A 72,089-nucleotide genomic window follows, 5' to 3' on the forward strand; every position below is an offset into this window, starting at 1 on the left:
CAACAAATACCATAAAGGAAATGGCAAAGGTATTAAAATAGTACATGAGAAAATACTTATATAACATAAAAGGAATAAATGGACAAAAAAAGACATAAAACATATAGAAAACAAATAGCAGATATAAATACTACCTTATCACTTATTACACTGATATAAATTGATTAAACAGCCCAATTAAAACAGAAAGATTGGCAGAACTGATAAAAATACATGATAAAACTATATACTGTTGAGAAGAGGTATATGTTGGCTCATAAATATATTTTGGTTGAAAGGAAACGGATGGTTTCCGATGGTACATACCTGTTATCCCAGCAATTCAGGAGGCTGAGGAAGGAGAGCTGGGGAGATAACTCAGTGGTAAAAGCACCCCTGGGTTTAATACCCAATATTTGGGCGGGAGAGAAAAAAACGTAAAAGGATGGAAAAAATACATATCATAAAAGCAGCAATCAAAAACTGTAAATGTTATACTAATTATCAGACAAAACATACTTTTAAAATTTTCAATACATAGTGGTTAGGAAGATGGACTCAAAATCCAGGTTGCCTGGATTTGATGCCTTGCTCTGATAATTCCAGCTGTATAACTTTAAGCAACTCATTTGATTTCTTTGTGCCTCAGTTTCCTCATCTTAAAAGTGGGTCTAATAACAGTACCTGCCTCCAGAGTTACTGTGCATATTAATAATGATATGATAAAAGTAAGGTGCTTAAAAGTGTGCCTGGTATAATACTGTGTCATAAGCAAAAACAATAGCTGTTAGTTTGAGAAGTATTGATATTCTATTTCCTCATCAGGGCCTTTGCACTTTCTTTCCCTCAGATTTCTCATGATACATCTCTTCTTGTCATTTGTGTCTGCTCAAATGTTTGTTCCTCCAAGAGACTCTCCTGGATCACTGCTCAATCTAAAGAATGCTTCCTCTATGATTCTCCACTACGGTTTCCCTGTTTTGTTTTCTTCAGAGCATTTGTCACTCTTTGAAATTCTTCTAATTTTTTTCTTTACTTCATTATTGTGCATCTATTTGCTGAGCCTACAAATACAATACTCCAGAAGGATGTGACATTGTCTGCTTCTAGTTACCCATCAGTGGATTCTCAGGGTCTAGAACAACACTAATATATAATAACAATTTGACATGTATTTGATGAGTAAATTTCCTTTGCACAACTTTCATAGAAAATAACAACAAAAGTTACAGAAATGGAAATCAAAAGCCAACATAAGTGGAGCACTACACTATATTCATGGTACCATAAAAATAAGAATTTTTCCTCCCAAATAACCTTTAAAGAAATTCTAGACATGGCTTTTTTAATAGATGCATATTATTTAGGCAGAACAATGAGTTTCATTGAGAATTACTAGTACATGCATATAACATAATTTAATATGTTAAATATTTCCCCTTACTGTCCCCTTACTGTCCCCTTCCCCCAATCTAGTTTTCTTATCCTTTTCGTCCCCTTCTACTTTATTATTATTATTATTATTATTATTATTATTAGGTACCAGAGATTGAACCCAGGGGTTTTCAACCACTGCGCCACATCCCCACCCCTTTTATTTTTTATTTTGAGATAGGGTCTTTCTGAATTGCTTAGGGCCTGGCTCAGTTGTTGAGGCTGGCCTTGAACTTGTGATCCTCCTGCCTCAGCCTCCTGAGCTGCTAGGATTACAGGCACACACCACTATGCTCAGCCCCTCCTTCTACTTTCATATCCTTTTTTGGCCTCCCTTCTTTTTCTACCATTTTAGATGTATCCTTTTCATAGATCTCAACAAACTAATCTATATTCCATATGAAGAATAATGGACCAAGAATAATCAAGATAATTTTGAAAAGGGGAGAAAGTTGTGCTGCAGTCTGGCTGGGCACAAATCATGAGCCACTCAAGAGGAACAAACTTTATTTCTGAACTCCACCAGCACACTCCACACACGCTCCCCGGGAACTCTCCTGAACGCCACGCGGCTCCTCCAGGAACCACCAACCGGAAAATCCCTCCTCCGGCACTTCCCCAACCAATGCAAACTCTTCAGGAATCCCCGCGAGAGCTCAACCGGAACTCAACGGGAACTCCTCGAGAACTCAAAAGTCATCATCTTAAAGGCTCGCTGGTGTCACCTCTCAACCACTACTTCTGGCAAAAATGCCATGCGTCATCCCAACTCGGCTGTGGCCCTCAACAAAGTTGAAGAATTTTGGAAACTAAAAGCACACTTTTAAGTAATGCATGGTCATACATAAAATGAAAAAGAAAAATTAGGAGGTATTTTGCATTGAGAGAAAATGAAAACACAACATACCAGTCAATGGGCTGCTACTCAAAGCAGTAAGTCTAGGGCAATGTGTAGCACTACATACCTGTATTAGAAAGAAAAGACAGGTCTGAAACCCATGATCCCAGTTTGTACCATAAGAAACTAAAAAGGCAGTTGAGATGGTACATTCCTGTAATCTCAGTGGCTCTAGACACTGAGGCAGGAGGACCACAGGTTCAAAGCCAGCCTCAGCAATTTAGCAAGGCCTTAAGCAACTCAGTGAAACCCTGTCTCTAAATAAAATATAAAAAGGGTTGGGGATGTGGCTACGTGGTTAAGCACCCCTGGGTTCAATTCCTGGCACCAAATAAATCAATGCCTCATCATGAAAGCTCATATAATGAGACTAAACCCCTTCCCACCCATCTTGTTGCTGTTGTTCACAGACCCCCATGGTTTTCTGCCACAAAGTGGGCAAACCCATGGGTCATAGATAAAATGAAAAAGAAAATTTAGGAGGTACTCTAAAGTTAAATGCAAATACCAAAGAGCACACATTAGATCAGTTGGTTTTCTTTGCAAATAAGCCCCAGTGAAAAGAGATACACAGAAAAGGAAATAATATTCTGTGACAAATGTTGCCAACATGCAAAAGTCACACCTCTCAACCCATATTTTTGAAGATTTTAAAGGGCAGCGTCCTCATAAAATAGTGAAGACAGGGACACAGGAGTGCAAGAGATGGGGACCAGAAAGTAAGTATTCTTTTCACATAGAAAGTTCTCCATTATGGAATTATAAAGGACATCTTGATGTATTCTTGAATCAACTTACCTAAAGTTGCAAGATGCTAATGGAAAAGGTATTCATTATGTGAAGCTAATGTTGTTTTTTGTTTTATTTAAAATTTAAGGATCAAAAACTTTTCCAAGCATTTTAAATATATGAATGAAAATGTGATGATGTAAATAATGAAGAAGGAGGAGGAGGAAAAAGGAGAAGGAAGAGAAAGTAGAGAAAAAGAACAAAGGAGAAAAAGCAAGGCTAAGGGGCTGGGGTTGTGGCTCAGTGGTAGAGCACTCGCCTAGCACGTGTGAGGCACTTGGTAGATCCTCAGCACCACATATAAATAAATAAATTAAATAAAGGTCCATTAACAACTAAAAATATTTTTTTAAAAAGTAAGGAGAGGAATTGTCTTTGCTTTAGAGAAAGAACTCAATGCAGAATCAGAGGCAGTAATATTGGAAAATGGACTTCTGGAGTAAATTTACTTGATTTCTTTTATAAGCTTATAGTTAGTGTTTACACTGTCAAAGCTTTTTGAAGAATATGATACTGCTTCTAGCTTGTAAATTCCTTGAGGGCACAGGCCGTGTCTTATAGATCTTTGTATCTCACATAGCATCTAGATAATTGCTAGCCACAGAGGAGGTGCTCAATAAATATCTGTGGAAGGGATGACTGCAGAAGTTGAAGATATTAAATATTTTCAAAAGAAATAAAAATATAGTTTAATAAAATTTAAAATGCATTTTTCCAATATTATTTAGGTTAATTGTGACTCTCTACATTTCAAAGTAAACAACCTACATTTTGCCAAATAATTTACATATTTATACATTAACTTTTTAATTATTTAATATGCATTGAAACGTTTCTGATTCATAAAAACCTTTACATGTATGTTTCCCTAGCTTTTAATTTTTGAAAATTTTAAACTATAAAAAATTAAAGGAATATGGTCTTTATCTAGATTTATCAGTTGTTAATACTTGGTTGCATGTATTTTATACTTAGTATTAAGTAGTTTTTAAAAAGTGGGGGGAGATAAAAAAAAAGCTCAGTGGTACAGTACTTGCCTAGCATATACAAAACCCTGAATTTGATTCCCAGAACTGACAAAAAATTACATTAATATGTCTAAGATAGATATTGGTCTCTTAATTATTGGTGCATTTTCATTTCCAATGTAAAAATGGATGTTTAATTTATCAGAGTGCTGGACACCAAAGCATTCTGTGTTCTGTTTTTTCTATGTTATAGAAGAGAGTTAAACTTGTAAATCTACTCTGCATGTCAAGGTTGAATTCTAGGCCAGGTAATAAACATTTGAAACCACAGCATACATTTCCTGGAAATTAGCCAAATATTTGAGATAGTTGCCTGCAATCCATTGTCTTTGCTCACAGTGCATTTGTAGTTTTTCACTGAGTAACATAAAACCAATCTTATTTAAATTTAGTCATATTTTCATATTTAATATTTTTAAAGTATTTTAGAAGTTTGAGTCAGTTGAATTTTGGTGCCCTGATTTTTTTATGGATACAATATATTTTTTTATTTTTATTTATTTATTTTTATGTGGTGCCAGGGATTGAACCCAGGGCCTCACAAGTGTGAGGTAGGTGCTCTACCACTGAGCTACAATCCCAGCCCTGTGCCCTGATTTTTGATGTGCAAATCAGGATGACTTATCAATCTATATCATATTTATCAGTTTTAAGGAATAAAAATGTTTGTTTAGCTCTTTCACAGTTCACCAAGCGTTTTTGCTAACATTGCCTCATTTATATTTCCCAGTATTCGTATGAAGTCATTGGCAGTGGGATTCCTATTTTATGAGTAAGAAAACTAGATCACAGGGCTGGAGTTGTGGCTCAGTGGAAGAGCACTTGCCTAGCAAGTGTGAGGCCCTGGGTTTGATCCTAAACACCACATAAAAATAAATAAAATAAAGGTATCGTGTCCAACTACATCTAAAAAATAAATATTCACAAAAGACTTCTAAAAAAAAAAAAGAAAGAGAACTAGATCACAGAGAGTTTAAATGACTTCCCCTGGTACATACTGTCATGAAGTTGAGGAGGCTCTTGCCTTCTAATTCCAAAGTTAAGGACTTCTGCATACTAAGCAATGCCTCATTTCTGAATTAGAATGGGCTACACAGCAAGATGTAAATCTGATAACCTTTTAAAATTGCTTAACTGATAATACTAGCCTCATGGACTGAGTCAGCCATAGAATGGACAAGGAAACCTTCTTTATATAAGGATACAGCAGGATTTCGAACAATTCATAATTAGACCTTTTTCAGAAAGGCAGATTTAGGAAGATAGACATTCTTCAACATGCTAAACACCTCCTTGAGGAAGAAGAATCATACTTAATATTGCTTCCAGGCAAGAACTAAAGCTAGTAGATGAAAAATAATAGCAATAATAATGAACAGTTTCAACAGATGTGTTGTGCTGAGTACTTAATTAACACTTAACATACATCCTTTCATTTAACAAAGGCAACTATTATGCCCATTTTACAGATAAGGAAACTGAAGCTTGGAAAGGTTTGGTATATTGTCTTAGGTCATATAGACACTCAGGGATAGCTTAGGGATTTGAATATGTGTCTGAATTCAAAACATGTGAGCTTTCTTTGCTTTCTGCATGCTGCCTACACCTTGGAAATGGAGTCATCCTTGGATGCTTTAGGAGTAAACTGAAGACTGTCAGAGGTATTAACCACTGATGTTTGCCATACATACCAGCTTTGAACTAGGTGTTTGCTCAAATTGAACACTGAAGTTAAGTGGTTAAAATTTGGGTGTTCTGAGCATTCTGGGGGGGGGGGGGAAACATTGGCATTCATCCTGGGAAAGAAAAAAGATTCAGTGGTTGAACAATTTATAGAATTCAGAAAGGCAAGATGGTGCCCTAAGTCTACACAGGTAAAAAGCAAGAAAGAAACTCAATACCAATGTCTATCTAGCTGTTCAAATCCAAACCTGTCATCATCTGCCGCAGTCTGGCTGGGCACAAGATCACGAGCCACTCAAGCAGGAACAAACTTTATTTTTTAAATAGCCGCCAATACCCCGTATGCGCCCGGGAAGATTGCCGATCCACCCACGCGGCGTTCTCCCGGTCCTCCCGGAACCCCAGAGCAAGTTCCTCCCCCGGAATTCCCTCCTATTGCACTTTCCCAACCAATGGGAACTCTTTAGGAGTCCTGCAGCAGGCCGAGGTGAACAGCAGGAGTCCGGTATCCATATGAATGTAATTTTTAACATAATCATATCATCTCAATGGCTAGCTGGCATCACCTTTCAATCAAAAATGCCATGCATCATATTAATTGGCTGTGGCTCTTAGCATTTCCCCCCTTCTGTTTAATTAAGCAACAAGCAATGTGGCTAGGGACGGTGCCTGGTAGGTTGTCCAATTCAACATATGGTTCTTACCCGTCATCGGAAAACTGACTTTTATACCACTGCAATTGGATTATACCCGTCACTGATTACCGGTCCAGCATATAGCCATACTTGTGGATAGGCCTATGCACCAGTGGGGGGGGTGAGGTTCTTTGCCTCACCTCTGTTGGCCCCCAGATTTGGCCTTGGTGCCAGTGGGGGGGTGAGGTTCTTTGCCTCACCTCTGTTGGCCCCCAAAATTAGACCATCACTAGTAGAAGGGAGGAGGATACAGAAATGCCACGACACCAAATCAATTGATGGCTCCTTAGGAAAAATTGCATCACTGGTGACACATCAGCAAAGATACGCCAGCATTACCATAATTTGCTCCATCAACAGATAGATCACAGTGCATACAAGTGATACATAGTCCAGGCAAGTTCTGTAAGCAGTTCAAAGCGGAGGAATCTATCAATATGTCCATTTCCTCCCAAGATAAATCGACTCATTGATTGAGCATTACTTGTTGAGTTATTATTCATTGATGTATCAGTTTATACAGTTTGTTGTGATAATTATCGAAGAAGTTGTAGTCTGGTTTCATCTTTATCTTCACCGGCACTGGGATGAAAATAGGAATTCTGACAATGATGTTAAAAAAAAAAATGTAACATTTCAACAGGTACTAAGAAAACATTTTTTAGAACAATTTACATTATCCTGAACAGAATTATTAAATATAATGAAAAGGAAAGGTGAAAGTAAACAAACAGATCTGTTAACCTGATTATTTGTACACATACTAAAACAATCTTCAACAGCTGTTTACCCAATTTAAATTAAACCATTAAAATCACGTGAATAATAAAAAAATTTGGATCCATTTATTCATGAGCACTCCTCATATATGATATATGGACATACGTACATCCAGACATACAACACAAAACAGAAGTATGCACACAAACGTAAACATAAGACAATAGTAAAGACCTTGTAGCTTTATCTAGGTGAAATCTCCATTGCAATGTTAAAAACTCCACAGTCAAAAAATAAAACTGATCAGAAAAACATTAACCTAGGTCTGTATGAGCTCAAAAATAAAATAGAACTTTATGATGTGGGAAAATGCAATAATAAAATAGATATTGAAAAAAGCATCCTGGTTAATCACTGTCGCAGATGTAAGAATAGCCAAGCTGGAGCTCTGGATATCAACTGTTATGGATTTCAGTCAAATCATCTTCTCTTTGGTTTGTAGAAATTCCTCTTTTTTCATCTAACCATCCTCATCTGATTCACAAGGAGGCCCCGTTAACTCTACCTCCAACAAACTTATTAAATCCCTCTATTTCTCTCCACTGTTATCATCCTTGCCCAGGTCCTCCCCATCTCCCATTTAGATAACTGCAACGCCACTAACTGGTCTTGCTGACTTTACCTTTTACCCCTACAGTCTAATCTCAATAAGAAGCCAGAATGAAAAAATATAACATAATGAAATGACACCAGATAATGTCACTCCTCAGGTCAAAATATGGGAGGGGATCCTTATTGTTTATATGATAAGGACAAACTCCTTTCCAAGACCTACACTATCTCATATTAATGGACCCCATTGACTCCCCATTCTCCCCCCAAACCACAATTCAACTTGTGCATTCCATGCCCCAGGCAATGTAGTGTAGGGATTACTACCTCCTGGATTCAGGAGTCAGAGCCCCTGAACTTGACCACTTTGTAACTCTGTGACCTTAGACAGCTTACTTAAGATTCTTGTATCTCAATGTCCCTCGTCTGTTAAGTGGAATAAGAGTATCTAGGTCAGCCAGGCACAGTGGCACACACCTGTAATCTCAGCAGCTTGGGAGGCTGAGGCCGAAGGATCACAAGTTTAAAGCTAGCCTCAGCAATTTAGCAAAGCCCTCACCAACTTAGTGAGACCCTGTCTCAAAATTAAAAATAAAAATAGCTGGGGATGTGGCTTAGTGGTTAAAGACCCTTGGGTTCAATTGATGATACAAAAAAAAAAAAAACCAACAACAACAACAAAAAAACTAGCTCATAACTATCAACTTGCTTAGCTGAAAGAATTAAGTGAGTTTGTGTATGAAAATTTCTTCAAATTGTGCTTGTCCTGCTCTATTTGCTCTTGCTGTTCCTTCAGCTCAGAACTTTATTACCCCAGGTCTTTATCAAGCAAGCTCACCTTTTCACCATTAAGAACAGAGCACAAATACCATCTCTTTAGAAAAGCATCCCTGAACTCTCCCACCCTGAGTCAGTCAACTGTGTTACCTGATTTCATTGCCTTCATGGTACTCATCCCAATTTGTTAAATGAACAATTGTACCTGAATTCTTAAGAACTATATTTAAACATAGTTAGAAGAGGAAATGGAGCCCTCTAAGGCTCTTTGCAACCTTTACTAGGATTAAAGGATCAGAAACCTCTGTTTTAGAAATCTATTTTTATGCTGGTAGTTTATTCTATAATTGTTTCCTTTTTATTTCCCCATAGTGATTAGTAAAGTTCTCTTGGAGAATGTCAGGTCTCCCAGCTGTGCTAAGGGCAAACACAGAAAGAGGTTTTTGTACCTAACTGGGCCTGAGTCAGGGGGACTAGAAGGGAGAACAGGAAAGAAGCATTGGGAATCCAAGGAGGAAATCCCCAGTTCAGTGAGAAACAACCAAAGACTGAGGATGAAAACAGAGCCACAGCCTCATTGCTCTTAAGAGAACTATTACACTTTCTTGGTGATTGTTTTAATAAGAAAGGTGGATCCCTTACCACTCTCGTCTGTCTCAGTTGTGGAACAGGAATCCTGCAATAAAGAGGAGGGCTTCACACAGTAAACATCTAATAGCTAACCATAGGCCATGCTTACTACTGGCTTACTGTGTGCTGGGCACTGTGCTAATCTGTGAGCATATTATTTAATTCTCACGTGTGTGTGTGTGTGTGTGTGTGTGTGTGTGTGTGTGTGTTGCTGAGGATTAAAGCCCAGGGCCTAATCGCTGCATAAGTGCTGTACTATTGAGCTACACCCCTGACCCTAATTCATATGGATCTTTTGAGGGTATTTTTACAGAAGAGAAAACTGAGGCTCAGGAGGTTCAAAAACTTTCCTGAAGTCACAGAGTTAGGATTGAGAATTTATACTCAAGTCTGTGTTCTTAATGGCCTCCCTATTTGATGAATAATGAATCTCTTATGATCTTTGTTGACCATAAGATTGTATTTTTATGAAGTTCAATCCAAAAAGAATAGTTTGGGAGCTGGCAATATAAGTCAGTAATAGAGTGCTTGCCTGGTATGCATGAGGCCCTGAGTTCCATCCTCAGTATTGGAAAAAAAGAGAAAGAAAGAAAAAAGAAAGTTTGTCTCAAAATCTAACATTATACTGTATAACTGTTGCTCAACTTGAGGTGATTTGGGCCCTGGGGAGACACTTGGCAATTTCTGGAGACACTTTTCATTACCACAACCAGATGAGAAGCTTCTACTGATATTAAGTAAGTGGGTAGGGAGGCTAAGAACTCTGTTAAACATCCTAGAATGTACAAGACACTTTCGCACAACAAAGGACTATGCAATCCAAAATATCAGTACAATAAGTTGAAAAATCCTACTGAAGAAAGTTTGTTTAAGGCAGGAAAGGAAATATGTTTCATTGGAAGAATTGTAGGTAAAGGAACAGAACAGTTCTGGGTACCAGTTTCTGTTTTCGTGTCATGATGAACTACTCCAAAAATTAAAGGTAATATATGTCTTTTGTAATAAATCAATGAGGGTCAAAATCAGCTAGTTCCTCTGAAATCATCATTCTCTAAACAGAATGAAGTAAAATGTTGAACCCCAGGACTGACCACCCATGTTTTTGCCCACCCATACGTTCTTTGCTCCTTTAATTCTGCATTAATCCAGGGTGCAGATGGAGTTTATGTGTATGAGCTCACCACTCTGAGCCAATCCTGATCTCTTGCTGCCATCTTACAGAAATAGCTTCTCCAATGGCCTTGGACACAGTAGTCCTAGTTACATGAATGGTAGCTTCCATTTTGATTAAGCCTTAAGCCACAGTCATATTTCCTTTCGCCTTTGTGGTGAGCCTGTGTGAAATAAATGAATGCGTCCGCACACACAAGAGCAGGGAGATGGGACTCTGGCAATTCTAAGCTATTCACAATGTTTTTCCATAATTGTGAATTCAGGGCACAGTTTTGATGACCAGAAACAAATGGTTTGCAACAACTCATCCTTGCACTCTCTTTTCCAAAAGGTTGAATATAACTATTGCTTTGTTAAACTTTATGAATTACATTTCAAAAGAGAAAATACCACTCTAATCCACTTTCTATTGATGACAGCAAGATTAACTGTTGCCTCAAACTCATGTCCCTCCCACAATGAGTAGCAAAGTATTTGTAAGTGTTGCCCTGGGATCCATTGCTTATTAAAAAGGCTCATGTTGCAAATACCAATCTGGAAACCTATTGGCTTCTAGAACAAATACAAATAAGCAGATTATGTCGTTTATCCCCTCTCTCTTTGTATCTGTAGTTAGATGTATGGAATAGAATGTGATAAAATGGATTTTAAGAAATAGTAGCATGAAGAAATTTTGCCATTGAGGAAAATACTTGTTTTAAGAAATAAACATACCAACAGAAAGATTTACCTGAGGTCTGGAGGAGAGAGAGTAACCATTTACTGGGTAGGTGGTTTTATTTTGAGTAGATCAGCATGTTTGGGTAACTAGACAGTGGTGGTAATTGTACAATGTTGTGAACATATTAAACACCACTGAATTGTTCGTTTTAGAATGGTTTCTTTTAGGTTGTGAAAATTGGATCTCATTTTTTTTTGTTTAAAAAAGCTCTACAAATTGGGCTATTGAAATATGTAGTTAGATAATATCCTTTCAACTTGATGTTCACAGAGTTAACCTGCATCTCCATCATCACGAAGTGCCTGATGCATGTTTGCATACTTAAGATGTTAATACATATTATATTTTCTGCCCCTTTTTGATGAAACAAAATTTAAACTAATAAAGATAACCATATTACCAAGAAACATAATCCAAGAATATTAAAAATGTGTGATTGAATTTTAAATTATTGGTGAACCTAACTGCTGGGAACACAAGATGTGTCCTAAATGTTTAAGCCAATTCCAGTCCTTCAGGCTCTGTAATGAACAGCAGTGGGTCTTTCACTCACTGAGACCAATATGATTTTTCCTCCTATCTTGGATCTCTATTTCAGCTGAAAGAAAAAGAGAAAACTATGAAATAAGTGACCTTTCTATTTATTGTAGATCACATCTCAATTGCTTTAGACAACTGGCTTTTTGTCCAGGTGTCTTGTTTATCTCTCCCTGGATTACTGTGATAACCCAGCCACTCTGAAATCCCCATCTGCTAAACCAGGTGGGAAACTAACACACCATTACTACATTCCTCCAGAGCCCCCTTTAAAAAAGACTTCCACAGAAATGAATAACGCCCTCCCCAAGGCCGACATAACTCAAGGCATCGAGTTCAGATAAAAATTTCATTTAAGATTGGGTCGCCCAATTCCCTCCAACCCCCTGAACGGCCAGTCTATCTCCTGGGTTGTTTGATATTCCAAGAGACATCCCTACGTTGAAAGATACAAATCAATTGTTTTATGTACAAATCACACACAGAGAGAAAAGTAGGAAGAACTCAGCCAGCCAATGCTAATATCTCAGCGAGAGGGGGGACAATCGCATGCGCGCGCGCGCGCGCGCGCGCCACACACACACACACACACACACACACACACACACACACACAGCCAATCTATAAAGCCCAATACCTTCCCTCAGGCTGGTTTTTTCTACCCCTGCTGTGCTGCCTGGATACTCATATGGGGGAGGGGACCCGAGGCAAAGTTCTCAGCGCTTTCTTTCTTCCCCCAGCTACCCCTACAAGGAGCTCTGGTGTTCCCCTCCCCTCCTCCTCCCCTGATCCCAGGAATGGCCCCACGCATTTTCCCCAGCTAAATCCTCCATCCTCACCAAAATCTCATTGATGGTACCGTACCGTCGAGTTATTCCTTGAAAGAAGTCATCTTGCTACCAAGTGTGAGCCAGCCCATACCAGGGGATGGGGTGGTAGGTGGGGGTGGGGAGATTAGTAAGCCGGGCCAGTAATGACAATTCATACCAAACAAAACTGACGATTGTTAGATTCTATTTAATTTTTAATGAATCATCACGAAAAATAATGTTTTCATTTCCAACGGATCCCTATCCTTTCCGTGGGCGCTCTCGTCCACGTGGACGGTCCCCAAGTCCCGGGAACCTTGCAGCTCTAAGGCAAGGAGTCCCCAGATAACTATTTAGTATAAACAAACCATACGGCTTTAATGGAATTACCTCAGCCTGCTAGTAAATAATTTATAGTAGGCAGTAAATAAAATATGGTTCTGTGTCTTTAAAAGAGTTGTCAAGTGGAAAACACCCACCAGAGGGACGTAAACCCAAAGATTGCCACGCTTAAAGACGCCGGTTGGGATCGAGAGCCGGGTGAAAGAAAACACAACATGTTTTTATATCCCGAAGGAAGGCGTGGGTGCTGCCAGAGCCAGAGCGGGCAGCTCTCAGGCAAGGTTCCCGCAGGGAAAGGGAAGAGACAGGACGTCTTTTTCACTCAGCAGAGGGGCAAGTGATTAAAATGCAAGGGGGGTCCCCGTTGCACTTTCATAATAATACCTTCCATTTGAAAGCCTAAACGCTTTCAGATTCGTTATCACACTTAATCCTTGCAGTCACTCTAAGAGAAATACCAGGCGAGGGTCATGATTTCCCATTTTCCCGATGGGTTAAAAAAGGTTCTGAGGCTGAAATCCGTGTATGCCTGGTGAAGATTAAGCGGGACTCTGGAGTACTGGTCTTTGCAGCTCTGGTCAAAGCAGTTCTTTCCCGCCCCCAGGAGTAGGTGGTGCCTACCCGCCACCGCCACCAACACCACACACACACACACACACTGTCTAGCCCAGCACACTTGCCTAGTTTGTCTTCTTTTTTCGGTGACCTGAGAACCCTCTAAATAAATTTTCTGCCCGCCTCTTCCCCGCATCCTGCCCCTGAAAGGCTCATCCCCAGTTCAGAGCGAAGGACAGATTTATGAACGTCTCCTCAAGGCTACCCCCAAGACAACCTTGACCATGAAACCAGAATCTTGAACACTTGACCTAAATTTCCAAGGGCATCTGTTTCCGTCTGTAATTGTCACCAGGCTTCATTTGAAATTCGATCCTGTGTCACTAATGGTATTAACAGGAGCTGAGATCCAACCTTCCAAAGGGAAACTGTTGCATATGATTTCACATCCAAACGAAAGTAAATCAGTTTCTATAAACCTGCAGCCCCCCCCCCTCCCTGAGTACAATAAAACTGTTGTCGCAATCAATAAATCTCTGGTTTGGGGCAATGAAAATCAGATAACTGTTTCTCTCTCTCTCTCTCTCTCTCTCTCTCTCTCTCTCTCTCTCTCTCTCTTGCTGTCTCCCCCCCCCCGCCCCCTTAAGACAAAGCCACTATTGAAAGAACGGGGCGTCTTGTTAACCATTTTTGAAGTCCCTCGCTGTACCCGGCGCCTTTCACACACGCACTTCTCAGTCATCGGAGAAAACCAGACGTTTAATTACGGTGACTTTTGTTCGATCATTACGGATAATAAAGGCAACCTTTTCGCTAGATACAATTATAACGCAAGCTGCTCCAACACCTGCACGGATCGCATTTGTCCCCAGCATGGTTTTTCACTCCTCCTCTAAACTGCCTTTGAATTTCTCCCTCTCTTCTGACCAGAAGATTTAATATGTTGCAAGAGATAGATTTCACGAAAACGCGTTGTCCCTTCTGTAGCTACATCTGCTCCGACCTATTAAGAAAAGTAAGACATTTTGATACTAATTGCAAATAAATTGTGATGTGTTCACCGAGTAATTGATTTAATGAAGTTCATATGAAACTCCTGAGATTGGCCAAGTGAAAGGCCCCCTGGTGCGTCTATTGTGGAGGAAAAGGAAGGTTGGTTTTTCGTTTTCTTTCTGAGAGAGAGAGAGAGAGAGAGAGAGAGAGAGAGAGAGAGAGAGAGAAGAGAGAGAAGAGGGAGGGAGGAAGAGAGGAGAGAAGAGGGAGAAAGGGAGGGAGGGAGAGGGGAGTGGCGTGGCGGGTGGAGGGAGGGTGAAGAGGGGGGGTGAGCACAGATGTTACCTCCGCAGCCGGCGCGGTGGCGGGAAGGAGCCGCCAGGGTAACGCCTCTATCCCCGCCAAACGAAGCGCAAGCGGCCGCTAGCCCACCAGGCCCCGCGGCCAGATGCGCGCAGTTCAGTGGCAGACCTGGAACCGGGACAGGGCCACTGCGCGAGCCCCCAGCGTACTCCGAGTTGCCAAGGTTGCATAGGGCACTGCTGCCAGGTTCTGTTCCCCGGCTTCCCGAAGTGCTGGTCGAGGGCTGCTAAACCCTTTTCTCCAGCCCAAAGCCAGAGGCTGAGAGGCTAGGAAGACAGGAGAGGCACCAGGTGGCTTTCCCCAGAGCCCTGGTCTCCAGGCCTCAGCTGAGGGCGAGAGACAGGGTTACAGTAGTTAGCACCAAGCGGGTCAGGATTCTGGGGGTCCGAACCTACCCTACAAGCAAGAATCCGGACAATGAAGCCACCTCTGGCTCTCGGGCGGATTTTCCTTTTCAGTCTTTCTGACCAGCCAAGTTGGGAGTTAAGGCCGGGAATATGCAGGGTGCGGAGGCAGTACGAATTTTCTGGACACCTACTGTGTGCCTTAAATTCTGCACTTCAGAAACACTAGCTTCCTTTCGCCAAGCAACGAGTGGAAGGTTATTATTTGCTCCTCCTTAACAGATGCAGAAACTGAGGCCAGAAGACACACTAGGTAGCAATGTGCCAATAATGCCCTGCCTATCCTGGGCCATTGGCCAAGACCGGCTGTTCTAAATGGAGAAGGAAGATTTCTGCACAACCATCCTCAATTTTCCCCAAGGCCCTCCAAATAGTCTCCGGTATAACTTAATCTAGCGGGCATAGCAGACAGGGTAGAACCCGCCGCAGGGACCCGCCCATATCTCTGAGTCGGCGGCGCACAGTCTGCGGCTCTAGTTTGGAATTTTTGTTTCGTTTTATTAAAAAAAAAAAAAAGAAGAAAGAAAGAAAGAGAGAAAGAGAAAGAGAGAGAGAGAGAGAGAAAGAAAGAAAGAAAGAAAGAAAGAAAGAAAGAAAGAAAGAAAGAAAGAAAGAAAGAAAGAAAGAAAGAAAAGCTGATGTAAGTAATCGGAGCCAAAGCGAAGCTTAACATTGGCTTCAAGTTCAACTGAGAACTTTCTCGGAGTTGCTGTACCCTGGAGTCCCGGGGGCCGCTAATTCGGGGCCCAAAGTACTCGCAGGCCACATCGGGTAAGAGTGGTGATGCTGACTCAGCCTTGCTGTCTGACGCCTGCCGGACCACAAGCCTGGGGAGGGGGCTCCCATCCCCCCTCCGCCCACTTTGGGGAGGCTGCACCAGGTGCTCCACTTATTTAAGAGACCGCCCGCCGACCGCCGTCTGCTTCTCACCCTCTGATGCGAGGAAAAACTTAAAACCCAAGCGAATGCAAATGGTCAATGCTAGGGCCAGACCATGGCCACGTTCCCTCCCTGAGATGCTCGGCCCAATGGGCCGGGTAAGTGAATGAAGACAGCCTTAGTCGGGCCACCAAGAATCCAACCCTGTCCCCCATCGAAGCTAAACACCAAGTGCTCAGCCTGCTTCTTTCGGGGAAGCTCAGCTCACCATGCTTCTCTCTGGACCGGTCCAACTCAGGCCCACCCTGAGAGCCAGTCACTTTCGTTGTTCCGACCGATGCACCTCTCTTTCCCCCCAGTTTTTCGGGACGCAAAAGGACGGAGGCTAACCTACTTCGCCTTGGCGCGGGGAAACCAGTTATCCGCCCTTGTCCCAGGCTTAAGAGTTTCTGGGACCCGAGAGGGACCGCCAGGACGTTTGGAGTCCCCCTCCCCCACAGCAGGGCCTCGGAGTAGGTGAACTGGAAGCAACTTTCTCTTGCCTCACGTCACAAGTGCACTTTCTGAGGCCACGAATCCCTCAGCCCGCCCCTCCGCTTTGGCACAAACGGTGGCCGCGAAGACCCGGGGCATCGAGGAAGGGCTGGGCTACAGGCACAGTGGGACAGGGAAGCCGGGGAGTGGGCCTCAAAAGTCTTCGGGACTGTTGAACGAGGCGCCGGTCAAGAAAGAAAAGTTAGGATTTGAGCGACTTGGCTGGGCGAGATTGTTTCCGGATGACCTCCCCCCCCCCGCCCCCAATAAGTGGGCACCAGCTGCTGTTACGCTAGGGCGAGGGGCACGCAGCTTTTTCGAACAATTTTCCCATTCCTGGGGCCAGGGAAAGATTGACAGGAACCTTGGAGGGTAAGGGGGGGGGGGTCACGTAGCCCGCTTGGTTTGAAGTTGCAGTTTGCGCGTCCTAGGACTTGCCGGGTCCCCAGTGCAGATGCACTCCCACTCCGAGCAGCCCGCTCCCCACAGCCGCAGAGCCCACTATAGTCTGGAGGTGGGTCCCGATCGGCTCGGACGGGCGCCGGGAGCTGCTGGGGCAGGCAGGAGGGGGTGGCTGACGGGAAGTGGCGCGCTCGGCCCTGCCTGAGAAGCGGTCACCCGCGGGGGTTTGGCTTCTGAAAGTGCGATTTAGGTAGCTGGGAGTGGAGATTTACGATCCTGGAGGACAGAGCGTGAAAGGGGTATCATCATCAGTTTTGACTGAAAGAAAGAAAACATATCTTTAACAAAAAGAAGGGCCCTTGCCATTCACCAGCGTTGTTAGGACAACGTGAACTATCCTTGAAATGATTAGTTCCACTTCAAAGGAATTTACATTCAACAGTGAAAACTCAGCCTCTTTTTATTTATTCGAAAAGACTTTTCACTACTGAGAGTCGTATGTTCGGTCCTTCTATTTATTTTTCCGCGTTCACGGTGCACTTGTATTGAATCAACGAGAAAGCCGCACAACGCACTCATTATACCCACCAGCCTGGGGTCCAAAGACCCAAAGTTACAGGTAGACAGGGAGAGGGAGAAGGGGTCCGGGTTGGAGCTGAGGCCCAGGGCCACGCAGGCGCCCTCTAGGCTGGAAGGATGATGGGGTGTGGAGTGGGGAGAGCTGGTCCGAGGGGTGGGGACCTTGCAGGAGAAATAACCCTGGCTCAAGTCCAGGGAACGGGATCTTGAGCGCATCGCGATTGGTATGGCTCCTGGCACACTTCACTTTTCTCTTTAAGAAAGGGAACCTGAAGTTCCCCAGTGACACCTCAGGAACATTTGTTAAAAAGCGATTGTTTTGGCATAACTTCGCTGGGCGCGATTCAAGCCTATCTCCACTGAGAAGATAACCAGTCATCTCTTAGTAGCTTGGGACGTTGCTCACACGCACACACTTCCAGAAGCCACAAGACCGCGCCTCACCCACACTTCCACCCCACAGGTCGCCACTTGTTCTCGCCAAATGTGGGAAACCTCTAACCAAAGGAACAACAGTACTAAGTTTCCAAGTGCGTGCTGGGAGGTGTGTGTGGGGGGAAATACCCCTCTAGGTGTCCCTGGAGTGCCTCTGGGCTGGGATGAGAGTCCACACCCTCGGGAACCCAGCGGTAGCCACCAATTCTCAGTTTCACTCCATCCACTCATGAAGCACCCACTTCCACCCCCAATTCCAAACTACTCTTTCCTTCAACCCAGGGCTGTTTTCTTCACCAAGAACAATGATACTAAACTTATTCGTGATGGTCTTTTCCAGTTTCTAATTAATTAGAAAAGAAAATTTGTGTTAGGTGTTCTATTCAAGAATGTGCCCATTTCCTACCTTGTCTTGATTCACCATCACTACCCTAAAGTGGGCCCATGCTTTGAACTATCAACAGGAAGTCTGACATTATCATTTCTGACCCGGTTTCATTGGCCTCCCTTAGAAAGTTCAGAAGCATTTACTGCAGGCTGCTTGGCTAGGAGTTCAAGGTAGCCCCCATTTGCCATCTGCTTGCTAGCAAAGGTAAAGTGGAGGCAGTGACCGAGGAAGCCCTACTTCCTCCTGTTTGGGGTTGAATGAGAACTCAGGTTTTGTCATCATTCTGGAGCAGCTCTCCTATTCCTCCTTCTACCTGGACCCTCCTGGATTTATTTCTTGGCCTGACAGTTTCTCCTGCCCAAACCTGAGACTTTTCCTGGGGCATCTCCTGCCTGCTCCATCTCCCTCTAAAGCTCTCTAGGGAAGCTTTCCTGACTTCTCATTTCCTGCACCTTCATAGGGAATCAAACTACAGTTGAGTCAGAACCTCAAATCAGAACTGCAGATTTGCTTATTCTCTAGGGTGGTTCAAGAGACTGTATAGACAATCCTGAAGTTCTAATTCCTACCTCATCCCACTCCCAGCTACACTTATGAACTGGAGACTTCCAGATGGGTTGGCATTTGTTCCCCAGTGGTATCTACACTTCTCTGCAGGTGGCAAGCATATTCCAGCGTCAGTGCCAAGGTCTGTTCCTGTGGGGTTGTGTGTAACCTTGGAGGTGCCTGTGTTGATCTCAGGCAGGAAAGAAAGAAAAAAAGAAAGAAAGGGAGTGGGAAAGGAGAGGCCCTAGTAGAAAGCAATGCTGGGAAGGCGCGGGGAGGCCTCCATTGAAAAGGCTTGAGAATGAGGCTGCGGCTCCCAAGGCATCTCTGGTGGGGGGAGGGCAGGAGGAGGCGTGTGAGAAAAGTGACACATCCTAAAGCACGCCCCAGGAGAGCTGGGGATCTAGGAAGGACTCAAAATGTATTTCTAATTACTTTTCATGCTCCCAGAATAGGGGCTCCTTTTAAGTTCTGTTTTAAAAGCTTGTTATTGTACTGAGTTATAGTCCACATTTGAAAGCGCTGTTTATACGTTTTAACTTTTTGTGTAGGGTGGGAGAATGGTAAATGCTAGAAATGTACTTTTCTGGCAAAATTGGTAGAAAATCAGAACTTGGAAACTTCTTCAATTATGGCTTTTTCATTGTAGGGACTGATAAGGAGTCTCAGAGACATTGATTTGCCCCAAAGTAGATAGATTCTTTATAAGAGAAAAAGAAGCCCATGTTCAGTCCTTGTTTCTGTTTAATGTGCCTCTCAGGTAGCTGAAGCTCTCAAATGTGCAAGTGTGTAATGTGTACATGACTGCAGAGCAGACATCCAGTCAGCAGAGGGCACACTCGTCACTGTCAAACCCTATTTCCAGATTTGGAGGTGACACAGGTAGTAGGTAGGGCAGGAATGATCGGCATATTCACATTGGAATGGAGCTCCAATGGAGAGCTGAGGAATTATAATAATTGTTATTCCTTGAAAGTTAACACAAAAAGAGCAAGAAGGGATATGCTATGTTTTATACCCATGGGAGTTCTCAGGATGGGAAAAACAAGACTTTTGTAATCTTAATGTGACCAGTGTGAGGTTGAGATCAAAGCATTCACTGAATGAAGACCTGAGGTTTGCTGTCTGTAATGATACCTTGAAAAACACTTGGACCTTCTCAAAACAAGAAGCCGTTGGTAATGCTGTAAAGAGCATTGGACATGACATTGAAAGCCCTTGGTTCTAGTAAGTTCTTTGACAAGTTACTTCCACTCTCTGAGTTTAAGGATTGGAAATGAAGCTTCTAAGAGTATGTGATTCTGAAAACAAAATAAAATGTGAGCCCACTTAGAATTAGTCTTCATATTTTAAAATCTCAAACCATGGGGTGCTTTTGTTGTTTTTGTTGTTGTTTGTTTGTTTGTTTTTCAGTACTGGGGATTGAACTCAGGCTTTTTAACCACTGAGCCATATTTCCAGCCCCTTTTATTTTGTATTTAGAAACAGGATTTCAATAAGTTGCTTAGGGTCTTGCTAAGTTGCTGAGACTGGCCTCGAACTTGCCATCCTCCTGCCTCAGCTTCTTGAGCCACTGGGATTATAGGTGTGTGCCACCATGCCTGGATAAACCATGATTTTTTTTTTTAAAAAAAAGTATCATACAGGAGGGATGAAGGTAGATGTGATGCTAACTTTTTTGTGTTATGCAGCCTGACATCCATTTCTGTGAACAATACTTAATCTTGCATGGTAGAAATGATAGAAGCCAAGATCTTCTCAGGCTGAATACTGGTAACAAATAAGTTATAAGTAGAAATGATTGGAGGGTGGAGCCAGAGGACACAGCACTCTTCCTACATGCCCTCTGGCTTCAACTTCTCTTACTAACATTGGCTAACCTGCTGGAATTTTTACAACTTCCTCTAAAGTGAGAGGGTTCTGTAGTGCCAGTTTGAAGCATTTGCTCATCCAACTGTTAAATATGAATGAAAAATGACTACATCAGGGTCATGAACCCACAGGCTTATTCAGGGGTCAGGTAGGGAACAGAGAACATGACTGAGGTAGCTAAGTATAAGAAAAGAAGGAATGGTGGGAGCTGTAGCAAATGAGTGTTCATTCTAGCTGAAGGCATTCAAATTCTTTTTCCTGGGCTGGGGATATAGCTCATTTGGTAGGGTTCTTGCCTTGTATGTACAATCCCAGTACCACAAAAAAAAAAAAAAAAAAGGAAAAAAAAGAAAATTCCTTTTCCTTTTTTTTGGGGGGGGAGGGGGGTCTTCTTTTATTTTCTGTTTTGCTCTGCCTACAAATCAAAACACACCTCTAGGCTGAATTTAGACCACATCCTAGGGGCTTCAAAGTGTGCCATCCTGCTTAACTCATCTATGGTCTAGGTTCTGGCTAGATTCTTTGCAAATTCTAGATTTTCTTCTATGATAATGGATGCCATACTAATAAAAATACCTTTAGAACTAGTGGTCAATATTCAAAGTCTAAGTTTTAATCAACATATGCAAATCTTCCATTCCTAGAAGCACACTCATCCCTACCCTTAGGGGTTTCCACTCCTTTCATGGATTGCTCAGGCATTAATTACATTTAACTTCAAGCAAAGCAGAGGGTCTTTATGGTATTTGTATCTGTTGAAATATGATTATGTATGTTCAGAAGATTTTTCCAAAAAATTAAAATATTAGTTTATACACACAGAAGCTGAGGTTTGTGGTAACTTGCCATTTTTTCCAGCAGGCAGGATTACTCTGAATGTGTCCAGGCTGTTACAGAACCAGAGGGTCTAAAAGGACATCTTGCCAAGCCACATCTGCCTCTTTAACACATCCTCTACATGCTGAAGAGGAAAGATGCCTAATGACCTAATTATACCAAATCATCACTCCTCTGTCATCCTGCATTATCACCTCCAGGAGACAATGAGCACCTTGAAGACATGTCCTGTCTTAGCAATCATGGTGCTCCCAGTACCCTGTGCCAGGACTACCACATGGTAAGTACTCAGTGTTTACTGAAGTGAACTGTCCTTCTGCATAGCTATGAGAGCAAACTGGCTCCTTCTTTCCTACATAGCCAATTTTTAAAATTCATTTATTTATTTGCAATATCCATTGTAAGTATGTTTACTGCTATAAACATTGACAGGGAAAATGTTTAGGCAGATCATTTTCCTTGCAATCTACTCAAAGAATAACTTTTATCCTGAGTGTGTAAGTCAGTTTTTTATCATTGTGACCAAAATACCTGACAAGAACAACTTAAGGGAAGAAAAGTTTATTTTGGGCTCACAGTTTCAGAGGTGTCAGTTCATGGTCAGCTGATTCCTTTTCACTGGGCCCAAGATGAGGCAAAATATCATGGAGGTAGAGCATGGCAGAGGAAAGCTGTTTAGCTCATGGCAGCCAGGAAGCAGAGAGAGAGCAAGGAGTCAGGGACAAAATATAATTCCCAAGGGCATGCCCCCAGTGACCTACTTCCTCCAGCCAGCACCACCTGCCTACAGTTACCACCCAGTAATCCATTTAAATTATTAACCCATGAAATGGATTAATCCACTAATGAGATTATAGCTCTCATAATCTAATCATTTCATTTCTGAATGTTGCTGCATTGCCTACCATAAACTTTTTGGGGAACAGCTCATATCTAAACCATAACATTCTATCTCTGCACCCCTGATCCCCAAAAGCTCATTTCATAATTCAAAATGCACCCAATCCATCTTCAAGGGTACCCATAGTCTAACTAATTCCAACATTGATCACAAGTTCAAGTCCAAAGTCTCAGCTAAGACTCAAGGCAAACTATTGGCTATGAGCCCCTGTAAAGATGAAAAGCAAGTTATATATATCCAATATACAATAGCATAGAGCAAACATTCCATTTTAAAAGGGAGGAATGGGAGCATAGAACGAAGTAGTGGGACCAAAGCAAGACTGAAAGCCAGCTGGGCAAATGAGTTCTGTAGCTCCATGTCCAGCATCTGGGGCACATGGTGGCAAGAAGTATACTCCAAAGAGCTTGGGGAGCCTTGCCCTTATGGCTTTGCCTCATGGCCTCTCTCTGAGGCTGGGCCTGTCTGTAGTTAGCAGTTTTCCTCAGTAGATGTTTCACTTTACTGGCATCACTTAATCCCTGGGGTCCCTGTTCCAATTTCAGCTTCCTTCTCACAGTTTCATGCTTTGCCCACTCAGGATAGCAAACAGGGATTCTGACCCTACTTTACTTTGGCTTCCTGGACCTTCCTCTGAAATCTTGGTGGAATCCTCCATGACCTCGTATTCCAACATCCTGCATTCCTACTGAACCAGCACTACATAGATGATGCCAAGGTCTGCCACCAGCAGTAGCTGGCCCCTCTTGAACCATGGCCTCTCAGTGGCCTCTGAGTGCCTGGGTGGCTGAGCACAGCAAAACCAGTCCTAGGGAAACGAGTTCCTAGACCTCCTGTGAGAGGAGCAGAATGCACCCATGGTTTCTTTTCAAGGTAGTTTTCACTTTTACACCCTTGAGCCTGCCATGGGTGTGGTCTTGCTGATTCCTGAGATACCCTCAAGGCCTCTTTCCTAGTGTCTCTGAGAAAAACACTTAGCTTTTCTTTAGTGGCAGCAATCTCTTCAGCAACCACATCTTCCTTGGCTCCAATTTTACAAGTGCTTTTCTGAACTAACTGCAAGTTTTTGAAAGCTTTCTCCTCTGCTTTCTCTCCTGATTATTGCAATAAACCTGTCTAAAAGCTGCCAGTAATACCCATGCCACGACCTGAACACTGTGTTGCTTTGAAATATCTTCCACCAGATTAATTAGCCCATCACTTTTAAATTCAGCCTCACGCAAAGACTCAGGACATGGGCAAAATGTAGACAAGTTCTTTGCCAGAATGTAATACAAAGGACCTCTAGGCCAAATCCCAAAAGAATCTTCATTTCACTCTAAACCTCATGAGCAAAAACTTCACTCTGCATTCCTGTTGGCATTCTGGTCTTTGGAGCTTCCATAAGAATCACCCATTAAGCTCTGCTTACAATATTCTAAAGCTTCCCCAGCTTGCACCTCCAAACTTTTTCAAACTCCTCCCAGAAACCAGTTTCAAAGGTATCTGAACCCCATGGTCAAGTTTGTCATAGCAAGAACTCCACTTCTCAGTACCAATTTCTGTGTTAGTCAGCCTTGCCTTGCTGGGACCAAACTACCTGACAGAACAACTTGGAGGAGGAAAATTTTATTTGGGCTCATACACCACATAAGAAACTAAATAAACAAAATAAATATATTGTGTCCATCTACAACTAGAAGTATTTAAAAAAAACAAATGACCAGTGAGCCAGACAGGTTGGGACATGCCTGTAATCCCAGCGGCTCTTGAGACTGAGACAGAAGGATCATGAGTTCAAAGCCAGCCTCAGCAAAAGCGAGGCCCTAAGCAACTCAGTGAGACCCTGTCTCTAATAAAATACAAAATAGGGCTGGGGATGTGGCTCTGTGGTTGAGTGTCCCTGAGTTCAATCTGTGGTACAAAAACAAAAAATGAGAAATAAGACTCAAAGATACTAGGGTCAGAATAATTTGTAGTTTCATTAATTTGGGATAGAACTTAAAGCAATGAGTTATTAGAAGACAAAAGAAAGGGCATCTTGGCTCCGGTGTGACAAAGCCCATGCTAGAATCTGGTCTCATTGTATTCCTTTGAGCATTCCATTTTCAGGTGACAAGATACAATAGCATTGTAGTTTGGTAGAAAACTACTAGATTTTGGAGAAACGGATTTGAAACAGAAGTTTAAGAATATCCTGGGAGTATATTTCTCTCACTCTTCCTTTTACATATATATAAAATCTAAGTCTATATCTATATCCATATCCATCTTTCTATGCTTACTTTTCTTTTGCTCTTCAGATTTAAAAGTGGTTTTGAGCCTGAAAAGAAATAATATGGGGAAACCAAACCATGTGAGATTTAAAGCATGAGAATGATTGTCTTCAAAACATGTACTATTTATTTCCTGGATTTAAATATGTTTGTTTTATTTTGCTTTGTTTCGTTTTGGTTTCGGTTGGGAGCTTTAAAAATAATGCATATCTTTTTGAGCTGAAGGTAATTATTAAGTAACGAAGCATCATTTTTCCAGTTGAATGACTAAGAAATTTCAATTCCATTTAAGTTCCTATAGGGGTTGCAATGCCTTTTCTTATAACTTTTTTGGCCTCTTTTCCATCCTTTTCTTTTCCTGCCTATTGCACAATGGTATTTTCTAGAATAGAACTCTCCAACATTTCAAATACAAAAACCAATAGAGCCATTTTATGGAGCATCACTTGGAAAATGTTTGAAACATGACCTTTTCCTCCTACAATTTCTTCTTTTTTAAAAAAAAAATATTTATTCTTAAGTTTTAGGTGAACACAATATCTTTATTTTACATTTATGTGGTACTGAGGATTGAACCCAGTGCCTCGTGCTAGGAGAGCACTCTACCACTGAGCCACAACCCCAGCCCCTCCTCCTACAATTTCTTAAGAATTGTTCTAAACTAAATGCACCCTGGTCTCACAGTCTCTCGTATCTCAGTTCTTTCCTTGTTATTCACTTAATAAGCTTCCAAAGTGTGAGGATTTTGTTTGTGCGGTGCAAAGCATACTGTGAAATGCTTCCTGTTTTCTTTCCTGTATGTCTCCTTCTAATTCTGTGTTTTTTCCAGAGTCTAACTTTGAACTTAGGTAGATCACAGTCAGCATCTGCCCTTCCTAAAATGCTCCAGTGTCTGTAATATGCAACTCTGGTGTGGGATAATCGTGACACCCATGGTCCCCACCTGTCTCCCTGCGTGTCTGTTGCACTCAAGCATAGAGCCCCCACTGATTCCAGTCAGAGCACTGTGTGAAGAAGTGAACCTTTTGAGTTAAAGTTTGGGGCCTTGGTGGGGAAGCTCCCTCTTCAGTGATCACAACTCACCTCATTAAGCATTCTTTTCTGCCCCATTTTCTCCAGAGAGGAGGCTGGGGCTCTGTCATGTTGGAGGGCTGCTGAAAATAGTATAGCTTCCGTCTGGACCTGCCCCGTGATTCTCCTAGACATCTCAACCCAGACATGTGTTTCTTCCCACTTGACTGAGTTCCTGTCATCTGAGTAATAAGTTGAAAGAAGCTCAAGTTCGAAGTTTAGTGATTGGCTTGATCCCAGCGGGCAAGGTTGCTCCTCTTTATAAGCAACTGGCCATTCATCTACTTCTTTCTCTTTCCTTTTCCCTGTAACCTTCTTGGCTGTGAGAAATAGATATGTGATCACTTTTCCTGTCTGACATAAACCAGGGAAAAAGTAAAAGAATTATTTCTTTATTTCTAGGAGATATTAGGGGTGTGTGTATGTGCATGTGTGTGTGTGTGCGTGCGTGCGCACATGTATGTGTTGGGAAGCTGGGGGCAAGAAGGTGACAATTTAAATTGGTTTTCTGGCCTCATGTTTTCATTTAAATATCTACAGGGAAACTTGTCAGCTTACAAACTGACTTCCTTAACAAGACTCATAAAGCACAAGAAGTAAAATCAAGAATCAATAAGTGGGATGGGATCAAACTAACAAGCTTCTTCACAGTAAAGGAAGCAATCAAGAATGTGGAGAGAGAGCCTACAGAATGGGAGAAAATCTTTGCCACCTGCACCTCAGATGGAGCATTAACTTCCAGGATATATAGAGAACTCAAAAACCTTAATACCAAAAAAAAAAAAAAAAAACCCCACAAATAATCCAATCAATAAATGGGCAAAAGAACTCAACAGGTACTTCTCAAAAGAAGAAATACAAATGGTCAACAAATATATGAACAAATGTTCAACATTAGTAGCAGCTATATAAATGCAAATTAAAACTACACTGAGATTTTATCTCACTTCAATCAGAATGGCAACAATCAAGAATACAAGCCACAATAAATGTTGGTAAGGATGTGGGGGAAAAGGCACACTCATACATTGTTGGTGGAACTGCAAATTGGTACAACCACTCTGGAAAGCAGTACGGACATTCCTCAAAAAACTAGGAATGGAACCACCATTTGAGCCAGTTATACCACTTCTTGGCATATATCCAAAGGAGTTAAAATCAGTATACTACAGTGACACAGACGCATCAATATTTATAGCAGCACAATTCACAATAGCTAAGCTGTAGAGCCAACCTATCCATCCTTCAACAGATGGATGAATAAAGAAAATGCAGTACATATACACAATGAAGTATTACTCAGTCATAAAGAAGAATTACTTTATTGCATTTGCTGGCATGTGGATGGATCTGGAGACTATCATGCTAAGTGAAATAACCAATCCCCGAAATCCAAAAGCCAAATGTTCTCTTTGATATGTAGAATCTTACCCACAGTAAGGATGGAGGAGGGGGAGGATAGAAGTTCAGTGGCATAGACCAAGGGAATGAAGGGATGGGAGGGGAGATAGAAATAGGAAAGACAGTGGAATTAATCTGACTTAATTCTCCTATGTACATATATGAATACACCAAGTGAATCTCACCATAGTGTACATTCACAAGACTGGGATCCTAATTAGAATAAGATATATTCCGTGTTTATATAAATATGCCAAATAGACTCTACTGTCATGTATAATTAAAAAGAACAAATAAAAAGTAAAAATTAAAATACCAGGAAAAGAAAAGGAAACATGTGAATAACTAGTCATTCAGTTGACTAGTTTGTTTTTGTTCTGGAGTTCTGCAGTCAAGGCAAGATCACCTACCACGTGTACAACTGGACCTGGTGTGGAAAGGGGATTAAATATCAATCAACAAATATATGAAAAAATGCTCATCATCTCTAGCAATCCAGAGAAATGCAAATCAAAACTACTCTAAGATATCATCTCAGTTATGAAGACAAACAACAAGTGTTGGCGAGGATGTGAGGAAAGGTACCCTCATACATTGCTGGTGGGACTGCAAATTGTTGCAGCCAATATGGAAAGCAGTATGGAGATGCCTTGGAAATCTGGGAATAGAACCACCATTTGACCCAGCTATTCCTCTCCTCAGTTTATAGCCAAAGGTCTTAAAAACAGCATACTACAGGGACATAGCCACATCAATGTTTATAGCAACACAATTCGCAATAGCTAAACTGTGGAGCAAAACTTGATGCTCTTCAGTGGATGAATGGATAAAAAAAATGTTGCATATATACACAATGGAATTTTACTCAGCATTAAAAGAGAATAAAATCATGGCATTTGCAGGTAAATGGATGTTTGGAGAAGATAATGCTAAGTGAAGTCAGCCAATCCCAAAAAAACAAATGCCAAATGTTTTCTCTGATATAAGGAGGCTGACTCATAGTGGGGTAGGGAGGGGAAGTATGAGAGGAATAGATGAATTCTAGATAGGGCAGAGGGATGTGAGGGAAAGGGAGGGGGCAAGGGATTAGCAAGGATGGTGGAATGTGATGAACGTCATTATCCAAAGTACATGTATGAAGACACGAATTGGGTGTCAACATACTTTATGTACAAACAGAGATGAAAAAATGTGGTATACATGTGTAATAAGAATTGTAATGCAAAAAAAAAAGTACATGTAAAGACATGAATTGGTGTGAACTTACTTTATATACAAAGATATGAAAAATTGTGCTCTATATGTGTAATAAGAATTGTAATACATTCCACTGTAATGTATTTTTTTTAAAATAAATCAATTAAATAAAAAAAGAAAGGGGATTAAAGGACAAAACGTTTGCCCTCAATGATGTCCCATCTTATTTTGACTCTTTGAGACTCTGGTAGAGCAGTCTGTACTTGTATCCTCTACTTCTTTCCTTCAAGCATGTCTCCAAGAAACAAATTCTGAGACAGAGCTGGAATGCAGGATATTTATTAATAAATTTCTTAGGATCAATATCTATGGAAGCAAGATTATACAGAGGGGGAAGATGAGCTGCTATACAGACCCAGGGGTTACTCAGTCAAATTCACAGGGTTCTTCAGAACTGCCCTTAGACTGAGAGGGCTATACCTTAGACTCCCACTTGAACCAATCATTAAATATGTGTCACCTTGAAAAGGGGAGTACTATAGTAAGAAGAGCCCATGTGTTGAAAGGGCTTGACCCAGACTGTGGTGCTATTGAAAGGTGGTAGAAACCTTTGAGGTCAGGCCTAATGGGAAACATGGGGCTTGCACTCAAAAGGAATTATGGGACACTCATCTTTTTAATCTCTTCCTTTGTTTCTCCGCTGCTATGAGGTGAGAAGCTTGCTCTGCCATGAGCTCCCTGTCACTGTATGAGGAAGACAAACTAGGCCTTACTATAGTCCCAAAAGCAATGGGGCCAACTTGTAAAGACCATGTGTAGACAACACTTCTAGCAATGGAATAACCCATCTTTCCTTGAAAGGAGATCTTGTTGGCTACTGCACCCTTCTCTAAGTTATTTTTTTTAATATTTATTTTTTTTAGTTTTAGATGGACAGAATATCTTTATTTTACTTTTATGTGGTGCTGAGAATAGAACCCAGTGCCTCCCACATGCCAGGTGAGTGTGCTACCACTTGAGCCACATCCCCAGCCCCTCTAAATTAGTTTTTCAGAACCAAAGATTACCAATGAATCCCCGATTGGAAAGCTTAACAGTCTCATTTTGACCCTCTTTTTAAGTGAATTTTCTGAGGCTTTGGTGCTGTTGATCAATTATTCTGGCTTAAAAATCTCCTCTGCTTTTGCCATAGCTCACTTTTGCCTTTCTAACATTACCTTCAAAGTCATCACTCTGTCTTCCTCATTGAGCCATTCAGTTAAAGGGATCATCTCCATCTCAGTTCCAACTCTTTTTATCCATATTCTCTTTCTCTCCAATTAATCTGTCTCACCTACTTCCAAATGCCAGTGATCAGATGACTCCCAGAGCTGTGTCTCTTTTTTTAGCTCCAGGTGTATTTCTAAACTGCCCACTAAATGTCCACAGCATAAATGCCCTGCTATGTCAAAGTCAACCTAATTAAATTAATCAACTTGGGTTTCCATAACAGAATATCTCAGCCTAAGTGACTTAAACAACTAAAATGTATTTCTTCACAATTCTGAAGACTGGAAGTTCAAAATCAAAGTACTAATGGGGTTGTTTGTCTGGTGCGGACTTCCCTCTTGGGCTGTACATGGCCTTCTTAAACCTACATCCTCATGTGGTCATCTATCTGTGTGCATGGAAAGACAGGGCAATCTTTGCTGTTTGTCTTTCTTTGTGGGGAATGAAGTGGAGTACTGGGTATCAAACCCAAGGCCTTATACATGCTAGGCAAGCACTCTACTACTGAATTTTTTTCCTTCACATTTAAAAAATATTTTTTAGTTGTTGATAGACTTTCATTTTATTTATTCATTTGTGGTGCTAAGAATGGAACTCAGTGCCTCACACATGCCAGGCAAGTGCACTACCACTGAGCCACAGCCACAGCCCTTCCTCTACCTTTTTTATTGGTGCACTATAATTGTACATAATCATGGGATTTGTTGTTACATATTTATACATGCACAAAATATAACAATATAATTTAGCCAATATCCCTCTCCAGCACTTCCCCACTCCCTCCTCTCCTCCCACCCCCCTTCTCCCATCCCCTTCCTCGATTCAACTGATCTCCCTTTGATTTTCACGCATCACCCCCCCCCACACACACACACACACCTTTCTTTTCCTTTTTCCTCTCTGGCTTCCACATGTGAGAGGAAAGAGACCTTGACCTTCTGAGTTTGATTTATTTCGCTTAACATATTGGTCTCAAGTTCCAACCATTTACCAGCAAATGACATAATTCCATCCTTCTTTATGGGTGAATAAAACTCCAATGTGTATATATACCACATTTTTAAAATCCATTCATCTATTGATGAATACCTAGGCTGGTTCCATAGTTTGACTGTGGTGAGCTGTACTGCTATAAACATGGGTACGCATGTATTACTACAGTATGCTGACTTTAATTCTTTACAATAAATACCAAGGAACGGTATATCTGGGTCATATGGTATTACCATACTGATTTCCATAGTGATTTTACTAATATACAATCTCACCAACAAGCACTGAATCTTACTCTTCTTACAAGGATACCAATCTTATTGGATTAGGGTTCATCCTTTACGACTTCATTTAACCATAACTACCCCCCCTAAAGGACCCACTGCCAAATATAGTTATATTGGGGGGGTAGGACTTCAACATATGAATTGGGGAGTATGGGGGGGCATGACTCAGTTCGTAACATTTCACCACTGACCTTACAGAATTCATGTACTTCTTGCATGCAAAATAAACTCACATTTGGGCTGGGGATGTGGCTCAAGTGGTAGCGTGCTCGCCTGGCATGCGTGTGGCCCGGGGTTCGATCCTCAGCACCACATACAAAGATGTTGTGTCTGCCAAATACTAAAAAGTAAATATTAAAATTCTCTCTCTCTCTCACTCTTTCTAAAAAAAATAAAATGAAATAAACTCACATCATCCCAACAGTCTCCAAATTTTTAACCTATTCCAGCATCAATTCCAAGTCCAACGTCTCATCTAAATATTATCTAAACAAGGTATGAGTGAGATTTGAGGTATATTCATCATGAGGCCAAATTCCTTTCCCTATGTGAATCTGTGGAATCAGAAATTTATGTGCTTCCAAAATACAATAATGGGACATGCACAGGAAAGACATGCTTATTCCCAAAGGGGGAAATTGGGAGGAAGAAAGAGGTGATGGGTCCCAAGTAAATCCAAAATCTACCAAAACAGGTTCCCTTAGATTTTAAGTCTTGAGAATAATCCTTGTTGGATGGATGCTATGCCCTCCATGCCTGCTGGAGGGCTCCATGTCCCTAAACAGAGACTCTGAATTTTCATACTGCATGCTAACCTCAACCACATGATTCTTTGATGTCCCCTCCCAGATAGCTCTTTGCAGAGGCCTTATTTATTCTTGAGGTCTTCTGGCCCATTGAAACCCAGGATGTATACCCACCTTCTGAAACTGGTGGGGAAACTGCCTTGCCACCTAGGCCTGTGATGGGAGTGGCAGCCCTGGTGACCTCTGAATTTCTTTGGAGATCATTCTGGCTTTTTCTTGAAGGATAAAGCATGCTCTCGAATGAATCACTCTATTGTCTTTTCCTGTAGAAACCCAGAAGCCCAAAGGCATTCATTTATTTCATCTCATCTGTTATTCGGTCCAAATTGTGTTGTCTGCTGGTATAATCTCATTGCTATTCCTGGTTTCAAGCTATCTTATTTTTTGCAATAGCCATAGACTGAGGATTTTCTAAATCTACAAATTCTGATTCCTTTTTGCTTAACAATTCTTTTGATATTCCTTTATCTACCCTAAGCAGTCAGAAAAGGCCAGGCTGCACCTTCCACACTTTGTTTAGAACTCTCCTTGACTAAATATACAATTTCATCCTTTGTAAGCTCTGAATTCCACAAACACTAGAAGAGAATTCAACCAGGTTTTTTGTCAGTTATAACAAGGATCTCCTTTCCCCTGGTTTCCAATAAATAGCATGCTCCTCATTTGCATACACTGGATACACCTTCTACCAACAGTCCCTTCAAGGCAATTTAGATTCTTCTTTTCTTCCCTGTTTCCTTCCTTCCTTCCTTCCTTCCTTCCTTCCTGCCTTCCTGCCTTCCTGCCTTCCTGCCTTTCTTCCATCCTGGGAATCAAACCCAGGACCTTGCATATGCTAGGAAAGCACTCTACCACCAAGCTACATCTCCAGCCCCCTTTAGTATTTTTCTAGCATGTACATCAAAATTTTTCTAGCCTCTAACCATCATCACCCAGCTGTAAAACCACTTCCACAGTTTTAGGTATTTGTTACAGCAGCATGTCCTACTTTTAGGATAGATATTAGTCTACCAGGGCTGAGACCACAGAATATTACAAGCTGGATGGTTTAAACAACAGGAACTTGTTTTTTCACAGTCCTGGAGACAGGAAGTGTAAAATCAAAGTACTAGCACCATTGGCATCTCTTCAAGTTGCAGATAGCTGTCTTCTTACTATGTCTTTGCATGGACTTTTCTTTGTGCACACATGTGGAGAGAGAGGTTTCTGGTGTTTCTTCTTTTTTAATATTTATTTTTTAGTTGTAGTTGGATACAATATCTTTATTTTGTTTATTTATTTATATGTGATGCTGAGAATCAAACCCTGGGCCCCACAAGTGCTAGGCAAGAGCTCTACCACTGAGCCATAACCCCAGCCCCTCTTCTTATAAGGACAACAATCAGCAATCTTATCAGATGAGAGAACTATCCTTGTGACTTTATTTATTCTCAATTACTCTCTAAGGGCCCTAGTTCAAAATATGGTCACATTGATGGTGAAGGTTTCAACATATAAATTTTGAATCCATAAATCTATCCAAAAATAAATGTTTCTTTTTTCTATTTCTCTTCCTAACTTGTCCCTAATTTGCCCTTCCTTCTTTCTTCCCATCTCAGAAAAGTATGTCACCCAGTGCTCAAACCAGATACTCAAGAATCATTATTGACTTACTCTTTTGCATCATCTTCTATACCCAAACATTAGTGTTTATCCATTGTTGTGTATATCTCAAAACCTATCATCTTAACACAATGAACATTTATTATCTCTGTTTCTATGGGTGAGGAATTCAAGAGCAGCTTAGCAGGGTGGTTCTTACTTTCATGAGGTTGCTATCAAAATTCCAGTTGAGGATTTATGTCATCATATGAAAGCTTGATCAAACCTGCAGGAGCAGCATTCCAAAATGCTTGCTTCCATGGCCACTAGCAGAGGATCTTAGTTCCTTATCAGCTATTGACAAAAAAATTTATTTCCTAACTACATGGTCCTCTACACAGTGTTGCCTCAGTGATTGCAGGACAAGGCAGCTAGCTCTTCCCAGAGTGATTGATCTAAGACAGCAAGTCTACCATGTGCCTTTTATAGCCTAGTCAGAAGTTAGACATCAGCATTTCTCTTTAAAAGAGTAAATAAGTAGAGAATGATTCTCAAGTTTCTGACTTGAACCACTGGGTGGCGTAATTTTCTGAGATGGGAAAAAATGAGTTACTGGGTCTACACTCAAGGAGGAAAGAAAGATGCTCCACTTCTTGAAAAGAGGAGTAGCAAATAATTTGTAGACAAATTATAAGACTCCTAAACATTTCTCATCTTTATCCATACTTCCATCCATTAGACCATTATACTGGACTTCTAAATTATCTCCTTGCTTTTAATATCTGAAACCCAGATATCACCCTATGAACCCCAGTGGCTTCCTGGAACCTGAAGAATAAAACCCATGTCCCTTAACATGACATTCAGGGCACTCCACAATTTTGTCAGAACCTTTAAAAAATTTAATTTAAAATAAATTTCATTTAATTTTTAGGCTTGCTACCTCTACCTTCCCATGGACAATTCATGTAATTTTTAGTTGTTGTTTTTAGGTATACATGAAAATAGAATGTAATTTCTATTTTTTCATTTATTCTGTTTAGGTATACATGACAGTACAATGTATTTTGATATATTATACCAAATGGAGTCTAACTTCCCATTCTTGTGGTTGTACATGATGTGGAGTTACACTGGTCATGTACTCATACATGAATACAGAAAAGCTATGTCCAATTCATTCCACTGTCTTACCCATTCCCATCCCCCTTCCTTGCCTTCCCTCCCCTTTGTCTAATCCATTGACAATTCATGTATTTTTATACCTCTGATCATGCCTTTAGTTATCCACTTGATCTTTCTGCCTAAAATTTTCATGTTAAATTGTTTTAAATTATTCATTTTCCCTGTCTGCATACTCTTTTCCATGTGACTCCAGTTCCACTATAGTCAAAATATGCTCCTCAACCCTTCATCTTTGGGCTCAGCTATGTAACTATCTTTGACCAAGAGCATGCCAGCAGCTGTGATGAAAGTGGGGGATTGAAAGTGCTTAAATGGTTGGACTTATTCTTTGGCACTTCTGCCACGACCATGAGGACAGCTTCATTTGGGCAATGGTTCTTCCATGACACAAGAAGTTCTGCTAGAACATGATAAATGTTGGCTAGATTACATACACACGCATGTGCAAACACACACCTTACAAAATTGGAGCCAACTCTAAAAAAGCCTGGCCTAGGTCAGTAAATGCTTAGACACCTTGTACTTGTGTGACTGAGAATAAATGATCACTGTTTAAAATCATTTCTTTTGAGTGTGATTTGTTACATAGCAGGATTATTGCAATACAATAGCTCAGTAATTTGTTCTTCTTTCCCATCTTGTTTGCTTGCCAAAATACCTCTTATCCTTCAAATTTCAGCTCAGACGATTCTTCTGAAGCCTCCCCTAGTCTTTACAGTGAAAATTAATTGCTCCTTTCTCTGAAGTCTCTATTTATTTTCATTTTATTACACAAGAAATTTAGGGTTTTGCTTTGAAAATCTCCTACTGGATTTGTAACCCTGTTAAAAGTAAGGGTCAGATTTTATCTTTATATGATTCTCTGAGCCTTGGGAACACAGTAGGCAATTAATGTGTATTCCATGACTAGGTGAATGCATGAGAAGAGTAGATAATTGACTAGATTGGGGAATGAAATCCATAAAGCTTTCAAAGAGTCAATCAAAGTGGATCCGATTACTCCAGAGTTGGTAAAGTATTTATTGTTTGGTAGCTTCCTAATAAAAAATTTTCTTTTATTCATAAGTCCATGGCTCCAAGGAGCTGATACTCATCCAGTCTAGCATGCATATAGACAAGTTTATTGAAAATAATTGACGCCAGGTACAGTAGCTCATACCTATAATTCCACCTACTCCAGAGGCAGAGGCAGGAGGACCACAAGTTCAAGGCCAGGCTCAGTAACTTAGTGAGACTTTGTCTCAAAAATAAAAGGGCTGGGGATAGAACACTCCTGGGTTCTATCCTTAGTGCTATAAAAGAGAAGAAAATAGAAATGAAAAAAAAGAGAGAAAAGAAAAGGAGAGAAACAAAAAAGATTGTCATATAACCCACAAGCAGGAAACAAGCCAATCCTCATAGGGGCTGGAAAGCCATCAGGAATTGACACTAAATGGAATCACATAGTCCCTCTCCAAGGCACCTCTGATCTACTCTCTCAGACAGAACTGCATTCTCAGTCCACTCAACACCTTGGACGTGGGGCATCATGATATCCTCAAAGGGTGCTATTTTCTAAAAATAAATGGCAGTTTCTCTTCCTTCCTTCCTTCCTTCCTTCCTTCCTTTCTTTCTTTCCTCCTTCCTTCCTTCCTTCCTTCCTTCCTTCCTTCCTTCCTTCCTTCCTTCCTTCCTTCCTTCCTTTCTTTCTTTCTTTCTCTCTTTCTTTCTTTCTCTTTTTGGTACCAGGGATTGAGCTCAAGGGCACTTGACCACTGAACCACATCTCCAGCCCTATTTGGTATTTTATTTAGAGACAGGGTCTTGCTGAGTTGCTTAGTGCCTTGCTGTTGCTGAGGCTGGCTTTGAACTTGTGATCCTCCTGCTTCAGCCTCTGGAGTAGCTGGAGCACAGTTTCTTGAGACCTCAATTCATATTCCCCAGAAACAACATTGAACTGGTCCAGTTTGAGTTAGGTAGATTCAATCAGCTTAGGGCAAAATGGGTGGGTTCGCTTGGGCAGCTTAGGCTCATCTCTTTACCAGGGACTCTAATTGGGAAGCAATTCATTACATCAAAGCATCAGGAACATGTCTTAGAGGAGGGGAATTACTAGCTTTTTGTTTTATGGACATACTTGGTAACCTTAAAACCCAATATAATAAGAATTTGCATAGCCTATACAAGGAGAATATCATTAGCTTGTGACTATCAATTTTACATGGAATTCATAACAGGCTGGCCTTTGGAAAGAGCTTAGCACAATTTTCAGAATATAATAAGCACAATTATGTTAAACATTGTTATTCATAGATGTTGGGAAAGACTGCATGACTGAATATTTGGATCTGTGAACTCCTGGGTATGGTAAATCTCCTTATAGAATCTTCAGACCCTAAGAACTCAGGATAGGACAGAAGGCTGAAAGGAAATATCAGCCTCTTAGAACTCTTTGTAAAGTGACTCCTTTGCAGTTTTTTTTTTTTTTTTTTAACAGCTAACCTTATTTATCAACTAATTGGAAGAAAGGACTTTTTCAAATGCCACTGTTTTGAACATAGATTTTACATTTTCAAGTATGTTAAAGAAGTTATATAATATGCATGTTATTATCTTTTATTTATTTATTTGTTTGTTTGTTTGTTTGTTTTGGTACCAGGGAATGAAGCCAGGGATGCTTAACCACTGAGCCACATCCCCAGCTCTTTTTATTTTTTATTTAGAGACAGGGTCTCGCTAAGTTGCTTACGGCCACACTAAGTTGCTGAGGCTGCCTTTGAACTCACGATCCTCCTGTCTCAGCCTCCTGAGCCACTGAGGTTACAGGCGTGCACTACCATTCCCGGCCACATATTACTTCTTAAGAGACGAAAGCAAAGTGCTTTTTTATGGGAGTGATCACACTTGCTCTTCCCTCCAAGCTGGCCATGGAATGTTTTTCTTCATAAGGTTAAGGATTTTTAGTAAGTCATTTTGTTATGTTGTCAATATTATTTGTCAAAATAAAACTGTTCTAGCCAGGCATTGTGGCACATGCCTATAGTCCCAGCAGCTCAGGAGGCTGAGGAAGGAGGATTTCAAGTTTGAGGCCAGCCTCAGTAACTTTGCAAGGCCCTAAGCAACTTAATAAGACCATGTCTCAAAATACAAAATTAAAATAGAAGCTGGGGATGTATTTCAGTGGTAAAGCATCCCTGGGTTCAATCCCCAATATCAAAAAAGTAAATAAAGAAAAATATCCCTGCTCTCTCTTCCTCGATGCTGCCTACAGGGATAGCAGCCATCTATATTAGGTATCATGGCTACCCTCAGACCACTTGTAAAGCCCAAAATCATCAAAAAGAGAACCAATGAGACAGGAGGAACATAAGCTCAAAGCCAGCCTCAGCAACAGCAAGGCCCTAAGCAACTCAGTGAGACCCTGTCTCTAAATAAAATACAAAATGGGGCTGGGGATGTGTGTGGCTCAGTGGTTGAGTGCCCCTGAGTTCAATCCCTGGTACCGAAAGAGAGAGAGAGAGAGAGAGAGAGAGAGAGAGAGAGAGAGAGAGAGAAGAGAGAGACAGAAAGAGAGAGAGAGAGAGAGAACCAAGAAGTTCATCCAGCAGTAGTCAGACTGATATGTCAAAATTGAGCATAACTGGGGCTAGGGTTGTGGCTCAGTGGTAGAGCATTCACCTAGCACGTGTGAGGCACTGGGTTCAATTCTCAGCACCACATAAAAATAAAGTTATTGTGTTCATCTACAAGTAAAAATTATTAAAAAATAAAATTGAAAATGAACGTGTATATCCATAAGATTGTAGGAACCAATATTTCTTCCAGATTGAGTAATTATTAAACTTCTTAGGATTACACAATTGATGAAAACAACATGAATATATTACAAATTCGGATAAATAGCTGTTACTTTTAAATAAAAATATGAGTTTTATTGGGAAAACATGCCAATGAAATTGATAAGGCTTCCTCACTCAAATACTTCAAGTACCCAAGGTAACTATTGCTTCCTTTGGGGATGAGAAAGAATTTAACATTGATTTTTATTTCTGTATCGATTCTTACAGATGTAAGTACAAATAAATCAGTATTTTTAACTGGAAGGAGGAGTGGAGTTTGTCTTCTTTTAAAAAATCCTTTTCATGTTACATACTCCCCAAATCACATAATTATTATCTTGGAGAAATATATTTTATTGTGATAAAATATGCATTATAAATTTAACCTTAAAGTGGTTATACATTTTAATAAAATTTAAAATTCATTTATATATAATTTATATGTAATTTCACATAATTTAATACACATTTTAACCACTTTATTATACAGTTCTTGGCATTAAGTATATTCACAATGTGCAATCACTACCACTATTCGTCTTTGGAACTCCAGACTCATGGAACAGTGAGCACCTCATTCCCTGCCCTCAGCCCATCAAGACTGCCATTCTACTTTCTGTCTCTATGAATTCAACTACTATATGCACCTTATATAAATGGAGTTGTACAACATTTGTTCCTTTGTGTTTGCTTTCTTTCACCCTATCTTTGAGGTTCGTCCATGCTGTAGCACACATCAATTTTATTATTAACTTTATGGTGGAATAATTTTCAATTTTCCGGTGGAATAATTTTTCCATTGTATACATACACCACATTTTATTTATCCATTCCTCCACTGATGGACATTTGGGTTACTTTTACCTTTTGGGTATTGTGAATAATGCTGCTGTGAACATAGGTGTTCAGATATCTGTTTGGGTACATGCTTTCAATTATTTTATGCATATACCCAGAGATGGAATTGCTGGATGATATAGTAATTTTCTTTTTTAATTTTTTGAGGTACTGGTATACTATTCTTCACAAAGGCTACACCTCTTTATCTTCCCACCATCAGCACTCAAGAATTACATCCAAAACTATTTTTAACCATCATTCATCTGGCAATAAATACAACTAGGCCATGCTTCAGTTCTGTTGAAAGCAAAGAATTGGTTGGTCACCACCCACTTGCAAAGGGATTTGTTACCCAATCTTGATTAGAGCCATACACTTCTTTAACACCAGCACAGTATTTCAAATTGCTTCTTTGTTTGTTTTCCCAGAGGTGTTTACATTCCCAGGGCAATGCACTGCAGGAAAATGGGGTGGGTGAGATTTAGCCTTTCTTTAGTGCTGGGAGTGAAAACAGGCCTGCTGCCTCCACATGGACAGTTTCTTAAGCAGATGAGTTTTCAGGAAAAGTACATATTGAAGTTGAAGATCTGGAAATTCATTCTCTTTAAGTTTTCTAGGAAAGTCTTCATGTTGTACCAGGAAGACACAGACCTCAGTTTGAAGACCAATGGGATCACTTTAAAGATGGAGCAAGTCCTCACAGGGAGAAATGCCCTAAGTTAGTGATTTCCAAACTAAGTATGCATAAAAATTATCTGGGGGACTCCTTAAGACACAGACCGCTGGGTTCACTGTTAGAGTTACCAACTCAGTGGGTCTGGGGTGAGGACCAGAATTAGCATTAATTAGCATTAATCCTAAACTCCTAGGTGATGCTGAGGCTGCAGGTCTGGACAGCAACATGAGAATCATTGCTCTGAGCTGAACTAAGTAAAATCACAGGAGCGCACAGACCTTGGTAACTTCCTGATTATTTTTGTCCAGCTTTATTCAGGTGTAATTGGTGAAGAAAAAAAATGAACATAATTAATGCATACAGTTTGGTGATTTGGGTCATATATACGTAACATTTGTGTTACTGTCACCACAGGTAAAAACCATATTCATCACCTCCCAAAATTTCCTCGCATTGCTTTGTGTGTGTGTGTGTGTGTGTGTGTGTGTGTGTGTGAGAGAGAGAGAGAGAGAGATAAGAACCCTTAAAATGAGATCTACCTTCTTAACAGAAATTTTAATTGCTCCTTATTGTTAATTATAGGCATTATGTTGTGTATCAGATCTCTAGAACTCACTTGTCTTTTATAACTGTAACCTTATGTCCAATTAATAGCAACAACCCATGTCCCACTCTCCCAGCCCCTGGGAAATCACCTTTCTATTGTCTGTGGCTATACTGCTATGACTTAGGTGTGTCCTTCAGAACTGATGTGTTAGATTTTTTTTTTAATTTCCAGAAGCCATTTATTTGTATATTCTTTTTTCAATTAGTACATAATAGTTGTACAAATTTATGAGGCCCATTTATGTACACATTACATAAAGATCAAATCATTTATCATTTATTTTTGGTGAAACATTCAATATTCTTTCTTCTAGTTATCCTGAAATGTACAAATTCAGTGAATTTTATCATTAGTAGTAAATGGCTATTATTATATTATTATTATATATTACATTTTATTATATTATATATTATATATTATTATATATTATATTATATATTATATAATCATTATGTATTATTATATTATTATTATTATTATCATAGGATAAACCAAGTAAGAGAGTACGCAAGTATTTATGTTGTTATTATGAAGGGATTGTCAATGTAAAAAGAGATCAAAACTAAAATCAAAGAAGTTAGGTAAAAATTCTGCAATTAAATTTTAATTGGAAATGTCAATATAAATTTATGCATTTTATTTTTATTTTTGTGATAATATTAGCACATATTAATTGTGCACATTCATGGGATTCACTGTGATATTTGCATACATGCATACATGGTGTATTGATCATGTCCTCCCCCTTTGTGCCCCCACCCACCCCTGCCAGCACCCTTTCCCATCCCCAGTAATCTCTCTTCTACTTTCAGATCATCTTTGGTGGTTTGTTTGTTTCCACATATAAGAGAAAACATGTTATATTTGTCTTTCTGTGTCTGGCTTATTTCACTAAACATAATGTCCTCTAGGTCCATCTATTTGCCTGCAAATGACAGGATTTCATTTTTCTTTATGGCCACATAATACTCCATTCCATATATATACCATACTTTCTTTATCCACTCATCAGTTGATAAACACAGGTGGCTTCCATGTCTTGGCAATTATGAATAATGCTGCAAAATGAACATGGAAGTATTGATGTCTCTTCAACATATTGATTTCATTTCCTTTGGGTATACACCTAGGAATGGGAGAGCTGAATCATATGGTGGTTCTATTTTTAGTTTTTTGAGAAAACTTCATACTATTTTCCATAATGGATCTACTAATTTATATTCCCACCAAAATACTTTTTATGCATGCGTAACAGTAGGGATGGCACCCAGGGCTTCATGCACGCTAGGCAAGCACTCTACCTCTGAGCTACATCCCCAGACTGTGTGAGAAACTTAATCTCCAAAATCATATGTTGAAGGTATTTGGAGGTGGGGCCTCCGGGGGCTCACTAGGATTAGATGAGGTCATGAGGGTGGGAATCCCATGATAGTATTAGAGGCATTATAAGAAGAGGAACAGACACCAATACAGCACACTTCCTCTATCTTGCCATGTTATGCTCTCCACCATGTTATGATGCAGCAAGAAGGCCCTATCCAGATGCCAAGTAGATGATGGTGCCCTGCTCTTGGACTTCCCACCTCCCAGTACCATGAGTCAAATAAACTTATATTCTTCTTCAATTACCTAATCTCAGTTATTTTTTCTATAGCAAGAGAAATGGATTAAGGTATATACCTTTGTCTATTTTAGATACCTCATAGAAAGGGAATCATGAAATATTTGCCCTTCTGTTGAGTGAGTTATTTCACTAACCATAATATCTTCCATGTCCATCATATTGTCATGAATGGTAAGGTTTCCTTCTTTTATGGCTGAATAATATTCAATTGCATGTGTTTACAACATTTTTTCATTTATCCTATCATTGTATTTGTCTGATTACTACCTTGAGATTCCCCCCCACTGTAGTAAATTAATTTGTTTACCTTAAGAGATGTTTGTGTCATTTAGGCACTACAGGAAAGAACCTCTACTATTGTTATGCATCAGCAAGTCTCTTTTTTCTTTCTTTTCTTTTCTTTTTTCAGTACTGGGGATTGAAACCAGGGGCACTCTACTACCGAGTTTCATCTCCAAGTCCTTTTTATCTTTTTATTTTAAGACATGGTCTTCTAAGTTGCTGAGTCTGGCCTCAAACTTGTGATACTCCCACCTCAGCCTCCTGAGTAATTGGGTTTACAGGTGTGTGCCACCATGTCCAGTTATCAATTTGTCTTATACTTCTTCCTTCCTCACCCTCCACTGAAAGGCCTTTGCAAGGAGAAATTAGATCTTATTTCTCTATTATCCACTGTAGATCCCTGATTACTACAAGAATAAATATCATGATTATTTTCCCATAAAAAGTTGTGGTTCATACATTTGTTAGTATTTCAAACAGAAAAAAAGTGGACATCATTTCTTTGGATTAAAATATTATTGCTTATTCTTTGAAGAAAAAAATAGATGTACTCACGGAGACCATAAAAGAAAATAAAAGCTATTCATCTAAATCTAATGCTAACCTTTAGGCAATACCACTGTTTAATTGAATCTTCCTTCCTTTTCTGTGATTGTGAAGTAAATGTGTATACATATTTAGTGGGTAGGTATTATCATAAAGACTTTCAATCTATTGATGATATAGATATGTAAAGTTATACATGGAAGGGAAAGCATAAAAGAATTAAGCATATGCCCTATTATCAAAAAATGCCACATTTGATCCTGTGTTTTAGCATCAAAAAGAGAAGAAAAAGAAGGCTAGCTGTGTTGATGCAAGCATGCTTATAATCCGAGCTACTTGGAGACTGTGGCAGGAGGATCAAGTTTGAGGCCAGCCCTGTCTCAAAATAAAATTCAAAAAGGGATGGGGGATATTGTTCAGAATAGAGAGCTTGTTTAGCAAGTATCAAGTTCTGGGTTTTACCCCCAGTACTACAATAAATAAATACATACACACATATACAAGCAGCATCCCATCTCAGAGGAAAGAGAAAATGTGAACAGAAATACCTAAGCAATGTACCTTAAGATAAAGAAGTAAAGAATTCTGGGAGTTCCCAGTACTACCTTCAAGTTAGCTTTTGGGGAAGGTGGAAGAGTCAAAGAAACGTCTGTGCAGGCAATGTGATTTGAGGCCAGCCATGGAAGATAGGTAGATGTTGACTATGTAAAATGAGAACGATGTGGAACAGACAATTTCAGGCTAAAGGGGGAAAAAGCAAGTACAGTGCCACCAAGACAGAGACCAGAGAGACAAGGACACCAATTATGATGCCATGACAGCAGTCAATGGGAACCAAGAGTAGAGGACAGAAGATGAAGGGTTAGAATAACAAGATTCAGTAATTAGTTGGATGGGATCCAATACAATGCTGAGGTTTTAGGTCTAGGCAACTAGGTAGATAGTAATGTCAGGAACTGGGAAAAGAAACCCTGACTTAGAGATCCCTGCACACCACACTTTTGAATGTCTCACAGGAAGTTAGAAAGATAGAGGTGTTAGGGAGTGATATTGGCCAGATTATATTGTTATATTGTGTGCACATACAAATATGTAACAGCAAATCTCACCATTATGTACAACTGTAATGCACCAATAAAAAATGTGGGAAAAGAGAAATAAAAAAATAAATAAATAAGAAATAGTGGTTTCAAAAAAAAAAAAAAGAAAGAAAGAAAGATAGGCATGGTGGTGCACACCTGTAATCCCAAAGATACAGAAATCTGAGACAGGAGGATTGCAAGTTCCAGGCCAGCCTCAGTAAGTTAGCAAGACCCCAAGCAACTTAGGGAGACGGTGTCTCAAACTAATACATAAAAAGGACTCAGGATGTGGATCAGTGGTTAAGTGCCCCTGGGTTTAATCTCCAGTACCTGCCTTCCCCCCCCCAAAAAAAAAGATGGAAGTGAAGCTCACAAGAGACACCAAAGTTGCAGATAAAGATTTCAGACTTCATTACACAGAGCTGATAACTGAAAGGATGTTATTACATGGCAGAGATACAATGGAACTGTCATGGAAAAAACAGTAAAAAGAGGAGATAAAGTCCTGAGAACTAAGCATTAACCTTTGTCAGACACTTGTATTTATTCAGTCCATCCACATTTTTTTGTTACTGTGCCTACTTTGAGTTAGGGTACAGATTGAGTGGATTGAAGGACGAAGATAAACAGAAATGGAGATTTTAAAAAAGAATGATACAGAGGAGGGAAAGTAAATTCCAGAAAGGTCAGAAAGGAGAAAACACAGAAAAAGTTCATTGGATTTGGTAATGAAGTCTCAAGTGAACCACACATGGTACACATCCAACATGGTCTCCAGTGGTTTCTGCCTCCAGGTATTCACAGCCTTCATAACTCCCTCCCCTTTAGTGTGGGTTGGATCTGGTGACTACGTCCTAACAAACCAAATACTTTCTAGTGAATAGAATAGAGCAAAATGATGCCTTATTATTTCTAAAATTAAGTTTTTAAAGACCATGACTTTCATCTTACTTGCATTTTCTTTCTTTCTTCCTTGATCTTGCTGATAAATGCAGCTACCATGTTATAAGCTACCCTGTGGAAAAGCCCATGTGACAAGAAACCAGAGGCAGCCCCTAGCCAACAACCAGCAACAAAATGAGGCCTTTAGTCCAACCACCTATGAAGAATTGAATCCTGCCAACAACTACATGACTGAGCTTAGCAATGAAAGCTTCCCCAAACCCTAGAAGATTATAGCCCTCGCCCACATCTTAACTACAGCCTGTGACAGACCCTGAGCCAGATGATACAAAGATATTATGCCCAGTTTCCTCTCCCCCAGAAACTGTAAAATAATAAATGCATGTTTTCTGTTTTCTGAAGTCATTCAATTTGGGGGTGATTTGTTACACACCAATAAGTAATACACTGAACTTGGGCAGGAACCAAATCACAAAGAATTAAGAAATATGAAGAAGTACAGGCAGGAAATACACACAACCCTCTTAAGAAATGTGATTGTGAAGCAAAGAAAAGCAAACAATATTTACCACCCCAGGCTGATGTTCAGATGGCTATAGTAAATGAAAATATTATCTAGAGCCATTAAGATTACACAGACTCACTGTAGCCTCAGGACTCTGAAGTGACATTACTCACATACTCTAAGATTTGAGTCTTCATTGGGTTGGTTCTTGCTGAGAACCAACTAAGTAATAATTATTATAACCCTTCATGCTTGGATATTAATGTATACCTGGTGACAGGCGACAGCCTCCATGTGTGGTATTTTGTAGAATGCTCACACTCTATAAAGTAGGTATGGAAGGCACATTAAGTGAGCAAGACCCACTGGCTTTACCATCTTTCTATCTTTGTAACTTGGTGAACTTGGTTTCTGCAACACAACACTGTTGGCACAAAAACAACTAGGCAAACAGATGTTACTAAAAAGTCCAAGGCTGGTTTCACAAACTTTGCTTGCTAATGACATGTGGAGTCTGTGTAAGATGTGTAGCTTTGGGGGTAGCGGGTGTCCCAGGATACCATGAATATATCCTTTTGAGTAAATGCATTGAAAGCTGCATATTATCATGTTCATGAGAATTAAGCTCAGCTTGATTATACAATTCACCTCCCTCTGCCACCACAGAGTCCCCAGCTGTTGCTTTTAGCAAAGAACTTACATTAACTGATACTTTATCATTTCTATGGGCAAAACACTTGATTCCAGTGGTATCTCTGCCAGCTTTGGAAAGCAAACTCTTCCCAAGATCTTTGCATTTGAGTGCCATCTGTAAGGAACTACAAGGGAGCTTATTCATTTGTGGGTGTGCTTTGGCATGTACCTTCAAAGCTTGCCTTCCACAGTTTGCCTAATTACTTGGCATGTAATTCCTCCAGCAAGCAAGTGTTCCAGAAAAGTTATGTGGAAGCTTCCAGTCATCTCATCCAAACCCCACCCTTCCTGATTCATTTCAGATGGTGACCCATAATCTCATGCAACTTGAGAGGGGAAAAGAACAAAACTTGAGGCCTTATCCACTGGCTTCAGAAGGTCAACACTATACTCACAAATCTATTGGGTCATCTCATAAGCACACAAGCAGGTGTGGATTCATGCCATGCCCATTACTGCAAAACATTTTTCCTCCTGAAGGTAATGAAAAACAGTTATATCTTGTGCTTTTATTTGTTTTTATTTTTTCATGTGATCTTTTCATAGAGTTTTTTAAATGCCATTTTCTACTCAGTAGTGGAGTTTCTGAATACCTTACAAACAACTAAAAATAAGCCAGGTGCAATGGCACATGCCTGTAATCCCAGTATTTTAGGGAAGCTAAGGCAGGAGGATCACAGGTTTGAGGACAGTCTCAGCAAGATAGTGACTCCCTGACTTAATATAAAAAATAAAGGGGCTAGGGCAGTGGCTCAGTGGCAGTCTGCTTTCCTTGAAGGTGTGAGGCACTGGGTTTGATACTTAGCACCACATTAAAAAATAAATAAATAAATAAAGATATTGTGTCCATCTACAACTAAAAAAATTCAAAAAATAAAATAAAAAGGGCTGGGAAGAGCTGGGGATATAGCTCAGTTGGTAGAGTGCTTGCCTTGCATGTAGAAGACCCTGGATTCAATCCCCAGCACCACACACACATACTCACACACACACACAAACAAAAGGACTGGGGATGTAGTTCAGTGGCAGAGTGCCCCTGGATTCCATCCGTAGTACCCACTCCCCCAAAAAAGAAGTAAAAACCAGCTGCTTAGTCACCAAAAACTATTTGCACAGTGAGTTTTTCATATATGTAAGAAAATAATAGTGACAAGAAGTTACATTTCCTCCACCCCCAACCTGACTTTTTTTTAGGTTTCTGATGTGTAACTAATAATTTACTTCAAAATAATGTCTGTCTTGATTATGAGAGTCTCCCAACCCCAAACTGTGTGCTGTGGGGAGAAAGATAGAAAAGATATCTGAGGTTTCTTTCTAAGGATTTACCAACTTATCAGTATTATGTTTTTTTTGCATGAACTGTTCCTTCCAAATTTCTGTTTCAGTATAATTGTCATCATTTATTTATCAGATACTTATATAGCACATATTTTGTACTGATCTCTGTGCTAAACACTTTACAAAGTATTAATTCATTTACTCTTTCTAACAACTCCATGAAGCAAGTGCCATTGTCCTCATTTTAGATATGAAAAAACAGAGGCTCAAAGAGGTTAAGGAACTCATCCAAGATTACACAGCTAGGAATGGTGGAGCTTGGCATTTGTATCCAGGCAGTCCATGCTCATGATGACTTCACTGTGCTGGCACTCTATTTTGCTTCCAAAGAATTCTTTTTTTTTTGGGGGGGGGGGGTATAGTGGGGATTGAGCTCAGGGGCACTTAACCACTGAGTCACATCCCCAACCCTTTTTTGTATTTTATTTAGAGATAGCATCTCACTGAGTTGCTTAGGACCTCCCTAAATTGCTGAGGCTGGCTTTGAACTCATGATCCTCCTGCCTCAGCCTCCTGAGGCACTGGAATTACACATAAGCATCATTGCACCAAGCTGCTTCTAAAGATTTTTAAGTGCTATTTTGAGTCACATCAAACTGCCATACACAGAATGTGCCAGAGCATCTAGTAAATAGAAAACTTTAAAGCATGAGCCATTCTTGATAAATTTCCTAAGAATAATTTTTAAATGTTTCTACAGTGATATATATATATCTTACTCCTCACAACAACCCTATAATGTAGTGTTCCTATTACCCCTATTTTACAGATGAGGAAACTGAGAGAGAGGCTAAATAGCTTGCCTGAGAAAATACATCTAGTAAGTGGTAGAGCCATGATTCATTCAAACAAACCTGGGCCATTTGTCTCCACTTATCATGCACTTAACCACTACAGGACACTGCCTGTACAGGAAATCCAGCTCCATTTAAAGAGCTAAGGCAAATATTAGAAAGAAGTCTTGAGAACAAACTGTGATGTAAGTCTCTGGGCACTTGTGGTCTTTGCAAAGACCTTTGCAGTTTCCCAAGGGGAGCTCCCCATGGCCAGGATTGCTCAGAGTACAAGCATTATCTCTTGGGTATGTAATGTGGAGAGAGGGAATTGAGGCCTTTTGGGAAGTGTACCTCAGCGGTAGAGCATTTTCCTAGCACGTGTGAGGCTCTAGGTTCAATCCCCAGCACAGAATTTAAAAACCACAAATGGTATTCTTTTGGTCTAGCATCATCTATCATTCTGTGTAGCCTTATTTTACTCAGCTATACTCTGGGGATACTAATATCTCGGCCATTGTTCCTGCCCCAAGGCTTTCCTAACTCCTGAGATAGATGTAAGCCTCGTGGCTATAAATGCTTTTCCTTATTTCTAGAACATACTCTACCTTCCCCTCCAATGCAAAGACCCAATAATCTGCAACTCCATCTCTCAGGCAATTAATTGTAAAGACAGTGTGCATTCCAATAAGATCATTTAAAAGGCAAAATCATGCACTTAAAAAATTTGAGATCACAGTGAAGTTGCAAGAATGGTACCAATAGATTTTTTTCCTGAATCATTTGATAGTAAGTTGCTAACCTGATGTCCCTGATTCTTTATGTGTTCCCTGCTAAGAAAAGACAGTCTTTTACATAAGCATAATATAGCCATTAAAACCAGTATGTTAGGGGCTGGGGCTGTGGCTCAGTGGTAGAGCACTTGCCTAGCATGTGTGAGGCACTCAGTTCAATTCTCAGCACCACATATAAATAAATACAACAAAGGTCCATCAACAACTAAAAAAAAAAAAAAAAAAACAGTATGTTAATACTGATGCATCACTACCATTTAATCCTCAAACATCATTCAAGTTTCTCCAACTGCCCCCAGTAATGTCCTGTATAGCAAGAAGATCCAAACCAGGAAAGCACTGTCTCATCTTTGTCTCTTTAATCTCCTTCAGTCTGGAACAGCTCCCCCATCTTTCCTTTTTTTACATGACCTGGACACTTTCGAAGCGTATGGGCCATTTTTTTCTTTTTTTGTAGAATGTCCCTTAATTCAGATTTGTCTGATGTTTCCTCATGATGAGATTCAAGTCATGCATCTTTTACAGGAAGAGCACTGAAGCGATGCTGTGTTCTCATTGCATCCTATCAGGTGGCGCATGATTTCAATTTGTCCCATTACTAATGATGTTCACTTTGATCACTTCATTAAGGTGGCAGTATCTGCCAGACTTCTCCACTGTCAAGTCATTCTCTTTGTAATTAATAAGTATTCTGTGTGGAGGTACCCCGAGACTATGTCAATTTTCCATTTCTCATCAAACTTTCACCCACTAATTTTAGCATCCATTGATGTTTCTTGGCTGAATTAATTATTACTATGATGGTTGCCAAATGGTGATTTTCTAATTCAATCATCCCTTAAACATTTATTAGTTGGTTTTTTTATGTAAGGAAAAGCTTTTTCTTCTCCCCATTTACTTATTTATATAAGTATGGAGTCTGTTTCTGTAAGGTTTTACAAGTCTTTCTTCCCTGTTATTCTCAAATCTCCTATGTAATCTGATATTTCTCCTTTTGGCAGAATGTGGGGCAGACAGCAGTTGAAAAATTAAACCTATTCTCAGAGATCTTGTCAATCTCTCCAAGCCACGGAGCCCCTTTACACAAATTTTATCTTCTTGTAACATAAAGGTTCTCATTAGAGGATCATAATAGCTACCTTTGTTGAGCACTTAGACTGTGTGCTAAATAGTTTGTATGCAGTGTTTGAATTCCCCAGTAGCCCAACCCTATGGAACAAGTGTTATCATCATCTGCAATTCACATAGAAAGAAATCAAGACATTGAGAAGTTTATTTACCTGCCTGCACAAGGACACACAGCCCATAAGTGACAAAGTGAGCATCTCAGACTGTATACTTCCAAGCCATTACCACTAATGACTGTGTAGTCCTGTTTCTAACTTAACCCTCTGCAAACACAAAATTCCCTGTGGGACTGCAGTTATCACTTTGCATTTTCTCCTTGTTTTTATTTTTCCTGTGGGACAAACTGCCGGTTTCTCCTGCTATGATTTGGGGAAATGGTTCTGTTGAATGGAGGCTGGGGTTGAACCCATTCACCAAATAAAAGAGAGGTTATGGAATTCCAGATGTGAAAAGTCAGAAGACTTTGGAGACACTGAAATCAAACTGAAAGTGGAAAAAAAAACAAAACTCAAGCTCCTGTCCTCAATGTTAGTTTTGTTAAAACTTAAGATTTTTGGTCTTAGAGTTTACTTTCCCAAAGGATGCACAGGTCAGAGTGGGGCCTGCGCACTGCAGGAGGCTCTATAGGACTACTCTCCACTGCAGCCGTCAGAGCTGGAAGGAGTCCCTGAGGAAGAGTTCTCTGGGGTTGTATGCTTAGCAATTCATGCTGAAATGAAGTCTGAGATGTAAGTCCAGCAAATGGCAGGGTTATGCCTTGGATCGGGAATGTTCCTCAAAGGCTCATATGTTGGGGGCTTGTCCTCCATGCAGCAATGTTCAGAGGTGGGGGTTTTAGGAAATGTTTGGCTCAGGAGGGCTCTGACTCCACACTGGGTTAATCCATTTGATGGATTCATAGCTAAATGAACTACTGTGGGGGATGGAAAAATGTAGGTGTTGGGAATTCATTGAAAGAAGTGGGTCCTTGGTGGCATACCCTGGGGACTACTTCTTATTCCAGGTCCCCCTCCCTCCCTCCCTCCCTTTCCCTGTATCCTCTGCAGCTTCCATAAGCTGAGCAGCTTTCCTCTGTCATTCCCTTGGGCTATGATATTTTGCCTCACCTCAGGCCTAGAGCCATGGAGTCAGCTGATCATGGATCAAAACCTCTGAAATTGTGAGCCAAAATAAATATTCCCTCCCTTTATTAAGTTGATTTTCTCAGATATTTTGTCACCACAAGAAAGAATTAACTAACACAGGCAGAGAAGGGTGCCTTGGACCTCTTCCTCCTCCCACACATTCATACCTTCATTAACTGAGTGCTTAATTAAGCACCCGTGATGCAGAACACAGGGAATAAAATTCTCAGGCACAGAATTCAAAGTCATTTATTGCAGGAGCTAGACAAATAAAAAGACTTGGAAAAGTGTGGTCAGTGCTAAGGGAATATAAATGTAGCCCCTCATCTGCCAGCTACTCTCAAAACTTCTCCCTACATTCCTAATGTTCCACAATGATTGGGCATTCCAATATTCATTCATTCAGTCGATGATTACTAATAGTCGGGTCTGTACTGGGTACTGGAAGTAGGAAAGGGAGGGATGGCCCTCAGTGAGCTCACTTTCCTGGCCAGAAAATCATCCAAGTAGGGAGACAATGTACGACAGTTCCTATTGGCAAGAATACAGGTTTGGGGTTGGGGCTGTGGCTCAGTGGTAGAGCACTTGCCTGGCATGTGTGAGGCCCTGGGTTTGATTCTCAGCACCACATATAAGTAAATAAAGTCCATTGACAACTAAAACAATATTTTTTAAAAAAGAATCCAAGTTTGAGGACATCTCTGCGTAGTCTGAATGAGCATGAGGAAGGGCAAAGGAGACTTCAAAAGACCTTTTGGGCTGGGGATGTGGCTCAAGCGGTAGCACGCTCGCCTGGCATGTGTGCGGCCTGGGTTCGATTCTCAGCACCACATACAAACAAAGATGTTGTGTCCGCCAATAACTAAAAAATAAATATTAAACTTCTCTCTCTCTCTCTCTCTCTCTCTCTCTCTCTCTCTCTCTCTCTCTCTCTCTCTCTCCCCCCCCCCCCCCGTTTAAAAAAAAAAAAGGCCTTCTGGATGAAGTCGCCTTGAAACTGTGAGGAGAAATCAGCTAGATGCTGAGAGAAGGAGAGAACAGGCATCATCTCTGGATGTGTGGGACTCAGAGAAGGTGTCATTTCAGGAATGAGGGGTACATTCTGGTAATGGAATCTGAGTTTCAGCTTAAGGATGAAAGGTTCCTGAGGTAAAACCTAGAAAACTAAGCTAAGGATGAGGACCCCAGGTCTTGAATACAGAATGCTTATCTAGACCGAATGTCTCCAAGCCACCTAACCAACTTGAAAGGATGCCAAAATACCCCAAAAGGAATGGAAATGCTGTACTAATTATTCCAAGTTTTCACTAGATTCCCCTTATACAACTGGTAAAAAATAAATGGCACCTGTTCCTACTCAAATGAGCCTTAAAATGAAGACTTTAAACACACACACACACACACACACACACACACACACACACACACACTTCTTGCTAACCTTACTTATCTCTGGTGATATTGTTTACACAAGCCCATGCAACTTTTCAGGAGTAGCTACTGGTCTGGCTGCAGGCTAGTGACCACAATTGTTTTGACCTTGGCAACCATCCAAAAATCCCAAACCATAAAATGCATGGCTCAGGGCAATTTACCAGAAATACTTATTTATTCTATTGCATTCAAAATATGTTTAAAAGAATACAAAGTCATTTCCATTTGAGCCTGTTGTGGCTCCCTACCTGCAGCAGCCTAAAGCTGCTCCCAGCTTAACTTCCTTGGGTCCTCAAGCTTTCTGTGGCTAGTGGTGTGGGGCTGTTCTTCCCAGAGACTGAACTGAGAGCTCTAGCCCACTACTGCTCTATTACACTGGAGCTGCAGAAGGCATCTGGAGAAAGAGGTGGGACTCCTTTTGTTGTTGTTTGGGGGGTTTTTGGTACCAGAAATTGAACCCAGGAGTGCTTAACCACTGAACCACATCCCCACCCCTTTTATATATATATTTTATTTAGAGACATGGTCTTGCTGAGTTGCTGAGGGCTTCACTAAGTTACTGAAGCTAGCTTTGAAATGACGATCCTCCTGCCTCAGCTTCCCAAGCCGCTGGGATTACATGTGTGCACCACTGTGTCTGGTGGGAGGTGGATCTCTCGATCATGACTCAAATCTGAATTTTGTCCCACATTGAAGCACTTAGAAAATTTGAGTGCCTTGTCAAGCACGTAGACAGACCTGGTAAATCCTGGCTTTACTACTTTTGACCTGTGTGACTTTGAGTGTGTCATACAACTTCTCTGAGCCTCAGCTTCCTTTTTGGTGGATGAAAATAAACCTACTTTGAAGGGTTACTGGGAAGGTTAAGCAAGATGATAAATGTAAAATCACTTGGTAAGCTGGAAAATCATCATATAAATATTTCTGTTAGTTTTCTCTAGAGATGAATACTGAGGAGGGTGGGGCATGGAGTTTAAGCCTATTGATGGATCAGGAGGAAGAATCCCCAGGCAGAGGGAGCATAAGCACACAGGACTGAACTCTGCATGAGCAGATGTGTTCCCAGGCAAGTGAGACTGCAGAGTAGTGAATGTGGGGAAGGGGAGCAGGGTAGGAAATGAGGTGCAAAGAGATCAGCAGGGGCCACATACACAGGACCTTGTCAACCAATGTAGGGAGTCTAGATTTTATCCTAAATGCCTTGGGACATTAGAGAGAGTTTGAAGAAAATGAACATGATCTGCTCCAAATGTAGAGAATGGACTGGAGGAAACAAGAGTGACAGGAAGGAGGAGGCCATTATAGTAAGGAGATCAGGCCAGGGAGGATGGTGCTCTACAACCAAGCTATAGCCCCAGTACTGTTAGTTTTTATTTTTAGACAGTGTCTCCTTCAGTTGCCCAGGCTGTCCTCAATCTGCTGAGGCTGGCCTATAACTTTTGATCCTCCTGCCTCAGCCTCCCCAGTCACTGCGGATTATAGGCATGCACCACCACACCTGGCTCTCCTAAATTCTTTTGAGATTGTGATCAAGACTCCCGATCTTTCTACAAAAACTGCACTGTGCTTAGACATCCAACTCACAAGGTTACCAGTTCCCTGAGGTCATTATCATATCCTGGGGGCTCAGGATAGCACATGATGGATTGGAAATGTTCAATTGACTTCTTGTCAATTGGATGATTTGGTCAATTGGATGATTTGGTCAATTGGATGATTTGGTCAGTTGGATGAATGCTATTCCCTGCCTAACAGCTACATCTCAGGCCTACTTCTTCAGCCTTACCTCCAGCCTTACCTCCTCTATAAGACTTTTAACCTCTGGTGAAAGATGTGTCTATCTCCCAAATACACTGTGTCCTTTTCTGGCCTCCCTCTCCATCTCCAGACTCAAATGTTTCCGCTCCAATTTGTATAGTTTATATTCTTTTCTTTTTTTCATATTTTATTTCCATTATTTCATTTATTATTTATAAAAATACCTTGAACTGGTACAAATTTTATTCTCACTTTTCTTTTTAGTTGTAGATGGACATAATATCTTTATTTTATTTATTTTAAAAATATTTTTAGTTGTCAATGGACCTTTATTTTATTTCTTTATACATGGTTCTGAGAATCGAACCCAGTGCTTCACACATGCTCGGCAAGCTCTCTATGACTGAACCACAACCCCAGCCCATGTGTAGTGTATATTCTGATGCTAGTAAATGATATGCAGATTGCTGCATTGACCCAGATATTTCTCACCTGCATGCTTTACTATTGCAGTCCCTTCCCACAGAAGGGCTTCTCCTGCATCTCTTTTGCCTATTGTTTAGCTAACGTCTCTAATGTCACTTTCTTGTAGCTCTGTATCCTTTCTAGAGAGGGTCCAGGGAATTTGGTAGTAATGAATATACACCTGGTTCATGTCCTGTTTTAGTCGGTTTCTGTGTCACTGTGACCAAAATACCTGACAAAAGCAACTAAGAGGATGAAAAGCTTATTTGGGGCTCATGGTTTCAGAGGTCTCAGTCCATAGATGGTCAACTCCATTGTTCTGGAATCGAGGTGATGCAGCACATCATGGGGGAAGGGCCCAACAAAGGAAAAAAATATTGTTCCCTTTTTGGTGGTATTAGGAAGCAGAGAGAAAGTGGAAGGGCAGCAGGGAAGACACACACCCTCAGTGACCTTCCTCTTCCAGCCATGCAGCACCTGCCTACAGTTACCACCTAGTGGGTCCATTCAAAGTAAGATGGACTGATTAGGTTACAGCTCTCATGATGCAATCATCTCACCACCATATTCCTGCATTAACACAAGAGCTTTTGGGGAACACCTCAAATCCGAACCATAACATCCTCTTTGAACTATGATCTAGCAAGGAATACAGATGTCTAACAGTATTTATCAGACAACTGAGGATTTCAATACCCACACTCAGTAACTACGAGAAATAAAATCTGCAAAGATATAGAAGAGGGAGTGAGGGTATAGCTCAGTGCTCAAGCATTTACCTGATGTGTGTGAAACCCTGGGATCAATTCTTTTTTTTAAATTTTTAGTTGTAGATGGACACAATACCTTTATTTTATTTATTTATTTTTATGTGGTGCTGAGGATCCAACCCAGGGCCTAGTATGTGTGAGGCAAGCACTCTGCCACTGAGCCACATCCCAGGCCCCTCCCAGGTTCAATTCTAAGCACTGCAAAAAAATATGTATATATAGAGAAGAACTGAACAACATCCACCATCAACCAACAGGATCCATCCGACTGATATTTATAGAACCCTCCACCCAACAACTACAGAATATGGTCAGTCCTTTGTATCCTTGGTTTCCACTTCTATAGATCATGACTCAAAAATATTTGGGAAAGATTGCATCTGTACTAAACATGTACTTTTTTTCTTGTCATGATTCCCTACACAATACAGTATAGCAACTATTTACATAGTTTTTGCATTGTATTAATTACTATATGTCATCAAGAGTTCATTTAAAGTATACCAGAATATAGGTTATACACAAATACTATACCATTTTGTGTAAAGGGAACCAGCATTGTGTTAGTCAGCTTTATGTCACTGGGACAAAATACCTGAGATAATTTAAAAGGAGGAAAGGTTTATTTTACCTTACAGTTTCAGACATTTCAGTTCATGGTCACTTGGTCAAGTTGCTTTTTGACCTGGCAGTTGCTTTTTGGCAAGGCAAAGCATCATGGCAGGGAGCATGTGGCAGAGAAGGTCTAATCACTTCATGGCAACTAGAAAAGGGAGGTTCCAATACCTCCCTTCAAAGGCATGCCCCCCAGTGACCTCAGTTCCTTCCACTAGGCCTCACCTCCTAAATGTTGCACCATATCCCAATAAGGCCAGAGTCTGATGACGAAGCCTTTAGCACATGACCTTTGGGGAGCATAGTCTGGTGTTGTGGTCTGGTTGGTAGGCAGCAGGAGCAACTTTTCTACTTCCTTGCTCCCCACTCTCCTCTCTAAATCTATGTTGAAACTAAAATCATTTATACCAACATAGGCTAGTTTATTTTCCTGTTTCAGGAGATAAAGATTCATTCTTTTTTTTTCCTTAGTGCATTTTAATTATATAGAATAGTGGAATTCATTGTAGCATATTTGCCCATGATTATCATATATTTTGATCATATCTACCCACTACCCTCCTGTCCCAGCTCCCCCTGACTAAGAATATCCCTGCTGCAAAGATTGTCTCTTGACTGTGCCCATCCTTGTACTAGGCCACCCGGGGTATGCAATAGAGAAGAGAATGTATTACTGCCCCACAAGGAAAAAACTATTTAAACAACACCTTTCTTCTGAGCACAGTAAGCCTGTTCCATTCCCTGACACTCCAAGTTGCTCTAGAAGTACTTACCGCCATCAGGGATGAGGGGTGGGACTTGCAAGTCCCCGTACTGCAATTTGGGGTCATACTTCTATCAGCGTGGGGAGAAAAGTGAAGTTGGTAAGTACAGAGTGGGGGGATCAGAAGCTTGGATCTTCTCAAGTTGACACAAATTGAAACAGAGGTGTGTAGACTGGGGGTGTAGGAAGAATGAGACATTTGATTCTGGTTTATAATTAACTGATGCACTAGTCATATTAGTAGATTTTAGAGACAAGAATGATTTCAAAGTCTCTTCTGTGGTCCCCTGTGCTTTATTGTTATTGGTGTCCAAAAACTGGAGGCCCTGGCCAGAACATTCTCAAGGCTTCACAGATACTTTTGGAATCACATCCTTCTACCTGCATGGTATAGGTTTGAATGCACGTTGAGGCAGATTGCCCGAGTTCAAAACATGCCATTGTCTCTTAGTTTTGTGATCTTGGATAATTCACTTAAACTCTTTGAGACTCCATTTCCCCACTGGAAAATGAGATGCTATTAACCACCTCACAGGATTGCTTAAGGGTAAAATGGGATGTCACATGCCAAGTACCTGGCACATCATGTTAGCAGTTAACAGTTATCAAATACTTACTATTACCAGTAACCAAAACATTTGTCAATTTAAACCCCCTCTCTGCCCCCACCACTAATTATCCTACTTCTTACAGCTGAAAACACTTCTTGAGACTTCTTTATAGTCTCTCAAATAAATAGTTTTAAACAAGACTAGCCAAAATACCAATGTTTGGATCTATGAAAGAATTGATTTGTTTTCTAATGTGAATGGTTTTATTTGGTACATAGCAAGGTGCTATGACAAAATGCCTGAGAAAATAAAGAGAAGAAAGGTTTTCTTGGCTCATGCTTTCAAGGGTATCAATCCATGGTCACTTGGCTCTGTTTTTTGCTGGTGGCAAAGCAGAACATCATGGCAGAGGGTACGGTGGAGGAAAGGTGTCCACCTCATTGTGGCCAGAAAATAGGAAGGGGACAGTGGTCTTATTATTCCCTTCTAGGGTACACCTTCAATGACCTATTTCCTCCAACTAGGCTTGACCTTCTAAAGTTTTCAATACATCCCAATAGTGCCACTAGCTGTGGAACAACCTTCAGCACATGAGCCTTTGGGGGAATATTTAAAATTCAAATCATAACACTAAGTAAATCTGAAAGGACAGAGAAAAAATAAGCCAGATTTTAAAGTTTATATCATAATTCATAAAAGGATGAAACATTTGAACAAACTGAAATTCAATGTAATCAAAACTGAAAATATAAAGTACATTATACTAAGAGTTGTATCTGAGTGATAAAACTATTGGTATTTTTTTCCTTTTTCTCAATATCTGAATTTTCCAACTTTCTTTTAATGAATCTATTTACTTATACACATTTTAAAAATCATAATTAAAAAGAAAAGAAAAACCAACACAAGTGATGTTTCAAATGTCAATCTGAATGTTCAATCGCAGTGCAAAATAAGCTAGTTATAGCTTCAAAAAATTAACTAGTTTAATTCATGCTGTTTGTTCACTGAGTTAATTTAATATACTTATCCTAGAAAATAATGCATTATTCAGTTTAATCAATATTCATTTGTTCTTTGCATAATCATATTTGCAAAAGCATTTATTAACAATGTGACTGCAGACTCACAGAGAAAGACCTTGTTATAAGTAGAATAAAATTTTTGAAGTAAAAGAAAAACAAATGAATTTGTCAACATTAGACACAATGATTGATTCTAATATGCTGCAGGTTTTCATTTAAAATGCAGCCAGGACTTTTTTGTATATGTGTTTTCATTGGAAGCAGCAATAGATACACTGTCAAATTAATGAATATCATGTTAATTTGAGAGAAAATTAAATCTGAATAATTACTGAATACTTGACATATTGGTACATGCAACATTGGTTTGATTTATGAACCCTCAATTGACTGAAACAGTCAATACTACTGATATTTGCAAATATTTGTTGTTGTATAACGAATACATATTTTTTTCATTTTAATCTGAATGCTTAGCATTACATAAATGAAGTCAAAAACAAAAACTCAGACTTTTCTGAAAAATGTCAACTTTGAGTAATAAAGAGAAGTTTCCTATGAATAGATCCCATTTGCATTGCTAGGATATTTCTTTAAGAATATTTTTTAAGGCAGATACTGTGGTGCACACTGATAAGCTGATACCCTGTCTCAAAACAAAACATAAAAAGTGTGCAGCTCATTAGTAGAGTACCCCTGGGTGCAATCCCCAGTATTACCCAAAAAAAAAAAAAAAAAAGAAGAAGAAGGAGGAGGAGGAGGAGGAGGAGACCTCCTCCTTCTCTTCCTCCTTTTAGATTATGATTTCTTTTTCTCATTGATCAAGCTTTTGTAATTTTTTGGATCTCCGACTTTCGTGAAAAAAAAAATGGGAAAGCGGATTGAGACAATTGCTGATTAGTCTCTATGAAGCTGTTCGGGACAGTACATCCTTTGGATTAAATGAGTAGTTTTACAATGGTATCTGCATTTTAATTTTGTTTGTTTAGGTGGCTTTTTTTTCCCAGTATGGGGATTGAACCCAGGGGTGGTCTACCACTGAGCAACACCACCAGTCCTTTCTATTTTTCATTTTGGACAGGATCTCGCTCAGTTGCTGAGGCTTTCCTTGAACTTGCCATCCTCCTGCCTTGGTTTCCTGAGTTATTAGGATTACAGGTGTGCACTACCATGTCAGGCTGCTTAGGGTTTTAGTTTTTTTCTTTTTAGCTAAAATATAGTTTTTTGCAATTTTTTGAAAAACATAGCAACCAATTAAAGCTATTTTTAGCTGACTTAGAAGTTTCCAGGAAAATACAGCTTGGAGCAGAGCTTGAGGAAGGCTAGTGTAAACACTAAACAGAGATATAATATATATCTTTCACTTTCAGATTGGAGAACTAACCCTAAAGAATTTAATATGTACTTCTCATGATATACGACATAAAACATCTTTTTTTTTATTATCCTAGGAAAAGTGACTAGAGACTTACACTCCATTATTAGCCATAAATAACCATACGAACATGCTTACTACCAATATGATACCCCACAAATGAGACCAGAATGAGAAGTAATATTAATAAAATTTTAAGAAATTGTGAGCTGGATATGGTGGCAACCATCTGGAATCCTACCCAGCTACTTGGGAGGTTGAGCCAGGAGTTCAAGCCCAGAATGAGCAACATAGAAAGACCGTGAAAGAGAGAGAAAGAAAAACAGAGAGAGAGAGAGAGAGAGAGAGAGAGAGAGAGAGAGGGACAGAGAGACAGAGAGACAGACAGAGACAAAGACAGATGAAGGAGGGAGAAAAGGAAGGAAATGTGGTATATAAATACATATACACCATAGAATTCTATTTAGACATTAAAAAATCCTGTCACTTGTGGCAACATGGATGGAACTAGAGGACTTTGGGCCAAGTGAAATAAGCCACACACTGACAAATACTTCATGATCTCATTCATATGTGGAAGCTAATAAAGTTGGCCTCATAGAAGTTGAGAGTAGAACAGTGGGATCAGAGACTAGGAAGAGTAGTTGTGAGGGTAACTGGGGAGAGGTTGGTTAATAATATAAAATCACACATAGAAAGGAAGTATAAGTTCTAGTGTTCTATAGCACAGTACGGTGATTATAGTTAATAATTCATTATATATTTAAAATAGCTAGATGAGAGGACTTTGAATGTTCTCTCCACAACAAACATGATAAATGTTTGAGGTGGTAGTATGCTAATTATCTTGATTTGATCATTACACATTGTATATACATATTGAAATATCACACTGTATCCCATAAATGTGTATAGATATTATACTCAATTAAAATTTTAAAAATGTTTAAAACTAAGAAAACTTTAATCATCAGAATGGTTGTAGATAACTTCCAAATATAGGTGGATTCTAAGACTGGGATCCTAACTAGAATAAGATATATTCCATGCTTGTATAAATATATCAAAATAAATTCTTCTGTCATGTATAACCAAAAAGAACAAATAAAAAATTTAAAAAACAAATATAGGTGGATCCCACATAAATAAAACTCATTGGATAGAATATACCTACAGAAGTAACAAATTATGATAATCATCCTTCAGCCAGCATCTGATGCCTCAACTGTGCAGAAAGATTAAAGAGGCTTCCCCAGACTGAACTTAAAAGAGTATTGAGCAAACATTGCAACTACTGGCAACCTTGAACAGGACGATTAAATAAATAAACAGTTAAGAGATTTCCTATACGATAAACCCCTTTACAGAAGGGGCAGCTAAATGCTTTTGAGTTTTCAAAGAAAATATTTATCCAGGGAGAGGTGAGCAATGGAATACATCTAACAACTGAAGCAACACATAGGCCACGCCTCCATCTTCAGATGTAATCAGACAAGTATTTCTCTTTTTTTAAATACATGACAACAGTGGAATCCATTGCAATTCTTATTACACATATAGAGCACAATCAGAGAAGTATTTCTAATCATGTACTATAAAATTATTATTTGTCTTAAAATATGTGATTTTGGAAAGACTTCTTACTTCTTTTTAATTTTTGGTTTAGAAAAGGATGAATTGAAATGCATTCTGCTGTCATATATAATAAATTAGAATAAATTTTTAAAAAACAAAAAAAGGAAAATTTTATCACATTCTCCAGTATGATTTCTATTCCTTCTTAGTAGCCAGAGAATCCTCATGAAAACAGCTATAACTTTATGGTAGAAGTTGATGAGGGAAATATGGTTTAATTTACAAAACAAGGAATCAGAGCCAACATTTTTGGAAGGCATCCATTCTGTGCCCCCAAGTGGCTGGGTCCCAGCAGTTTGGGCTGTTCTCCAAAGGCAGCTATTGGACCACATCTCTGTTTACTGTAGTCAGTGTCAGATCAATTATTTTTTAAATATTTTTTAGTTGTATTTTAAAACAATACCTTTATCTTACTTATTTCTTTTAATGTGGTGCTGAGGATTGAACCCAGGGCCTCACATGTGCTAAGCAAGCACTCTACTGTTGAGCCACAATCCCAGCCCCAGATCAATCATTTTTATCAATTGGCAGGATGACAATTATTTCTCAAAGACTGAAGATCATACTCAAATTTAAATGTAGACACAGGCATTCTTCAAAGCATCTAAGAAAAATGTTTAAAGTTCCCAAATTCCTAATCAAATTCAGGAGCTTCTTAGTTTGTGATTAAAAAATGACCCTTAATGTCTCAAGGATAATCTTGAGGATCTGTTGGTTCCCCTCTCCCTCCAGTGTAGTTTTAGAAGAGACTTCATTTGAATATCCTGTCAGATTAGCATAGATCCAGGTCCAGTGGACAGTAGTTTACAACTCAATCACAAGACCTAGCATGATGACTTTTTCTTATTAGATATACAAGCCCATCTTATAGATGCCCACAAATCATGACAAATCCTTGTCAATCAGAGACACTATTGCTCGCTTATTTATGTATTTATTTATTGTGGTGCTGGGGATGGAACACATGACCTGGCAAATAGAAGGCAAGTACTCTACCATTGAGTTACAACGCCAGTCCAGAGATGCCATCTCTTATGCAGGGCAGACCTTTCCCAATTGAGGGGGAACTTGTATTGGGGTGGGATGTGAGAAGGATCATCTCAGAGAAAAACACTCCCACAGGACACAGAATTAGTTACTCAGGTGCCAGCAAACTCACCTAACAATCCATCTGGAGGTTCCAGAGAGCTCCAGCTGAATAAACGAAGCTGTGCTGTCTTTACAGATAGGGGCAAAGAAACCAAAAACAACAAAACAAAACACTCTCCCAAATCCAAGAAAAAACAACAAGTTTTATAAAGAACTCCACCAAGGAATGTACTTCTTGCCACCTGGAGGGGTTTTAAGTTTTTCACTCTTCCAGCAGTTTCTTGCCAAACTGAAAAACTACCATGTTTTATTTACAAATACATTTGTTCAACAAAAGTATCTTTCAGATTAATCACCCTGTGATTGAACAGTTGCTATGGTACTGCCATTGTAGGCAAAGGAAGGAGACAGCCATAGCTGTTTCTGCCTCTGGCTGGTCTCAATATTATCCTTTATTTAGCAAAATTTGCTATTTCCTGCTGACTCCTCTCTCACCAATACTGAAATGCTATACTTTCATTTATACATTTTGCACCTGTACTTCTCTAGTAAGATGTGTATATTTTTTTCTTTCCACACTTTTAAAAAGTGTTTTTTAGATATAGATGGACACAATACCTTTATTTTATATATATTTTTAATGTGGTGCTGAGGATGGAACCCAGTGACCCGTATGTGCTAGGCAAGCACTCTGCCACTGAGCTACAACCCCAGCCCTCTTACTACACCTTTATTGATGCATTATATTTATACAGAATGGTGAGACATGCACACAACATAACAATAAAATTTGGCTAATATCAAATATTTCCCCTTTCCCTCCATACCCCACTTTCGTTGGTCCCTTTTCTCTGCTGTACTGGTAAAGCTGTGTTTCTTAGGTAGGTTGGCTGTGGTGCTCAGTAATGTAATGATATAGTCATGCAAACAAGCTGCCTCCAAATTCCTATCAATCTAACAAGAGAAATGCACTTGTGTTCATATTAAACCACTTGTCTTAAAATTCTTTTTAGTGGGCTGGGGTTGTGGCTCAGTGGTATAGCACTTGCGTAGCATGTGTGAGGCACTGGGTTCCATTCTCAGCACCACATGAAAAAAAAATAAAGATAGTGTGTCCATCTACAACTAAAAATGTTTTTTAAATTTTTATTTATTTTTATAGTTGTAAATGGACACAATATCTTTATTTTATTTATTTATTTATTATTTTATTGGTTGTTCAAAACATTACAAAGCTCTTGACATATCATATTTCATACATTAGATTCAAGTGGGTTATGAACTCCCATTTTTACCCCAAATACAGATTGCAGAATCACATCGGTTACACATCCACATTTTTACATAATGCCATATTAGTAACTGTTGTATTCTGCTTTTATGTGGTGCTAAGGATCAAACCCAGGCCCTTGCTCATGCAAGACTTGTGCTCTACCACTGAGCCACAACCACAGCCCCTAAAAATGTTTTTTTTTTAATTCTTTTTAGTGGGAAAATTTGCAAAATACACAAAAGTAGAGAAAATAGTAGTGAAGCTCCATTGACCCTTCACCTAGGAATAAAAACTATTGTTTTTCCAAACTTGCTTCATCTATTCACCTTGTACCTGCTCTGCGTTGCATTACCTTAAAGCAAATGCTAGAATCATGTCACCTTACCCCTGTGTACTTTAGATACCTTTTTAAAAGATATGCTGAGAATGGTGACACACACCTGTAATTCCAGGTACTCAGAAGGCTGAGACAAAATGATTGAGAGTTCAAGGCCAGACCTGGCAATTTATCAAGACTCTATTTCAAAATTTAAAAATTTAACAAGGGTTGGGGGGATGTAGCTCGCTGATAGAGCCCTTGCCTAGCATGTGCAAAGCTCTGGCTTCAATCCTGAAAGCTGAAAAATAATAAAAAAAAAAGATAGAGACATTTTCTTAGATCACCAAAATGTCATATTCATAGCAAATATTCATTGTCATCACATAATACCCAGTTCATCTTGACATTTCCCAGATTTTCTCAAAAATCCAAACCACTCAATTTAATCATTCCTCTACAGGAGCAAGTAAGAACACTGGGGTAGAGCTCCTTACCAAATGTTTTATACAGAACAACCCCACGAGTCTATACCCGAGGGCCCCACACTTGGTGGGGGTTCAGTCCATGTTTGTTGAATCTGGCCTTTCTCTTATTCGAGGAAAGAAATCCAAAGTGACACAAGGAAAGGCAGTTTTACCAGGGCAGCTGCAGCTCTCAGGACTGAAGCCCGAGAAAGCTTCTATTGATTTCTGTAGCCTCCTGCCCAAGTGTGGTAATGCTCCTAGTGAATATTGAAGGCATATTGAAAAGGCCACCTTCCTGGCTGTCTGTGTTCTCTGTTCACTGTATGCATCTGCACTTAATTGAGAGGCATGGAATTATTTGGCTGATTAAAGAATCAACTAACGCAAATTGAGTGGCTTTGTCTCCTTTTTCATTTGATTCAGCTAGAAAAGATTACAAAAATGCATTTCCCCTCCCCCCTGAAGGTGCAAAAATCTCGAATACATGCCAGCTAACTGTTCTCTCCTATGACTAATTGATGTTTTGCACTCACAGCCTTGAAAAGTAATCTTTTCCATGCCCGGTGTTGGTTGTAATGAGATATATTATGCTGACAGCTTGAGCCCTTGCAAAGGTATGGAGCTCAGCATGTAAATAATTGTGCCTGCAATTTTAAAATTTGATATAAATGGTGCACTGTTCAGGGTGAAGGCTATGCTTGCCAGCACTTGGCCAGCTGTGCCCAAAGGTACAGCTCAGCCACTGTTTGTCCTCACTAGCCATTAACCAGCCATGTAAAACCAGGGGCTGCTGTATAAGTGCCTAGCAAATGGGGATTAGTCAACAAATGTTTGTAGAATGAATGAATGAGTACACAAAGAAATCAGTTTTAACGGAGTAAAAGTTTATTTCTCATCAAAATAGAAAAGTGAAATCAAACAGTCCCAGACAAGCCCACATGAGGCTCTGACAGAGCTCCATCCCTGTGCGGTGACCATAGGCTATTGGCTGACTCACACTGGCTAGCCACAGGGTGCAAATGAAATCCTGCATTTTCAAATGGGTATTTAATGTGTTTTTTTCTCAAAAGATCTGGTCATCTCCCTGGCATTCACTAATTAGTATTTTTAACTCTAGAGAAGAAAGTAAAAAATCATAGTGGAAAAACATTTCTTAATGTCATAAAGAACAATGTTTCTGTTAAGAAAAACATGAAAAACAGTTCAAATCAAGAGGAACCATTGGGTAGCCTTAGGGGCAGAGGGTTTAGGCAGAAGCTCCTGAAGTTGGTGCAGAGGTCTGTCTGTATGACAGCTCTTAAAACATGCCCACCGTTGACCTGGAAATTTCACTTATGAGACTATATATATATATACTAGACTATATATATATATATATATATATATATATATATATATATATATATATATATATATATATCTCCCAAGGAAATAATCCAAAAAGTAAAACATAATATTATAAGGATATTTATAATAAAGTTATTTAGAGTAGGGGGAAATAGGAAATCACCCAAATGCACAACAATAAGGAGATTGCTAAGCCAAGAATATCATATCAACTCGGTGGTGCACTGCACAGCCCTTAGCACATTGAGCAGGTGGTTTGTTTCAATGTGTGGAAATGTCTGCATGAAATAATGTTAATTGGAAAAAGAACACAAAACATCATGTGCCCAGTGATTACAACTCTATGAAGATGTACCTTGTATTTTGAAAAGGTCCGGTGTCAAGAGTGATGTAAATGGAGCTGTACTTTCATTAAATTCTTTTTCTGCATTGTGGCTAGCAGTTTAAATGTATAATGCATAAGATGGGAGAGAGGAAGGGAGGGAGGGAGAAAGGGAGGGAAAGAGGGGAGAAAGAAAGGAGGAAGGGAAAAAGGGAGGGAGGGAGATAGGGAAACTGCTGACCGCCAACTGGGGCTGCCATTTAAAATATTCCATCATTCACAGATATTTATAGATTAAGAACACCAGAGAGAAATACAAATGGGAAATCAGAAAGACCCAGGAACATCTAAATGGTAGTCTATATGCCTAACAGAAAGTCGAAATTCATTTGGAGCGAGATCCTTTCTGAATGCCTTGCAGCATTGGATCAACAATGGGAAGCCATAATGACCAAGATGTGCTCAGACTCCTACAGGGAAAGACAACTTCCCGTGGCCAGCAATGTCTGTTCCTTAGCAAACCAGTTTTCAAGTGATGATGTCATCATTAAGGAAAAAATCACCATCTGCAGAATTCACCATCACCCAGCTGAAAACAGCATGCCAAAACCTTTAGAATTGATTTCTGTGCATTTGTAGCACACCCTTCAGATTCTGTGGCTTCAATTAATCACTAATGAAAATTAGAAAGCATTAGTTTTGGATTGTATTTGCAGCATGGCCCCTGCAACTGAAGGGGGGAGGGTCTTGGAAAATAAGTAAAATCATTGCCCTAGGACTTAGTCCTGAGGTTCACTGTAGGATATTTTCAAAGATTTTTTTTTTATCTTTTGTCCAGGTTAAAATTAGCTTCCATTGTTGCTGATTTTTTTCTCAGTATTTCTTATAAATGCAGTTATAATTAAGAGGTAAGGATGAAAAGTGTTTCAGAAGAAAGAGTATTACACACCTGTGTCTGTTGGAGCTTTTTAAATATTACAGGACTGAATAGAGGGGGAAATCCCCTTAAAGTTATTTTAGGTATCAAGATATCCAATATCAACATGAAAGTCAGGAAGAAGCCAAAGGTAATATCAGACAGCCATGTATTTGATCTAAAATTTACTGCGACTATAGCAAAATGGTGGCTGCCTGTATTGTATTTCTGTGAACAGGATATATATAAAACAGCTACTCTCTGTGAAGTAGCTAATATGCCGCCCCAGCCTTAAAAGCAGTACCCTTCCCAACTGACTCTTACATTTGTACTGATATTGAAGTTGCAAAGTCAAATATTAAGAAGCCATATTTTTCTCAAAGGAAGAAGATTTACCAGTTTAATTGAAGCGTGTGTCCCTTTTCTTTGCAACCCCCTCTCATCCTTCCCCCAGCCTCCTGGGGAATGGAAAGAATTCTGATGTCATAAGAAACCTAGAGCTCTATGGGGCCTATATGCTTTGACTGTATTTGTGAACATGAGATCCATTTCAAGATAAGTGACCAGGTTGTTGTTTTTCCCCTTTAGCTACTGTTGGAGACTCATATGGTGTTGAACAAAAAGTGAGTCTACGCATTTTGTAATTTTTTAAATGAGGAAGTAGGCATTGATTACTCTTCCCCTGTCCATAAACAAAATACTGATTTTTATCTTCTATCCTTTTTCTCCTCCTCCCATATTCTCTCAGATTTTACAGAAGTTCATCATCATAACCCTTTCATGTGTGCCCATTCTATGTACATATTTGCATGTGTTCCATGTGAAAAGTTTCCTCAGCTACAAAATGGAGATAATACTTCTTGTTCTACTCCCATTTTTAGGTTTCTTATAAGGATAAAATGAATTCCAGTATGTGAGAGGTGAGGGTGTTTTGAAAAATGTTAAAAGCTCTCTACCATTGAGAGTGACAGCTGTCTCTATCTTTTCCCTTGAGATATAGATACTATGTGTGAGCCACAAATAGAGTACTGAAGTAGCTCATTTCCAAATTTTGGCCTCAATTTGCTAAAAGGCAAATACTCTTCTAATAAATTTAACCTGAGTTCTCATAAGGTTTTTCCATTAGGCAGGTTCTCCCACTGTTCCCAAATTGGCTACTCTTTAAGTTTTCATTCAGCTCTGTGCATCAGAGGTGTAGGAAATGACCAAGATAGCCCCAAGTCAGCTTAGAAGAGGAGGGGTAGACAGTAGCCTTGTCAGGAGGAAATGGCTAACAGGCTATTCCATCACCAATTACTTTCAGAGAGATGTGCCTGGTATAAATCTTTATTCCAAATCTTATTAAAAATATTCTTCAGGGGCTGGGGCTGTAGCTCAGTGGTAGAGCGCTTGCCTAGCATGCGTGAGGCACTGGGTTCAATCCTCAGCACCATATAAAAATACAATAAAGGCATTCTGTTCATCTACAACTACAAAAAAAGCTTAAAAATAAATTCTTCAGAAAGTGCTGGGATGTTCCTTGAACTGAGGCCACTTATGATTAAGATCATGACCTCAAAGTGGCTGCTACTGAGTTGCCAAGGAATATCAGGTACCCAAAGCTGTATGAATCATTCACAGTAAAAGTGAAATGTTAGGCCTGTTTGGTAAGGCTCAGTCCAAAGATGTGGGTAAGGCTTTTTCAAAATCTCTGGCTGGGTTGTCCTGCAGTCCCGCATTCATGAATAGACTGCATCCTTTGAATGGGGGTTGAGGGTCCCAAAGGCACTTGACTGGTGACTTCCATCTCTTATAAAGTATGGAGGATGTTATCTCACCTTCACACATTCAGCACTTCATACATTCTCCATCCATCCCCTAAATCTGCCCTCTGTATACCTACAATAGACTGCAGAACACTCACTAAATGGGCATTTTGAAATGTCTCTGTTGGATGCCACACATTTCACAGCATTCCTTTCTTTGGGTCCAGCAGTTCATGCAATTTCTCATTTTGTATTCAGTCTTTATAAAAGTGAATGGAAAGGCGAACAGAGAAGAATAAAAGTGTTGATACTAGTGAAAAGAAGTTCAGGCCCTTTAAACATAGCATGATTAGGATCATGATGGAAATCATTACATGGTCCAAAATTAGGGACTTATTCTTTAGATTTAGTTTGGGGGCCTAGACCACTAGAGAATTAATTTTGAGGGAAAAGGGCAGTTAGAGAACGTGTACAAATGTTCTGAATGATCTGGGTATTTCAATAAAATCTTTTAGTTTTTCTGAGACTGAAACACCCCTAACCTAATTCCATATCATGTAAAAATATTTCCCATACATTTAATCATACATTGTGTTTTTATATCTTCACTATACATGAAAACTGCAGGACTATGTATATATCAAGAATTGAGGCACCAGCTGCAATCTGGACAGATTCTCTGTGTCCCAGGGTTAAAAACAATTTCAGTCCTTAAATTGTCACTATATGGAATGCTCTTTGTGTTAGTCAGCTCTTCATCTCTGTGGCCAAAATACCTGACAAGAACAACTTAAGAGGAGACAAGATTTATTTTGACTCACAGTTTCAGAGGATTCAGTCCATGGTTGGCTGACTACAAGGCAGAATCATCATGGCAAAAGGACATATCAGAGGAAACTTGCTCTGCTCAACAGCAGCCAGGAAGAAAAGGACAGGAGGAAGACTGGAAAGAAGATAAACCCTTTTAGGGCACACCCCCAGAGACCTACTTCCTCCAATTAGGTCCCACCTCCCAGTAGGCCATTAAGCTATCAGTGAATTAATCCATATAATGGATTGATGGATTAATCCACTGATGAGGTCACAGTCCTCATGATCCAATCATGGCTTAAAAGCTCTACCTCTGAACCTGGCTGCCTTGGGGACCATGCTCTCAACACATGAACTTTTGGGGACATGACAGATCCAAATCATAACACTTGTCCTCTTTCTTTTCCAGATCAAATTTCTACACAGCATTTCAATCCTACCTTCTCCTCTAGGTAAACTTCCTTGTCCACATAAGCCTCACTTTTCTGAAGAACTCCCACAGCAAAAGTTAGTTCTTAAAGATGTGCTGGCTTAAAAATTTAATGGTTGGGTTGTGTTTCAGTCTCATCTGCACAACTAAATCATAAGCCCTCTGAGGCAAAAATATGTCTCTTGCAGGGCACAGTGGAACACACTTATAATTTCAGTGACTTGGGAATCTAAGGCAGGAGGATTGCATGTTTGAGACCAGCCTGGGCAACTTAGTGAGACCCTGTCTCAAAGTAAGAAGTTTGGGGAAGTCTAGGAATGTAGCTCGGTGGTTGAGTACTTGCCTTGCATGTGTGAGGCCTCTTCAATACTAGAAAAAAAAAAAGGAATATATCTCTTGTCACTTCTATATGCCTCACATTACAGAGTGTGGAGTTGGGTACTGTAACAGGCTGATATGTGTCCATCCAAAATTTATATGTTTAAGTCCCAATTCCTAATACCTCAGAATATAACCATATTTGTAGAAATGGTACAAGAAAGGTGATTAAGTTAAAATGAGGCTGGTAGGGTAGGTCTCTAATCCAATCTGACAGGGTCCCTGTAAGAAGGCATAGAAAAGCTGGGTGCCGTGGTATATTCCTGTAATCCCAGCAGCTTGAGAGGCTAAGGTAGGAGAATCATGAGTTCAAAGCCAGCCTCAGCAAAAGCAAGGTGGTAAGCAACCCAGTTAGATCCTGTCTCTAAATAAAATACAAAATAGGGCTGGGCATGTGGCTCAGTGATCAAGTGCCCCTGAATTCAATCCATGGTACCTACCATCACCAAAAAAATGAAGGCATAGAAACATCAAGAGATGTTATAGGCAGAGGTAGAGGCAGCAAGCAAGCAGCCATCTACAAGCTAAAGAGTGGATGCTTCACCAGAAACCAACCTGCTAGCACATTTATCTTGAACTTCTAGCCTCCAGAACTGTGAAAAAAATAATTTCTGTCATTTAAGCCATCCAGCCTAAGTATGATGCTATGGTGGCTCTAGCAAACTACTTCAGCCACATAGTAGGAACTCTATAAATACTCCTAGGTTATCATTTTGGAAGAAAGGGAAAATAAACAGTAAAAAGAAAGCTATTAAGTGTAGCAACACAACAACACAACCAAGTGAGAAATTAAAAGTATCATAAACACAAATAACAACATTAACTAATTAGAAGCTAGATTAACATATTTAAATACAAGGTGTCCCCCAAACGCTTTTGTGTTCATGCAGGAGTATTCAGAAGTGCAATGATTGCATTGTGAGAGATATAATCAGTCCATCCTAGTTTGAATGGACTGACTGGGTGGTAACTGTAGGCAGGTGGGGCATGGCTGCAGGATGTGAGTCACAGGGGGCGTGCCCTGGAAGCATGCATCTTCCCTGTGGCCTTTCCCTCTCCCTCTACTTCCTAGCTGTCATGAGGGAAACTAGGTTTCTTCACCATGCACTTCCACCATGATGTTTAACTAGCAACAGTTGCTAGGCCTCTACACTGAGGGTCATCATGGGTAACAAACTAACAAGTATTGAATATGTACTATGTGCTAGGCACCATTATTTTGAAAGTATTTTTCATTAATTAATTTTGGATTAATTTTACAGCTCTGTGAAGGAAGTACTATTTTTTCTCCCTATTTTGCTGATGAGGAAAC

The sequence above is a fragment of the Callospermophilus lateralis genome, chromosome X, assembly GCF_048772815.1.
Source record: "Callospermophilus lateralis isolate mCalLat2 chromosome X, mCalLat2.hap1, whole genome shotgun sequence".
NCBI lineage: Eukaryota > Metazoa > Chordata > Mammalia > Rodentia > Sciuridae > Callospermophilus > Callospermophilus lateralis.